The following is a 72,089-nucleotide window of genomic DNA, read 5'->3' as shown; positions in this document are numbered from 1 at the left end:
TTTATGGGATATCAATCCACAAATAAACATTTCACAACAATATTATAATCAACTGCAAAAATGTCAATTTTTAAATAATAAGGCAGTCATTTGCACATGAATTTTTCAATGTCTAAGTATTCAAAACAGTAGAAGGAAATATCACAATTTATTTTTTTTACTAAAAGCAGATATATCACATTTATTTCTAACAATAAACAAGAAAAATAAAGAAATTTATGTTTCTAATTTACAGCATTCAAAATTTCTAACATAGATAAAATATCACAATTTTTATTAAAAAGATTATTTTTCAAGATAATGAGGTCACGTGCGCATAAAATTTATCGCGCCTAAAATTCATGATAATAAGCAGAAATAATTATTTCATTTCATTTTTAAAAAGAATGGATTATTTTTCGAGACAATGGGGTCACTTACACACAAAACTTATAAAATAAAAATCCTGGACGAAAATATCACTATTTATTAAAAATAGACTATTTTTCAAAAAGACGATGTCACTTACCCACAAATGTTTGAGATGGAGCTTCCGATAAAAAATTCGGTTCGAGAGAGGAGTTCACTGTGTTTCGACCACAGAGAGAGAGATCTCAAAATTTTCTAGGGTGAGAGTGCTCACCTCCCCTATTTAAATTCTTATAACGTATTATTATAATATTTTATTACGCTCTACCTCATACTTGAGGTGTCGCGTTAAGCGTCTGCTTTCAACATACGAAAACCACGTCCGCTAAAGGACGTTGCCAGCTGCAAGCAGCAACTGCAAAGGCTGCAAACAAAAGCAGCAGCAAAAGTTTAAACCAAGTAAAAAGTTTTGAAAATAGTGATGGTCCCCAAGGACCATCATACTCAATCAGACCATCACCTATTTAAAAGCATCTTTTCTCCTTTTTTTTTTTTTTTTTTTTTTGAAATTTTCAGAATTGTTACATTCTTCCCCCCTTAAAGAAATTTAGTCCTCTAAATTTGTGTACCTGATTACTGAAAAAGATAGGGGTATTTTTCTCTGATTTCGTCTTCTCGTTCCCAAGTCGACTCTTCTCTTGAATGGTACTGCCATAATACACGGACCAAAGGAATCTCCTTGTTACGCAACACTTGCACCCTTCTATCCAGTATCAAAATTGGCTGCTCAATGAAGGATAGGTCCTTCCTGATCGGTAAAGGTTCATATTTTAAGATATGGGACGGGTCGGGCTGATATTTTCGTAGTGAAGATACATGAAAGACATTATGGACATTTGCCAATTCGGGCGGTAAGGCAAGTCTATAAGCGACACCCGTGGGCTCAACTTTCCTTTCTTGCCGAATCTCATAATACCCTTTATTGGTGAGATTTTTAGGAAAACTCGATCACCTTCCTCAAATTCAAGATCTCTCCTTCGGTTATCGGCATAACTCTTTTGCCGACACTGAGCTGTCCTGAGCCTTTCACGAATTAATGTTATTTTATCTGTGGTTATCTGGACAATTTCGGGCCCCAAAAGCTTTCTTTCACCAACCTCGTCCCAACATATGGGTGACCTGCATTTCTTTCCATACAGAGCTTCATATGGTGCCATCTGAATACTGGCTTGGAAGCTATTATTATAAGAAAACTCAATCAGGGGTAAATGGTCATCCCAGCTTCTTGTAATGTCAATAACACAGGCCCTCAGCATATCTTCCAAGGTTTGGATGGTCCTCTCCGATTGTCCATCAGTTTGGGGGTGAAAGGCTAAAGGTGAGTCTCGTCCTCATGGCTGACTGTAGTCTAGCCCAAAATTTAGAAGTAAACCGAGTATCCCTGTCCGATACAATACTGACAGGAACTCCATGCAACCGTACTATTTCCTTAATGTACAGCTGAGCCAGTCGATCCAAAGTGTACATCGTGCGAATCGGTAGAAAGTGGGCAGCTTTGGTTAACCGGTCCACAATGACCCAAATGCTATCATGTCCTGAATTTGTTCTAGGCAAGCCAGAGACAAAATCCATACAGATGTGCTCCCATTTCCATTCTGGCACCGGTAAAGGCTGCAACAACCCAGCGGGCCTTTGATGTTCAGCTTTTACTTGCTCGCATGTTAGGCATTTAGACACAAATAGTGCTACCTCTTTTTTCATATTATTCCACCAAAAGGTTTTCTTCAGGTCTTGATACATTTTAATACTTCCGGGATGTATTGTACAACGAGAATGATGTGCTTCTTCTAAGATAGCTTTCTTTACACTCTCATCATTCGGGGCACAAACCCGACCTTTGAATCTTAGCAAATCCTCACTACATATAGAGAATTCATCTCTCTTTCCTTGCTTCACCTCTTCTATAATTGTTATAAGCTGATAGTCTTTCTTTTGTGCCAATCGAAGCTGTTGGATTAATTGGGGTTCCGCCTTAATATTGGCAATCATACTTACCACACCATTAATGGACGGAGTTGGATGCCAATCCACTATTTCCTCTAACAATCACATTTCTTGGATCATTAGATGAGCTAAAACTCCCGTAGATTTTCTACTTAGAGAGTCGGCCACAACGTTAGCTTTTCCTGAATGATAATGGATTGTACAATCATAAGAAATCCATCAATCTTATCAGCCGCATATTTAAATCCTTTTGAGAGAAAAGGTATTTCAAACTCTTATGATCCGTGTATATTACGAATTGCTCAGCATATAGATAATGCCTCCATATTTTCAAAGCGAATACTATTGCGGCTAGCTCCAAATCATGAATTGGATATTTTTTCTCATATTCTTTCAACTGTCTGGATGCATATGCCACTACTTTCCCATATTGCATTAATACACAGCCCGAACCTTTATGTGAAGCATCACTATAAATCACAAATCCCCCACTCCCCTCAGGAATAGTTAAAATAGGTGCTGAAGTTAACCGAATTTTTAGTTCTTGAAAACTCTCCTCACATTCACTTGTCCATTCAAATTTGACATTTTTTTGTGTCAATCGAGTCAATGGGGTTGCGATTCAAGAAAATCCTTCTACAAATTTTCTGTAATATCCTGCCAATCCCAAAAAGCTTCGAACTTCAGTCACATTGCTTGGTTGTTTCCAATTAACAACGGCTTCAACCTTTGAAGGATCAACTGATAGACCTTCTTTTGATATGACATGTCCTAAAAATGTCACTTGTTCAAGCCAAAATTCACATTTACTAAGTTTGGTATACAATTTCTTCTCTCTTAATATTTGCAATATTATTCTTACATGCTGCTCATGTTCCTTCTGATTCTTGGAATAAATTAAAATATCATCGATGAATATCACAATAAATTTATCCAAAAAGGGCTTAAAGATCCGATTCATCAAATCCATAAATGCAGCTGGTGCATTGGTTAATCCAAAAGGCATGACTAAAAATTCATAATGGCCATACCTTGTTCTGAAAGCTGTCTTGAGTACATCTTCACTTTTAATCTTAAGCTGATGGTATCCAGATCTAAGATCAATTTTGAAAACACTTGTGATCCTTGTAATTGATCAAATAAATCATCAATTCTAGGTAATGGATATTTATTTTTCACTGTCACTTGGTTCAACTGTCTATAATCAATACACAAGCTCATAGTCCCATCTCTCTTTTTGACAAACAGTACTGGAGCACCCCAAGGTGACACACTGGGCATGATAAAACCTTTATCTAATAATTCTTCCAATTGTTGTTTCAGTTCTTTAAGTTCTGCAGGAGCCATTCTGTAAGGTGCCTTAGAAATTGGTGCTACCCCTGGCACTAATTCAATGGAGAATTCAATTTCGCTGTCCGGCAGTAATCCTTGCAATTCTTCAGGAAAAATGTCGGGAAATTCTCGGATAACCGGAGTGGTATCCAAATTTATTTCTTCCTTCCGATCTTCTTTGATATAGGCAAGAAAGCCTTGACATCCTTTTCGAATGAGGCGATTAGCTCGAATACAAGAGATTAAATATGATGGGGAGTCTTCTTTGACACCATTGAAGTAAAATACTGGTTGATTCGGAATACTAAAGGTAACAATTTTCTTATAACAATCAATACTTGCATGGTATGCAAAAAGCCAATCCATGCCTAAGATTACATCAAAATCTTGAATTTCCAGAAGTATTAAATCAACCAACAGTTCCTTTTCTTCTATCTTTATTACACATGATTTGTACATTATATTGGTGTTAATTGAATCTCCCATCGGTGTGGCTACCTCTAGAATGTATTCTAATTGTTCTGGTTCTACCTTTAAGTGGCATGTAAAGTGTTGTGACACAAATGAATGAGTAGATCCAGGATCAATCAAAACATGAGCTACTTTTTGGAAGATAGTAAGAGTACCTTGGATCACTGATTTTGAGGCCTGAGCGTCTTGCTCGGTAATCGTAAATACTCTTCCCTTCATCTGAGGCTTTGGAGCTATCTCTCCCTGCTTTGGAAGCTGTTGTGTCTGTAAGCTAGGACATTGTTTAATCTGGTGTCCCAATTTTCCACATTTAAAACAGGCTCCGGTATTCCAATAACAAGGGCTTGATCCATGATTTTTCCCACATTTTCTACATGGTTCTATTGGGTTTTGAAATGGAGAGGGCCTTGGCTTCTTGTTTGGCTTTTCAAACTGTTGTCGATTAGATGATGTAGGTCTAACATGACTGTTCTGATTTTTCGTCTTTTGGTAATCTTCAAAATCTTTTTCGACAATTTGGGCACGATCCACTATTTCAGCATAAGTTCTTAATTTCAAGACTGATATTCTGCTTCTATTAGCTGGCCTGCGACCCCTTTCAAATTTCTTCACCTTTCTTGCCTCATTGTTAATCATATGTGGTGCAAACCTGGCTAATTCAGTAAACTTGGCCTCGTACTGTGCTACTGTCCTATTTCCTGGGATTAATTCTAAAAATTCCATTTCTTTTTTATCTCGAATAAAATCTGGGAAATACTTTTCATTAAATGCCTCTAGAAATACTTCCCAAATCAAGGTTTTATTTTCTTTGACCAATATTCCTTTTGCCATTCGCCACCAGTGTTGTGCATCACCTTCTAACATAAAAACTGCCAAGGTAACCTTCCTATCATCAAGACATTCCATAACCTCGAATATTTTTTCCATCCCTCGGCTTCCAGTGGGTTTAAGCCACCCTTAAAAGAAGGTGGGTTTAATTTCTTAAATTGTTCGATATTACTCCCACCATTTCCTGTAACTGACTGCCTGGGTGGATTGTTATTTTCCATCTGATGTTGCATTAGAGCAACCATATTTTCCAAGGCTTTGTGAATTCCTTCCATATTGGCTTCAGCTATTCTGGATCTTGACTTTATCTCAGTCAGTACACACAATAAATGTGATTTTAAGTACATTCTTTTTAAATTTCCTAAGGATCTTAAACTTATTACTCTGATACCATAATTGTCACACCCCAAGAATTTACAATACTGTTATTCCTGAGATGTGACAGACAAAACATATATACATCTATTGATAGGACAAATTTACAGTGGCGAGGTCTTACAAAGTAAATAAAGAAAGCTAGCACAACAACAGTATCTTCCAAGGTTGATCTTGACTAGCACTCAAAATGAATCCGCAGCTATCCTGAAAAATGTTTACCATAGTTTGATGAGTTTGGCTACTCAGTAAGTGATCATCATAATCCTAAAAATAATCATGATTGAAAGATATCAATATTTTCCAAAATGAGATCTATTAACAGGAATGTATCAACAGTTTCACTTTCAATAAATGCATAATTAAGTATAATCCGAGTAATTGAAATGCTTATAACACTTTTAACGGCAGTACATAATTCAAAGGATTTCACAAAATACCCTACTAGCGTCCCAAGTAGGTCACCTATATACCCCATCAGCGTCCTGATGGGTCCACTTAATCCCTATCGACGTCCCAGATAGGTCCAATTAATCCCTGCAGGTCCACTTATACCTCACCGGCGTACCGGATGAGTCCACTTAATCCCTACCGGCATCCCAGATAGGTCCACTTATACCTCACCGACGTACCGAATGAGTCCACTTGCATACTTAAATTATTTCTAAATCTCTTTAAACATTTGGAAGCAGCAATATCATGTACTCAACATATCACTGAAACCATTAATATGAATTTCACTTAAACCATTAATAACAGTCACTCTCTATAATATTCAAAAATAACCAATCAAATATTTTGGGCTCAAATTTAGAAAGGTAGCAGTTTGTGAAGGCATTCTAGCATAATTGCCAATTTAATATGTATAGAAAAACTCTTACAGAAATTCAAGAATACGACAATTATCACAATTTATGGGATATCAATCCACAAATAAACATTTCACAACAATATTATAATCAACTGCAAAAATGTCAATTTTTAAATAATAAGGCAGTCATTTGCACATGAATTTTTCAATGTCTAAATATTCAAAACAGTAGAAGGAAATATCACAATTTATTTATTTTTACTAAAAGCAGAAATATCACATTTATTTCTAACAATAAACAAGAAAAATAAAGAAATTTATTTTTCTAATTTATAGCATTCAAAATTTCTAACATAGATAAAATATCACAATTTTTATTAAAAAGATTATTTTTCAAGATAATGAGGTCACGTGCGCATAAAATTTATCGCGCCTAAAATTCATGATAATAAGCAGAAATAATTATTTCATTTCATTTTTAAAAAGAATGGATTATTTTTCGAGACAATGGGGTCACTTACACACAAAACTTATAAATTAAAAATCCTGGACGAAAATATCACTATTTATTAAAAATAGATTATTTTTCAGAAAGACGATGTCACTTACCCACAAATGTTTGAGAGGGAGCTTCCGATAAAAAATTCGGTTCGAGAGAGGAGTTCACTGTGTTTCGACCAAAGAGAGAGAGATCTCAAAATTTTCTAGGGTGGGAGTGCTCACCTCCCCTATTTAAATTCTTATAACGTATTATTATAATATTTTAATACGCTCTACCTCATACCTGAGGTGTCGCGTTAAGCGTCTGCTTTCAACATACGAAAACCACGTCCGTTAAAGGACGTTGCCAGCTGCAAGCAGCAACTGCAAAGGCTGCAAACAAAAGCAGCAGCAAAAGTTTAAACCAAGTAAAAAGTTTTGAAAATAGTGATGGTCCCCAAGGACCATCATACTCAGTCAGACCATCACCTATTTAAAAGCATCTTTTCTCCGTTTTTTTTTTTTTTTTTTTTTTTTTTTGAAATTTTTAGAATTGTTACAACCAAGCCCGTTAAGTCCCTCATCTCGGGGGATATAAAATTTATTCGTTGCTCATCTGCTTTGATCTTCAATCTAATATCTACACCACCAACCATTGAGTTAATCTTCAATCTAATACCTACATTACCAACTCCTGAGGGGCACATAGACATACATACGCATAGACACTGATATGAGAGAGAGAGATAGAAATTTATCAAAATTGTCACAAAGAGACGATCAATTTTATATTTTACCTACATTTTTAATTGAACTCCAAAATACCCAAAAAACAAACATGATCTTGAATTGAAATATTATAATATTTTATAATATTATATTATATATTTATTTTATTAATGTAATTTATATTATATAGTATATATTGATTACATATTATATATAATATATATTTATCACTAAAAAAGTATTGCTTCAAGTGCCTAATCACTTTTTCCAAAACCCAATTATAATTATAATATTAATTTATTTTTTTGTTTTTTTATGTGATAGTATAAAAAAACAATACATGTAAATTTAAAGTATTTTTTGCAATTTTTTCAAATATTTTTGGGACTTTTGAATTTTTGGGGATTTTTTTTACCAAATTTGCATTTTTCAAAAAAAATTGAGGTACCAATCAGCCGATCTAGAAGGGTAGAATGGGTAGTTCTATAAGAAAATAGTGACATTCTATTATTAGTTAAAAATCAATTAATGCATGTAGTGGATGATGTCACACATCATATCAGTGTTGTCATTGTCCTCTATCTATCTATCTATTCTTCTATTATATATTAAGAGAGAGGGATACCCTGGCTATCCTTGCATCACACGCTCCTTTTCTTTTCCAAAATTGTCCCCTCTCTCCCAAGGTAACACATTTATCTCTCTCCCTCTATCTATCAAAAGATAAGCAGGATTTCTAATTTTGTATTAGATATTCTTTCTCATAATCTCCTCTCCCACTCGCACTTTTTCCCCCTATTTCTCTCTCTCCATGTCTATAGGTTTTCTATATTTGTCACTCACTCTTTCCTAAAATCTCTCTCTATCTTTCCTAAAATATCTCTCTACCCCTCCCTATAACTCTCCCTTCCAAAATTTGGAAGTTTTTTCCCCTCCAACAAACTCTCTCTAAATCTCTCTCTCCCTCTTTAAACTTTTCTCTCTCACGCTCTCCCTCATATATATATCATCTTAAATTTTCTCTTCTCTCTACGGTTTTTTCAAATTCTCTCCCTGTCTAGTGATTTTTCATTCTCTATTTTATTGTAAGTAAATAAATTTTTTTGGTTGCTATCTTGACTAGACTTTGCTGCATGGGAAACCATTAATTTTATTGCGACCTACCCATCCAAAGGTAATGCAGCTTATATTGCATAATTTTTTCGATTATTCTTAATATTCAATCTTTTTGCTTACCCAATAACTTCTTCTGTTAGAGTCTTTTGTAAGTATTTAAGATTTAGGTTGTGTTCCTCAATTTTTTTATTCTTTTGTCTTTGTGAGCATCTTGGTTGTATCTAATGCCCTGGAATTTTGTTTTAAATATTTTTCTTAACTAAATCTTAAGTGTAGACAGCTACTTTCGACTTTCCATGTTTTTTTATTGTTGTGTTGTTCTTGACTGGTTTGCATGTTAACGTGGACAATGCATTTTCTTCTTTATGTGTGTGTGATAGAAATAGTGGTTATATTTGTTGGGTTTATGTAGCTTTTAAAGGTTTTATGAGTGCTTGTAAAATGCAATGACATAGTGGAACATAAACTCAGTGGGAGTGTGGTCCCTCGTGGGTCATACTAAGCAAACTATGTTTGCTGATACCAAATTGTGTTTGACGATCTAGGTCTGTTGGTTGGAAAAAACCCATATTACCTAGACATAGAGAACAAACCGATAAGGGTTCTAATGGGTCATCCCTTGATGAGTTCAAAGCATATGCCTAGATGAGTGAGCCGAGGGACTGTGTGACCCTTGTGTGTGATGGTGGCCTATAAAGAAAAGGGCCAAAACTTCATTCATATGTCATCACATGACATGCATATTGATCGATCGTTCAGGAAAGCAAGTAAGCCACCTTTAAGGTGAAGCATATGCATATGCGAGAGAGACCCCTATGCACTATAAGAGATGTGGTCGCATCAGGTCTAGGTCAAATTTACTCATCTCTAGAAGAGGACTTGAAATCCACAGACTGGGATTGCGACCTATTGGCTCATCGGCCAGACTTTTGTGACCCACTAATGAACTCCTACTTGGACTGTGGGTCATGGGAAACACAAGGTTGGTCTGATAAAGCAAGTGCGGTTTGTAGTCCACAGTTGAAGGTAGAGAACCCCATGATTATTGATTCATAAGCCCTATAGATTATTTTTCCATCATATTAATTTAATTATATTTGTTTTATGATATAAATTATTTTAAAATTATTATTTGAATTTTTATGAACGTCTGGATATTTTATTTATGAAATTTAGATTTATAAAATTAAAGATATTGATTTTACAATAGTTTAAATATTCAAATAATATTCTAAAATCTTTTTATTAATTGTAAATATATAAAAATATCATGGGGGTCGATTGTGCACATGGGCCCACCATATTTCTAGAAGGTGGGGCCCATGAGTGCCTCCCTTGGGTGGCATGGCCCACCCTTTATTTTCTTTCCTATTTTTTAGTAATATGGCATGTGTCTATATGGTTGGAAGATATTGATATATCTTTGAAAGATTTTGTAGAAAGATTGAGTAGACTTGTGCTATTTTATGGTATGCGTAATATTTAAATTAGATTTAATTTATTTAATTTATATTGATGGGAATATGGTTTAGAAAATTGAGATAATGATTCATGCACATTTCATAATGTTGATGACCCATCTATGAAATAGATGACTCAAACCTCTCACTCTACAAGTCACCCAAGATCAATAGTTCATACTCAATCTCACAAGAATATGCAAATCAAAGAAAACCCTAAGAATAATCATGTTCAAAGTTTATAAAAAAAGGATTGTCTTTATCCAAAATCTCTACCCATCTTATCTTTCTTTCTCTCTCCTGAAAAAGTTTTTTTTTCTCTCTCTCTCTCCTGAAAAGCCCAAAGGGGGCACCTCCCACTCTCATCTTTGATCTCTCTTTCTCTCTCACATTGTAAAAAGTAGCTAAGGGTTTTAGGGTGTAGCAAAAAAAGAGAATCAATATCTCTCAAACTATATTGTTAAGGAAACTCACCTAAGGTTTGAGTTTATAATCAAAGGGGTTCATGGTCTATTGGTATGGTTTGGCTTAAATTTGCTTTCCCAATTGAGATTGAAGGTTGATCATTGATCTCGCGCAGTGGTGATTCGGTGTGGGGTGTAATAAGTCCGATTGAAGTAATCTATGACACTCTTCTCTTTTACTTCTTGTAATCTTATCTTTTATTCTCAAGCATAGTGCATAGCTATTTCAATGGCATCAAGTTTTAAGATTTTGGTTTTATTGATTTGTTGATTTTATTTTGAAATATATGTTATGATAATAGAACCACCTGTAAGTGATCTTTTGCCAAAACAAAAAGGGTGAAATTAAAAAAAATAAAAAATGTTATTATTATTCCCCGATAAGAGATCACATAGGTATTTCGTTCAATATTACCAGATCATGTCCAGGTGTCAAGGACTCTGAATCCTGAATGATGATGACCTTCTCTTACTAAGAGAGTTGCTCTCTATCTCTGGCTATGTGATTTAAAGTTCTAATTGTGCAGGATTTGAATTTAAGAAATCATTGTGTTACTGTGTTTTGGATGAGTTTTTTGTATTTTATTTCCATAATAATTTTAAAAAGTAGGTATTAGTAAGAATAATTTATTTTTATTAGAATGATACCATTATAATTAGATTCTAAAATTGTAATTATAAATTTAATTATTTAAAATTTTTAATTTATTACTATTTCATGCATAATCTCTCTCTCCTCTTTATCTTCATGATTGGATAATATAATACACTTATTATATTTACAATTATTATGTTGTAATAAATAAATTGTTAATGTAATCATAATTATAATAAATAATAAATTAAATTTAAGTAGAAAAAAATATTTTTATTAGAATATTATATTTATAATTTTTCCTTGATTCCCTCAAGTCTAAGTACAATTTTTATAATTATTATTTCTATAATGATTATAAAAATTAGATATTGGTAAAAATAATTTATTTTTTGTTCGAATCTTATACTATATTATAATCATAACTAATTTTTGTCCCAAAAAAGCAATGCAAAAAATGCAAAAAATAAAAAAGAAAGCAAAAAAAACCTTGCTACATGAAAGGTTCTAAAATAAATATTAGTAAGAATAATTTATTTTCATTAGAATGTTACAGTTATAATTAGATTCTATAATTATAATTACAAATAATATTATTTTAAAAATTTATTACTTTTCCTTGTGTACTCTCTCTCTCCTCTTTATCTTCATGATTGGATAATAAATATGATATATATTATATTTATATTTATTATTTTGTAATAAATAAATTGTAAAATAACGTTATGTAACTATAGGTATAGTAAATAATAAATTAAATTATGTGAGAATAATTTATTCTTATTAGAATATTACATTTATAATTTTGCTTTGATTCCCTAAAGTCTAAGTATTTCTATACACATATACTTCTATAATAATTATAAAAATTAGATATTGGTAAAAACAATTTATTTTTTATTCGAATTTTATAACTATATTATAATTATAACTAATTTTTGTCCCAAAAGTAATTGAAAAACTTAAAAAAAGAAAACGCAAAACCTTGCTGGAAGAAAAATAGATAATATTAACCCTATAAATATTTTATTAAAAATATTAATCAATGATAAATATGTTTCAATAATTAATATTAAATATCACGTGCAACACATGTGCATATTACTAGTTATTAATAAATATTTTTATTTATGTTAGGAATTTATACTCTACCATTGACTACTTATGTAAAATACCCTAGACAAAAAGTTACTACACTATAAGATAAAGGTATTTAAATGTCCAAAAATATTAAGGACTTTAAGGGTATGCACCATCAAGTGGTAACAAAACCCTTTCTTAATAAACTGAGGACTAAAAGGGTACACCCTCAAATAACGGATATGACTTGTTTAGCTCAACCGCTAAATGGGTGAAGGGCGGAAATGGACTGAATTAAATAATAAAAAGAAAATATCTCCATATCCCTTATTTTTAGGTTTAATTTCATGATAAACCCAATGTTTCAAAAAATATCTTCTAACCCCCTAACCACTTTAAACCTATTTTTTAACCTAAACAAATATGAGAAATACATACTCTTTCTAAACCCAATCATTTCTCTCTCTTTATTTATATACCCCAAACTTCTATATTTCTCTCTCTTCTTGTGTTTCTCACTCTCTCTCCTCATGTGTCTCTTCAAACAGCTCTCTCTCTTCTCTTGTATCTCTTCAAGTACCTCTCTGTCCTCCCAATAGTCTCTCACATCCATGAAGCTCTTATCTCTCTCTAGAAGTTTGGGAGGAAGACTTTAGAAAAGGCATGTCTTTTCAGATTTGTTTGGATTAAAAAAACAGGTTTAAATTGGCTCAAGGGGTTAGAAAAAATAAAATCTACACTTTTTAGATATCTTTTAAAATTTTGGTTCTATTGTGAAATGAAACCTAAAAATAGGAAATATGGAGATATGTTCCCAATAATAAGTAGTAAACACGTTTCTAAAAAGGGTGAAGTTTGTAGAAGGTGTCTAACCTTATACTGTTGAATTAAGGTGTACCTCAAAACAACGCCGAAAATGCAGTTTCGGTGCCACAAAGCCTTGCAATGATATGAAAATCTATTGCTTTCCTCGATTATGAAATTTAACATTTAAGGAAAGGTGACAATCAAGCAGATCTATAAACACTTGAAAATCTTAAAAATAAACAGTCCATATAATGTGTTAGAAGATAAACTATTTTTAGAACTAAAAATCGTTTTTCTTTCATATACATGAAATTCAATATCGAGATGACCTATTTGGGAGTTTTCTAGCATAAGAACAACCTTCTCTAATGCAATTTTTAGGTGTACCTTAATACAAACGACCTTCTCTAATGCGATTTTTAGGTGTACGTTAATACAGTATTAGGTTGACACCTCCTATAAACGCTTTCTTTCTAAAAGATACATTCGTTTTTATTAGTAGTGTCTAAGCGTTCCACTTGCTTTTATGGCGATAAAACCAACCTCAGACCGATTTTAGGATGCGCCGCTCAATGTGTTAATGGCCTCAACAAAGGAAAGCTAAAATGAGTTGTTTTCTATTGAGCTTTTCACAATGATTCACTGTATACATGGGATAGGGGTGGTTGGAGGGTCTGAATCTGGGTCCATGTTTTGGACATGGAAAAATATATGTTATTAATATATAAAATAATTTTCTTATTTTTTATTTTCAACCTCGGGTCTAGGTCGAGTCTTGATCCAAATGACTTGGACCCAACTGGGTTTGGGTCCGGATCTGGTCTAAGTCACATGGACCCTGGGTCTGGGTACATGAGGAACCCATTAGGTCAGGAACGGGTCGATTCATTGCCACCCCTAATATTGGGAGTCCATGAAGAACATAGTCAAGTTGCGGCCGGGTCGACCCGTTGCTACCCCTAATTTAATTATGGGACGGTATACAGTTGGTGGCTTTGCATACTTAATTGTATGCAAAAATGACATCTCAGTAGACAAACTCGTATGTGTTTGCAACCAATTAAGATTGATTAAGACGTACAGGTAAACAAATATGTCATTCTTAAGATAAAAGAAACTAGCCTCATATTATTTTGAAAATGCTCAACAAGCTTGGGGGAATTTCATCCACAATGAAATCAGCTTACTGATCCACAAAACCGCAGAATCTTACATACAAACCAATTGAAGAAGCTTCTCCATCTCAGAGTTCACCTCAACACCCTCTGCCCTCAGTCTGAGACCCATTTTGGCATCCTTCTTCCCGGCCCCCACATAAGTCCTCAACAAAGCCTCGCAGACCCTGGCATCGACCGTGCCCAACTTTCTTAAAATTGCGCAAAAACCCTCGGCTCTGTCAACATCTTTTTGCCACTCAAAATATGCCATTATTTCACACGCGACATCGTGACCAGGCTTCCACTCCCGCCTACTTCTCTGGGCAACCAAAACAGCCTTCTCAATGTGCTCAAGCACCAAAACAATTTTCCCTTCTCTCAAATAGTATTCAATAAAAATTTCGTGAGTCTTCAAATTAGGCTTTGCACCTCTCCTCTTTGCTCGAATTTGAACATCTTTTGCCTTCTCAAGCAAACCCGCCTTCAAATTTGCATCTATCATTGCATTTGCCACCCGAATGTCATAAACTGAACATGATGCCTCCCACTCCCGGAAGCATTTCTCTGCTCCAGGCAAGTCTCCAAGCTTAACCAAGACCTGGGTCATGTTTAGATAGCTTATATTGGCAGTTTTAGGGAATGCTAACTTAAGTGACCTCCAAATTCGGTAAACCTCCGCTAAATTCCCCGTCTGCCCATATAATGTTATAAGGAATTGAAAGGCAACCAAATCTCGAAAGCCATTTTTCTTCTCGACCTCTTTTAATGCAGCTTCAGCCTTTTCATGCAGACCAACTTTTGCATAGATAGAAGCAAGATTACTGAATGTGGTCCAATCTTCAGATACTCGGCCGTCTCTCTTCATCTCAGAGAGAACTCTCTCGACTCCATCTATGTCATGGACCTCAGCTAGACTTCGCATCCAAATGTTGTATGTGAAAGTATCAGGAGTGATGTTATTAGCCTTCATTTCTTGAATTATTGATGGTATTTTCACAGGGTCGCCAGAATTCATATAAAGGGTCATAAGACTGTTGTATGACAAGGGAGAATAAACAAATCCAAGCTCCTTCATCTTCATCATGAGGGCCTCAGCTTTCTCAGTCAGGTTTTCCTTGCAGTAGCAGTTGAGGAGGGCTCCATAAGCAAGATGGCTCTTCGCTGGTACAGGTCTGTCCATGAAGTACTTCTCAGCGGATGCTATTCCCCGAGTTTTGGAGATGAGGTCAATGCGGATTGCATCGTCACCAGATGTTGGGCTCATGCCCTTCCTCGCCATTGTTTCCGAGAGCTGCAGTGAGAGAGAGAGAGAGAGAGATGGTCAGATAGTACAGCAATCAGAGTTGGTGAGAGGATTTGGGGGTAGGGAGAGAACTTCATTCATGTTTATCTGACTGACTGTTAGCAATATTTGTTAACAGTGTGGTTTTAAGAGTACACTTCTGCTGTTCCCAAGAGAGCAAAGAGAGAGAGAGAGAGAGGAAAAGAAAACACAAGATATTTCATACAGTAGACCATACAATGTTTGTTTAGGACACAATGCGTGTCTGCCCTGAACAGGGGAGGGGAGGGGAATCAAACAAGTTAATTTCAATTACTTGGTGATTTTATAGTCAAAGATAGAAGACCTTGTACTTCATTTTTGTGTTCCCACTGCTATCGTTCAAACAAGCAACCTAGGGTGCAGGCGAAGAGCTAAAAACAACTGGGGAATGGGAGCAGGGATAAGTAACTTCAAGATGTAAACGAATCTCCTCGAGTCAACTCAACATCCAAATAGTGTCATAGTAATTAATTGCAAAAAGAATTCGGCATTGAACTTGAATGATCAGCTTGCCACAATGTCTGTATTTTCTTTTTCAAAGTTGACAATAATGAAAGGAACATAGAAGCATGTCAACAAGCACGGAAGCATATCAGCTTGCCACAAGGTATGAAACATGCTGTGTCTTGCAATGTCGACAACACAGAAGTATTACAGAGGGGAAGGATAGGAGAAGGGGTAGAGAGAAAGGAAGATTATGAGAAAGAATATCAGTCCCCATGAAGGGGGGTGTCTCTACTAGGACCCTTTCTAGAGATAGACTGGTGAATTTTCTCCCTATACCTAGTGTGCTCTATGGAGGAATTACCAGACAAACGATCAATATTTGCTTTTGAGGTCACCATGCCACACTGCCACTTAGCAAACTATTTTGCTAACACAGTAGTTCCATTGATTAGTCAGTCTCATACAAGTTAAACATAAATATGAAAACCAATGTACTCTCTAGTTTATCCATTATAACCAATCAAATTGTGAATGTGAAGAACACTTATGTGAGTTGTCCTGGTAGACAACATAAAATAAGGAATCACTTAGATGGACTGAGATATGCCGAGTTGGATAATGGTGAGACACAAAAACCCAGCATCCAATCACCTAGGTAAGGTTGAATCACAAATATCATCATCGTATGTTAAGTGATCAACATTAAGCACAGAGGCAATCTGAATATTTTGTGGTAAAAAAAAAAAGCACAGAGGCATTCCAACTGTATTAATATGGAAAAATATGTGTCGTGGACACGAGCTCAAATACATACTTTTGTTGGGTAACAACAGTGCCCCGATAAAAACAAGTTTAGGACCTCACAATATGATAGGGTACCTGTATCCTTTTGTCTGTTAAAAATTGGTTACAGCCATTACTATGTGAATTTATTTATTTATTTATAGATATGCAGAATGGAGTCAATGGACACTGCAGCGATCCCAAATACTCATAAATAAAAGTATTCATAATATACAAATAAAGCAAGTGATTCTTGCCACTGTATTTAACCATTATAGCATAAATAATTCATCCATTGTTTAAATAAGAATAAACTATAAAACAAGTTATATAAAAATAAGTAAGAAGAACCTATAATCTTTAGTTATATCAGACCAAAGTTCTCTGAAGTACAAAAATAAAACATAACACAACTCAACTGCTTTACAGTGAACAAATTCGATTTCAAACTTGTGTTTCTCATATGCAAATCACATATCATTCCAAAACTTTCCAATTAAATTGAAATTATTCCAACAAACAGTTATGTGCCATTTAAACAAATTTATGTGAAGCCTCACATCTGGAAAATCAAAATTAAAAAAATTAGGGCCACACATTGAATAAAAACTGAAAATATTGATTCCGGATGATGATGATGATGATGTGTCAAATTGGTCTGGAAACTCTGGATCATTGCACTTATTGATCAGAATTTGCAAAATTAATTGAACGCATATTGCATACAGATCCACATGGAAACTGAAGGAACTATCCAATTTCTAGTTCAAATTTGATCACTTTGGACTTCTATCTCAATAAAACATATTCCTGTTGGACCACAGAAAAGCTCTAACAAAAGTAGGGTTCCCGACAATTACAAAAAGGCATGTACGCCCATTTGCATGGCACACATGCATTTTTCACATTCTAATACAGAGGCAGTGTACCAACCTGTCTTGTTTGCATTCAAAATTCTGAAATCCAAAATATTTCTTATTTTAAAACTTAAGAATACGTGGAACTGCAAAATTGAGGTTTGCAACGTCAAGGATAGGCCTGGGCCATGCAAGTTATATGCTATCTATCTATTAAAAAAACATATATCAAATTAAGGATTTGATCAACTTAGCTTCGGAACCATATTAAATTGGGTGAGATTGGAATTACATTATTGGGAATGGGAGATTGCATCTTTTTGTTTAGAAGTATGAAAGTATCACGTGAGAAACAACTAAATACCACTTAATATCGCTTGAAAATACATTTCCATTTTTTGAACTTGCTGACAACCATTGCATTTTCAAATAAACAAATGATCCTCAATATCATTATACTTCCCCCATTCCTTAAAATTTTTACATCAAAATGATATCTTTCAAAGCACGAAAAAATTACAATAAAGTAATAAGTTGTCAGATCATTAAAATGCTACCACTGAAACTACTAAGAAAAGAGCAAAGCAGGTTTGTAATGTGAAAATGTCATATTACATTTTGAATAAAACAATAAAATTAACATTTTGTACTGACTTCCTTATTTTCCATTGGTGTATATACTCCTTTATTCTCCCAATTTTTCCTATTTTAGATTTCCCCGTCATATTCCTAAGAAAAGTTCAGACATTCTGAAACTCTGACAAGAAAATTACAGAAAACAACAAGATTCATCGCTGTTATAAACATAACATACAAAATTTCACTATTTACACGAAGTAAATATATCTTCCACTATATATCACAACAAAAACTCAAGAGCCTCTAAAGAGAAGTGAAGAGAGAGAAATCGAGAGAGAGAGTAATGCAAAAAACAGTAACAAACTTAGAGTTTTGGGGTTACGGGGTAACATAGTGAGAGATGATGTGAGAGAGAGACAGGATGAAAAAGGAGAGAGAGAGAGGGGTAATGGTGAAGAATGGTAGGAGACAGATGCATACTCTGAGAGCTTGGGTGTAACGCTTGCGCTTTCGAAGCTCTTTGACAGAGAGGGCGGCGTCCCATTTCCTGGTTCGCTTCTTTGGAACCTTGATCCATGAGTTGAGCTCTTTTCCCACACTTCTCTCTGAGCTTCCCTGCTTCAATAGCCTCTGATACAGAAGTTTAGCAGAAGACTTCAATAGGGTTTCACCACTCCTATGAGCGGCAGCCATGGCGCCTCTCTCTCCGCGAAGGGGCACTCTTCAAAGGTCAAAAAACAGGGAAAGTGTACCATACACAAGGATCCTCTACATGGTCTACAGTACACCACAAGGAGTATCGATAGTGACCGGTTCACTGGCGGTTTGATTTATGGGTATGTACTACATTAAAGATCACAAAAAGGATCTTAAAAAAGATGGTTCAATTTTAGCCACATCAAACTAGGGGAAAACCTATAATAAAAGTAAATAAAAAATAGATATAAATATAAAATTGGTAAAAGGAAATTTTATACGAGGTTGCAACTTTTTTTTTTTTTTGTAGAGATAAAGTTATAATCCATTTTCTTTGGATGATGTACATTTAACATTATCTTTAAATATGTGCTACTTTTTTAAACGATATTAAAAGACGTGTTAAAGTTATACCATCTAACTAAAATGAACAATAATGGAAATCTCACCCTTAATATTAGAACAATGTAACATTACTTCTACAAATCAAATTGCCACTTAATGAAAACCTCACCCTTGGTAAAATATGGACATGCAATAATTTTACATGTATTTTCCAATTTCTACTTAATCTTTCGAAATTCTTAAAATGGTCAAGATGGGTTATGTTATTATAAGCCTTGCTCCTCTCGCTTAGTTTACTACAAATAAACAAAACGCGTCTCTTACTCTCTCCGCATCCCCCCCCCCCCCCTTCCCACCCACCACAATCCCTACCTCCTCTCTCACCAAAGTTGCAGACCGGACCCGTTGTTGTTGATTACGATCATGTTGTTTGTTCTGTGTGCCTCATAGGGGGGAAATCACTCCCTTGCCTTGGTCCTCTCGAACTTGGACGCGATCATGTCTTATGGCCTTGATAAAATGTCCAATTGCAGTCCTCAAGGTAAAATACTAAAAGCCAAGGACCGATAGCTCCTCAAGTCTTGTGTTTTCTTATGGAATTCATTACGCTCTTGTTAGTATTTTAGTTTTAAAAAATACTTGTATGTATTTCAAAATAACATAGTATTTGGCGTGGGTTTCTTAAGCTTTTATTTTGTAAAGAGAGATGTAGATTTTTAATCCCACATTGAAGAGGTGTGTGTGGATTGAGTGGTATTTAACTGTATGCGTTCAAATGTTTTATACTCTTATAACAAATGTGATAATTATGGTGCATGTGCAAAGGATGCAGCACGTCGCGAGGGCGCTCGATAGCTCACCATTTTTTTGTGAGCGTGGTACATGTAAGAACCATTAATTATTTGAGTTCCAACAGCCACTTCTGAAGTATAATAGCATGAAATTGTTCACTTGAACAGTAAATTCGCAACCAGTAAGTACTCTATATAAGAGACTATTTTTCTCATTTAGTACGTAAAATTTTTTACAACATCATAGAGTACTCATCCCTCTCTCTCTACTCATTTTTTTCTCTTTTAATCTTTAAAAACACAAGACTCTAATGTTCTACAATGAGTTTCAAGCTCGGATGCATAGAGCTTTGAAGTATTGAAAAATAAATCCTTATGTTTTTTGTATCTTGAGGACAAATTGCCATTTCTTATAAACACATTTCATAGTATCAATGAGGGTTGAATATTGTTTTGAAATAGTGCTCTACATGCTTGAAAACAACAGGGTTTTTCTCATCTAATTCATTTTCTTTTTGCCCCTTTCACCCAATCAAATTTCCAACAATTTCAATACGATATATATGGGTGAAAACAAGGAGACTACCATGACTTCTTTGAAAGTCATGAATCACGATTTCATAAGACTTGAGCGCTTCAATGGAATGAATTTTAAGAGATGATAACAAAAAGACATCTTCTAACTCACTATTCTGGATGTGGCTTACATAGTCACTGAATCCATGATGACACCCCCGCCACCAATTGATGATTCCACCAACGAGCAAACTCAAACCTACAAAAATGGATGGAGGATGACTATATATGCAAAAGTCATATTCCCAATGCTTCGGTGGATCCCATATATGATATTTTTGATGAATCAGTTGTCCCAGTGAGAGAATTATGGAAGCTTATTGCAACCAAATATCTCATAAAAGATTTTGATAAAAAAAAGTTTCTTATCTCTAAATTTTTGGACTTTAAATTTATTGAAAACGAGTCAATTCTTCCTCAAGCATATCAGTCACAGCTTGTGGTCAATGAATTTAAAGATTGTGGAATTCAATTAGATGAATCTTTTCAAGTAAGTAGTATAATTCACAAGCTACCCCCATCTTGGAAATAATATCAAAAGAAAATAAAGCATAATAAAGTTGACCTTGATTTGGTATAACTTCAGAGGTCTTTTTGAATTGAAGAAGATAATAAATTTCAAGAAAAAAAAGATGAAGATTGTGGAATTTCAAACAGAGGCAAATCTTGTTGAATAAAATTCAAAGTTGATTTTGATTTGATATAGGGGAACTCCTAATAGACACACCTATATATATATATATATATATATATATATATATATATATATATATATATATATATGGAAGTGATGTCATTTCCTATGATACAAGACTCGTCTCTTGAGCACTTACGAAATCGGGATATAAGCACAAGGTCTAAATTATGCTGTTAGATATAATTTGTGCGTTGCACTACCGGTATGTTAGATAAGTAAACTGGGTCAAAGCTATGTGCTACTATGGTAATGCAAATAATATGTTTCATATGTTTTTCCTTATTATTTTGAAATAGTGGAAGAAAATGTTAGTATTTTACATTTAAAAATACTAGTGCATATTTCAAAATAACATAGTGTTTTGTGTGGTTTCCAAAGCTTTTTATTTTGTAGAAAGAGAAAACTATGGGTTTTTAGTTCCCATTGAAAAACAAAGCGTGAATTGAGTGGTATTTAAGTGTATGCATTTCCATGATTTATACTCTTAGAACAAATGAGAGAACAACGGTGCATGTGCGGAGCACATGAAGTGGGGGATACGCACGTATGTGTGCATGGGCGAGGGTATGAGTGTAAAGGCACGCTTGATGGCACACTTTGCACTTAGCGTGAATCTCGAGCTCGAGGCTCGATATCTTTTTGTGAGCATGGCATATGTGGAAATCCAATGGTTCTAGCCGTTGAAGCCTCAAGGCACTTGAAACTGATAGCAACCTCGAGATGCATATAATTGTTTACTTCCAATGGCTAAGAACCATTGATGATAGTTGTTTGAGTTTCAACAGCCACTTTGTGAAGTATAACAACTTGAAGTTGTTCAATTGAATTGTAACTTCGCAGCGACCAAGCACTCTTTCTCTCTCTAAAAACACAAGACTCTAGTGTTCTACAGTGAGTTTCAAGTTCAGATGCATAGAACTTTGAAATATTGAAAAATGGATCCTTATGTTTTCTTATATCCTTAGGACAAATTGCCCTTTTCTTATGTACACATTTCACAGTATTGAATGGGGGAAAATATCACCGTGAGAAAGTGCTATGCGTGCCTCAAGACATCGATGCTTTTTTAACTAACTCACTTTCTTTTTGCCCATTTTCACCCGACTGAATTTCCCATAGCTCTTGGCTTTTCCTGGCTCTTGCTTCTTCTTTTTTCTTGCGAAGTGTTTAAAATTTCGATTAGCTAGGTGAACCAGTTTGACCTCCATAAAAACTAAAAGTAGAAAAGAAAAGGGTAAATAATAAAAAATATCATACAGAAGAACATTAAGCACATCCAGCTTGTCCAAATCATCTAGTCCTTAACAAATTCACATGTTTCTAGCAAATCAGCTGAGTCTACAAGAACCAAATAGATTTTTGTTCTAACAACGAAACGAGTCGGGCCAGATTGGCTACTAGAGCCTATATGAGTATCTTGGTGTGTAAGCTATCTCAAAAGTGACTAATCCATCAAAAACACCCAAGTAGGCCAAGACATGAAATTTTTATAACCTTGGATGTCCCATTTTCATATTTCAAAGGACAAGCTTTGGGGACTAAACTGTACAAAATTTCTTGAGTTCCCCCATATTTGAAGTTCCACTTATTAGTTGGTAGCATGGGCATAAAATTTCTTCATTTTTTCATAAACCCTTATTTTATGCATGACTTTTGGAGCATGTTAGTCCAATTCCCAAGTAAAAACTCCTCTTAAGGAAAGTACATATTGTCTATTAGGTTAATATAAAAGGTATATATTGTAATCATTGTATATGAGAAGGATATGCACAATATCTTGTATTCTATGGTAAGTTTGGGTATGGTATAGTTGTCAGTGATTTATTTTTATTCTTATTATTTGCATTTATCTATAAGACAAGCTTATATATTCATAATAATTAATACACACTGAGTCTTTTCAGATAAACCCATGACTCTTCACATAGTATCAGAGCCAAATTCATCTTCGTCATGTCCATTCCTATACGATCGAGTATGTTGATATGCTATTACTCAATCTTGTCCCACCCCTCTACATGTTTTTGTATTTGGATCTTGATTTTATGGTCCAAATCCATCTAAAATCTGACTAGTTAGTCGGAAAATTCAATTTGACTGAAGGTCTACCGAAAACAAGCACTAGAGATTTGCCGAAAAAACAGTCTTGGCCAAAAAAAAAAAACTGAAACCATCAGATCTGAAGCTCTCTTTGGAGTTCCCTCGATCATTGTTTTCTTCTTCCTCGATGTCCCCTATTTTTCAGCTCCCTCGAATCTGTGCTTTTCTCTCTCTCCTCGTTTTGGTTGGGTCTTTTGTTTTAGCTTTGAGAGAGAGAGAGAGAGATTTCTACTGTTCAAACCCCAACTGCTCTCTCTTATAACATCTTGAGTTTGAGGGAGAGAGTGAAAGAAAAAAATATACTGTCTACTAGATTAATATGGAAAGTGTATATTGTAATCAATCTATATGGAAAAGATAGGTACAATATCTTGTATTTTATGGTAGTCTAGGTATGGTATAGTTGTCAGTGATTTATTTTTATTCTTGTCATATGTATTTGTCTATACAAGATAAGCTTATATATTCATATTAATGAATGAACATTGAGTCTCTTCAAAGAAACATGAGACTCTTCACATTGTGGGGTAATGGAAAACGATGGGGTTCGTCAAATTTTGGCTTAATTTTCCTTAAGAAACTGAATAGAGAAGGCTCAATACTCATCCAATCTACTTTCATTTTTGTGAACCATACAGCAACCAACCCACTAACAAGCATAAAATCTTGAGGTCTATAGCTTTGGCTAGTTGGAAAATCAAATGAAATCCAAATAACTTGAAATTGGGACGGTAGGTTTGTCGTCCTTCAGATTAAAATGACTTGAAATCATTTTGCTAAGCTTCTAAAGGAAGCTTCAATTGATTGGCGATCAAGGTTTCGGGGTCACCTGATGATCCACATCTCATGATTTTTAGTGGAGAGGTATTTTTTTATATATATATTTTGAAGACCCTCCAAGTTTTATTCTATTGTGAGACCTTATTGATGGCCTTTGAGAGATCCATCCACACGATTGGTAGTTTGGCTTGTATCGCATGTCGACTATTTATTTGGTCTGCGATCGATCTTTTATGGGTGGCGAATCATTGGTATTTACGATATCCCTGCCTCTTCGGCCTTGTTGGGATGTTGAAAGAGTTGTGATGTCCATCAAAGGTGATAACATCAGTTGGTTCATTCTAAATTCTTAAAGGCATTTTAGTAATTTAACCTGAGCAAACGTGCACATAGCATATGACTTGTTCTAAGTTATCCAAGTACCCCCTTGATCGTTCGATTGTTCATGGTTCCAAATCATGAACATGGGCAATTAGGTATTCCTGTTTTTTTAGGAGGTACCCATTGAACAATTAATTGAACTTCACTTTCTCATTTTTTCACTAAACTTCAATTCATCATTTTTAGTAGCTGATGTGAATAGAACCTGTTTTCTTTCCCAATAATTAATTGCTTGGGCATGAAAGGAAGCTTCATTAAATCATAGTCCATTATTTCTAAAACTAGATTTTGTGGTGTATTAAAAAGGTGGTGATTATAAAAGACCCTAATTCCTCAAAATTTAACATGTAAGTACATTAGGACATAAGAGATGGGTCAACGAACCTGAATTCCACTTTTGCTTGAGAATTCAAATGTTCAATGTATAAAGGAGAAAAATTCAAAACCATATCCCACACTTTGTCATCTAAATTCTCACAAATCCCCATTTTCACTTGTAAATTGTAAGTTATACTTATTCAAAGAAAAACACCAATACCCTATTTCATCGTTAAAGCCTCCAATTTTTGCCATTATCATTTGTAATTCAACAGATCGTCGCAACCCTAATTCATCATTCAAGCCTTAATTCATTTCCGGGTCACCCTTTTTGCCTCTTAATCATCCCCAAAACACATAATATATAATTTATGACATTTTTTTCTAATTTTCTTTTTCTGTTTTGTTTGAATTGCAGGATTATGTTTGGATGTATATGAGTTGATTAGTAAAGCTATCAACTATCTAGTTTACAATGTAAGTTATATACATATATACATATGGATTGCAATGAAGGGGACATAGTTGGTGGTTTCATGAGCCAAACACATTGTTAGGGGAGACAATATATGGTGCCCTGGTTCGAGCCAAAATACATTGTTGAGGGAATTGATGAACCCCCTAACTCTCAAAAGTTCTAACCTCACTTTAATATCAATTTTTTTGCTAAAAAAATATTTTTCATATCAAAATCCCCTCTAAACATAATGTTATTTGGTAGATAAGAGAGGACAAAGAGAAGCCCAAAGAATCTATGAGCCATAATTGATAAATCAAAGGCGTTTCTAGAAATTAGAAATTTGGGGGCGTGAACAATCTGGCCTACTGCTTTTCATGTTTGTTTAATGGGAAAAAGCTAGACATTTTGGCTATAATAAAAGTCCTCAATGTGTCTAAACCACGCCACTAATAGATATTCACAAGAAAGTGCTTTCACATCAATTTTGTTATGAAAGTACTTACTTATATGATGGATAGAGCTCTACAATGAAACAAATGTGGCCTTAGTGATCTTTTTTCCAATAAATAAAGATAAACTGCATTGGTAATTTTCATCCAACGAAGGAGTATCTAATAATTCCCTCACATTTACATGACTCAAATATTTTGCAAAATTTTTAGAATAATTTTGTATTGCTTGATATAATTGTACACTCAGGAACTGCATTGGTAACTTTTATACAACGAAGGAGTATCTAACGATTCCCTCACATTTACATGACTCAAATATTTTGCAAAATTTTTAGAATAATTTTGTATAGCTTGATATAATTGTACACTAAGTGCGTTTTGGATGTATTGGTTATCACGGTCAATTCATTGCTTCAATAAAGTTAATTCTAATAACAAGTTATTTGTTATTTGGTTATTTCCATCACAAAGTTATCTGAATTAAACTTATAGGCAGTTTTATATATAAGTTTATCTTTTTAAAGAGGTGTTTTTACTTTATTCAAAGTAATGTGCTAAACATTACATGTCCTTGACCAAAAATAGCTAGAATCACTGAAAACTTATTACTGTACATAATAGGGCAAGATTTCTAAACTTCCCCTAGTGTATCGTAGTTATACTTCCCCTTATCTAGATGTCATATCTGAACGAATGTCTGAGATGGATCCTATTACAATGCCACACTTCTATATTGTTTTGTTTTTATTTTTTTTTCGACATAACATTTTGACACCAAATTTTGGGCATCCACTCCTCTCTTAAACTTGCATTTGCAAAAAATATAAAAAATTCATTTCTAATATAATAAAATAACCAACATACCTCTGAAATGATAACACGTACCATATTGCATAGTCAAAATAAAATACTTCGAGGCTTCAGATCTAGATCCAACGGTCAATAACTTATTTGATCTAAATTGGACGGTTGAATGGAGAGGAAATATATAACTTATATACAATAGAAGAAACATAGAAACCATTCCTTATAATACAAGATATGTATCAAACAAATAATAAGATAACTTAGCCCATAATATATTAGTTTCATATAAGATAATATATAGTCATATATAAAATTAATTTTTATCCAAACAAGCCCCAAATTTGTTAGCTTATGAAAGATATACATTAGCAGTTAATTAAAAAGAAAAAAAAGATAGTGGATGGACGAGGACAAAACAAAGAACAAACTATGTATATGATATTTTAATCTTGCTATTTTGAGTTATCCTTCATGGGAGGGTCTATGCATCTGGAACGTTAGATCTTCTCTGGATGTTTGACCACAGCTATGGAACACATATCATACATATGTGAATAAATAAGGGAAATGTATCATGTATCCTTATATGCTCAAGTCTAACCTGTTTTTTTATTCGGATTCAAGATTTAAAACATATTCTAAGTCACTCTAAATGCATTTCATTTCCTTTTAAAATCAATGATTTTATAACTCACATTAGTTCAAGTTTGATGGTCTATGATGAAGAAAAATAAATGTTAAAAATAAATAAATTATGATAGATTATTTTTTAACGTTTCATTTTTTTAGTAGATTCGTGATTGCGGTGGTCAATATTTGTAGACACCCAATAGTGAAATTGGCAACTTTTCCTAAGTTCTTGAACCCTATGCATCAAAACAACCTAGTGAACCCTAGGTATCAAAATAGCCTAGTAAGCCCTAGGGATAAAAACAGCCTAGTAAACCCAAGTGATCACAACAACCTAGTAGATACTAAACACCTCTTTGGACTTAAAACCTAAAAGTTAAGCTCAGCCAATACTCAAAATAGTCATCTTAGATAGTCCTAAGCCTAATAAACATAGGAAACCAACCTAGACTCTGAACCAAAACCCTGAAACCTAGAACTGACACCCAAAAGTCCTAGCTCTCTAGACCTCTCAAATTTTATCCAAATTGGGCTAATTTTGGTAGGAGATCAAGAGCTTTCCAACGGTCCAAAAATTGCACGAATCAATAAATTAAAAGATATGTCTCAGACAAATTTGTTTAGTAAAAATTTCATCCAAGTCTAGACGATACGATTTGTATCGTCCAAGAAACTTTTCTAGACACCATGAATCGTGTTGTCCAGGAAAAAATGACCTTAAACGACGAGAATCATGTTGTCTATGTATATTGACCATTTCTTACTAAAACATTGAGATAAACATGATGTAATAGCATCCAAACCGTGTAGAAACTGTTTTGGAGCTCTATAAAGATACTTAAAATATGTCTTTTGAAGGGGATTAGATGTGAAAAGAGAAAAGCATATTCAAGAGAGAGAAAAAAACTCAGAAACCCTAGCCAACCCCAATTCCAGCTAGTTTAGGAAAACCTTAAACCCTACTCCCAAGCCTAAGCTTTCAACCCTAAAAACCTAGGAGCTTGAACTCTAACCCTAGATCTAGGTCATTGAACTTTGAAAAACCTAGCATTAACATTAATCTTTATTAGATAAATTTCAATCCATTTCTAAGGTGAAAAGGAAAAACAATGGTGTAAACAACCCGCAGTCTTGATACGGGTCCCATTTCCATGTTTTTAGACTTCCCAGGCCAATTGGGCCAGGCATGTATATTATTAGTTTTCCTGTTTGTTTCGATTTTTAGTTATTTTCAGATATGTTTGCATTAGTTTATAAATGTTTTTAGGATAGAAAATCAATTGATGCTGCCAACAATATGAGGAGGAAACCGATCTATCAATCATTTTTTTTTCTTGAGATTCTAATTCGACCAACACTGCACTCTCTACTAATTTTTATAGTTTAAATAGTTTGGAGTTCAAATAAGAGAATGTCACCTTAGGGAAAACTCTCTCGGATTTGGCTGTAGACAATATTATTGAACTGTAAAAGTTTGGATTTAAAATCTAGTCAAGATGAATTTTGGAACGAAGACCACATTACTTACAAAAAAGAGCATCTCATATTACTCTTTTTTACTACTCTTTTTTACTCATGATCTCTCTTTCTCTCTCTCTCTCTCTCTTATATACTCTAAATTCATCTATATAGGTTTTTTTTTTTTCTATTATTTTTTAATAAAATCTCATTATTTACAAAAATTATCAAGTTAATATAAAATTTTCAAAATAGGAGTTACCTTTAAAAAATAGATTTTTATCTCAAAACAATAAAATCTATTAAAAATTAAAAACAATTGGAAAATAAGAAGAATAAATTTTGGAAAATCAAACTGCATAATTACTACCTAGTGGCTTTAAAAAATGAAAAAATATATAATGAGGCCATTTATCTTTGGTAGAAGGTGATCACAATTAATTTTGACCATTGGATGTGAAAGTGGGTGACCACATTTATTCCATTGACCAAAATCAAATTTTTTTAAAAAAATTCTTGAACTTTGTGACACACGTAAGCTATCAGATTTCACATCGGATGGCTATAAGTAATTGTGATTTTTTTGTAACAAAGGTAAATAGTCTCATTGTATACGATCCCTTAAAAGCCCTATATCATTATTGAATGACTTAAAAATAAATTAAAATGTACATTAAATTTTGGGCGCAAGACTATTATACATTAGTGGAACTTTTTACTTTTAATTAAAATTAAAAAATTATGCTTTCTACCCTCCTGGAAATTTTTAGAGAGAGAGAAGAACTTTTCAAGAAAATAATTGTGCCCCAAGCTTCTCTTGTAGTGGTTTTATACTATTATATTATTATATATAATAATAATATAATAGTATAACATATACTTTCTTATATTGTTACATACAATATACACTTTGTTAATTCTATCTCACAATGAAATAATAATATCTCTTTCTTTTGGATTTAATATAATAATGTAATATATACTTTTCTATCTTATTACATGTAACATGCACTTCTCTATATTGTGAAATTATCCTCGAAAAAACAATATCCCTTTCTTAGTTTGGATTTTGTTTTCATGAATATCCCTACCATGTGCCACTAAAATGTTAGGTTTTGAAACTGAGAAAGAAAGTACACTATAATCCATATTACCACATGATATATGATCTTTATCGTTCAATCAATCCCTTTGATGGTGATGACGATGATATGGGAGTTTCACTCGTTCTTCATCACCGTCCAACTTATTTATCATATGGGAAGGACCCCTATGACTAAAATTCATTTGATCACATGATCATAGCGTACTTTCTACGGGGGGTATACTTGGTTAATTTCGGTTACTTCGAAGGGCATTTCAGTTATCTCGATAAAAGAACGCGACCTTACCAAGGGCCAATAAAAACGGGAGGGAAAAATCCGGAAAATTCAGATTTCAAAACTCCACTCCTCTCTCTCTCTAAACCCCAAGTCCTCTGCCTATCTCTAAACCGAATTCCCTACCCTGATCATATGTCCTAACCAGAAACCCCAAGATCTTAAAAAGATGCAAATGCAATTGAAGGATTTATGTCTGAACTGTGTAAATGAAGCAGAAATCCAAGAAAAAAGGGTGAATTCTGCAAAACATAAACTTTCGCAGTTGTTGGAATCGTGCAAAACCGCAGCTGATTCATCGGTTGAAACCCTAGGTATGCCTTTACTCCGTCCTTTTTTTTCCTCTTCTATGCTTTATACATGCCATGTGAATTTCTATTGTAAATTATTTCATATTTGGCATTTCTGATCTTTAATGACTCAACGGTGCTATTGATCGTGGTTAATGATTAGGGTTTGTAAAGGCTTGGATTTTTGTGTCTTGTTTAATTTTTATTGTGATTCTCGTTGTGGGATTCAATTGGGTACATTGGGATTAATCGTGGTTAATCTAGTTTTGGCTGGTTTCATTGTACTGTGATAACGCAAGGGAGTAGCTCTTCGACCCACCCATTTTGTTCTTTATGCAATATTGTCTTTGTTGCTTCCAGTCTAGGCAATGTAGAATTTGACGTTTCAAATTTTGTAATTTGAGTTTGTCCGTTGGTGACACTATTGAAAAGTCGAAATATTGTTCACTTTTTCCTTTTTAAATAAGTGGGGGTTGGAGGCTTTTATTCTTGTGTAGAGTTTGTTCTTTCTTTATTCATCGTCACTGTAGACGTTTTCCTTTTGTTGTGAAATTGTCTCAGTTCAATGTGAATTTGTCTCCGTTCCATTGGATATTTTTGAATTTCCCAAAACCACCATTAGATGTGGCCTTAATGCTCTTGATTGCCAAAATTATCGGGAGCTGGAAATTAATTGAATGTTGTTTATCGATGTTATTTCAATGAAAAATAAAAAAGATCTACGAAAGATTTGTGTCGGATTTATGACTAGAAATTATGGCATAGGTTTACGTAGGAATATTCGCCTATTGAATGTTATCTGGGCCAATTTTGAAGCATTTTAAAGTTAAAAGATGGACTAAAGTCTTTGCTCTTGTACTCAGACAATTTTGAATATTAGTATAATGTTTGTAAGAGATGTTTTGAACATTTCTAGAAAACATTGAGGTGTTTGAGTTGAATTTATTTTTCTTATTATGTCTAGCTCTTATGATGTAACTTGATTTTGTTTTTACAGTAAAAATTGGGAAGCTTAAAGAGCGCCTGAGAGAGTTGGAAGATGGTTTGGATTTGGCTGAAGCAAGTAAGATGGTGGTTTGATATGTTTTTTCTATTCTTGTTTCATTTAATTCTCACATACAGTCATACTGCCTTATTTAATTATTTTATGCACCTCTTATCTTTTTTTTAATCTCATTGGGACTTTATTATACGTTTTAATTAGGCATGATATTTCTCCTCATAGCAAATGTTAAATTTTTCTGCTTTTTATTATTGCTTCACAACTTGACTTTTTTTCTTGGTAAATAATAACGAGGCAAATAATAAAGTTCGATTGTTACAATCCATAAAGACTTTTCTGTTTTAACCATTTTATTTTGGTATGTGGATATGCCCTTTTTCTGGATCAGAAATTCCTCTAGTAGTGGATTGATCTTTTAGTTCATGCATGAGATGAGAATGGGTTGTACATGGATAATGAATTATTGTGGAGGCTCATATACATGTCATGCTTTTAGTGCTTGACAAGCGTCTCTTTCCCAATTTTAGCATGGAAAGATTGGTTGTCTTTTTCCTTTATTATTGAATAGTATGGGACTGTTCCTTTTTAGATGTCGATCTTGCTAGGTGGGATGTAAAGAAAAATTTGGTATCTTTAATCTACATTTTCATCATATTAGTTGGATTAAAATACGGAAAAAGAATGCTGATAGTACCTGAAATTAAATCTAGATAGGTTGCATTAAGATGCTTTTAAAAAATTAAAGACAATGTCCCTAGGATTTGGAGTTCTGTTTGGTTGATTTTTTGGGAGTTCACTTTTGTTAATAACTTCTTATTAAAAAAGTTCATCCAGGGGAGTGTCACACATACATGGCAACAATATATGCCGTACTCTTATTACTTTGCAAAATATCTTTGAGTTTTGGATGACTACGGAGTCCCTTCTAATTGATCTGTTGACATCTGAAGACTTGCTATAAATGATACTTCATTGAGCAACACGGTGCATTGATATTGTTGTCCCAATCGATGCAGTGTTTGTCTCAACCCATATTGAATTTGCAGCTCCTACTGGTCCCAGATCGACACTTCAATTCTTCTTCTCCCATTTAATGAATTGCACTCCCAAGATTGGCTAGGCTGATGTTATCCTTAGCACATTTATTATGTTGATCTGGATGGCAGCTAGAGGAGGGGCGTCTGGATTGTTTGTGATCTCAACCAGAATATCGTCAATCCTCGCCAATGAGCCTTGGAATTTTGTTGCTTTCAGATCCATAGTCACTTTGCAAAGTACATTTCACGACAACCTTCTCCATTGATGATCGCTGTCCATTCACATTCCAAATCATCTTCTAGGATCACACTCTGTTCTGTCCCGCTAATGAATAAAAGCATAGTATCTATACTATCAATCCCATCCTTTATACTTTTGCTATCTCTTTCACTGATGTCTTGCTCCTCTAATATTCATGCTTCTAGATTTTGATCTTTCATATGCTGTAAGCTTTAAATATTTTATATACAAAATAGAAAGTCTTAATTATCAAAGAATCAATGAAGAACTCACTTTATCTTTCTTAGGTGCAAGAAGTATATCTTAAGTAATTGTATTTGATAATGGTTTTAAAATCTGGATTGAAGATTGAAACTGAGAAGGTACTGCTTTTGTCGTATCCTGTTGATCACTTGTTCAACTAATTAAACCAGTTGAACAAAAATTAAACTGATATTGACCACTTCAGCCTGGTTCTCATCCGTTCAAATAGTTATCAAAAAATGAGTTCTTAATGCTGAATAAATCTATTCCTAGCACGATTTTTGGTACAATTAATTGAACAAGCGGGTATGGTTGTTTATGCAATACCTGAATGATTTCACAAACCAGAAACATAATAAGTGTGGGGTTGTCATTTTTCTTTTGTATTGATTTATTTAGAGCAGTGGTTTAAAAAATGGATCGGTGCCTTGGATCGGACACCACCAAAACCCATCCGGATCGGTGAATCAGTGTTTCGGATCAAGAATCGGCCGAATCGGTCGATTCAGCCTTAAAAAAATTCAAAACAATTATTAAAAATCATTATAAATGTTGTTTTTTAGGAATCCAATAAGAAATGAGGGTACTACTTTTATTTTTTTGCATCAATATGTGAATATTGAGTTGTTCATTCCATGTATGAAGATTCTCATCAAACATTTATTAAAACCTAACTAAATACAATATTATACATTGACATTAGAATTATTTGGTTTGTATTTTATTATTTTATCATCATTTTACTATACAAATAAGAATAAATTTGAAATTTGTCTTATAAAATCATCTAATTTAAAAATCTAATTTACAACTATAACAAAAAATAATACATTGCATAATTTATAATGTAAATAAATTAATAAATAAAATAAAATATTTGATTATTATTGTAATTTGTATAATTATTAATTACAATGTTATAATAAACATGATTTAGAAAACAAGGTATGACTCTCATAATTTTTTTTTTTTTTAATTAACTACTTAGAAACTCAAAATCCTTTTTTTATTTATTTTTTATTTTTATAAATATTGATAGATTGTAAAGTAGAACACAATATTTTAGATCCTTTTTTATTGTTCAAAAAGAAAATATTTGAGATCCAAAAATACTCCATAAGTAAGCTTTTTCACCTAAGGGATTAAATGTACATTGTGATCCTGCAAGTACACGCACTCTTTTTCAGCACTTGTTGTGCGTTTTTGCCCTTTAATATGCCACCTAAGTTAGTATGTTAGTTTTCCTCTTTAAAGAAGCAAAACAATCGCACATCGAAGATATAGGATTGCGCAAGTACATATAAATAAAACCCATTGAGAACTTGGGATGCACGTGCATGTGGTGGAGGTACGTGCATGAGTTGGCGGGTGGCACCGGCAGGAGGCACGCGCATGAGCTAGCGTCTGGTGGGTTTTCGTGCCTTTTTGCGTTGACACATGGCGGAAAATTGGAAAATTGCATGGACACGTGGCATACATGATGCCATGGCACGATTCGTGATGTCATCAAGCGAGAAAAACGGGATGGTGATGTCATCAAAAGAGAAAAACGGCCGCATTCGGTTTTGTTTGTGGATTTAGAATGGTGTCATCGATACCCGATCTGGATCGCTCGATTCTGGATTGGATCGGCAATTTTTAAACCATTGATTTAGAGTCTAGACTCTACTTGTTCGGGATTGAAATGGGATTAAGTGTTTTTATATCTTGTATTTGTGTCTCTCCATCCTATTTTGCTTGAGTGTATATGTACAGGCTTAACATTAATGGAGATAGCATCACTAATGACATAAGCATTGACATGCAACTCTATCCACATGAGCTTGTTTTGACAATATCAATTTGTAAAATGCATTCCATGTTTTACTTGGTCAACTGTCTAGAAGCAAGGGGATTGTAACTATCTTGCATCACTCACACTCTTGATTTTGTTGGAGTTTTCATTGCCGTGGTGGTCAATGTTCGCATCTTGTTGATTGGTGTTCCCGCCTCCTATATATGATAGTTGCTTCTAATTTTCTACGTCTCAACTGTATCATGGTGTGTGTGTTTGTGTGGGATGTAGGGGGGGAAGGGAGCATGCATTTCTTTGTTCTTGCACTTGGTTTTTTTCCGCACTTGTAATGTATATGCTTATTATGTAGCTATCCTTGCAATCTATCATTTCTTCCAATGCAACCACTTTTTATATTTGTTCTTCCTTTGTGGCATTTGGAGAGAACCTATTCACTTTTTAATGGATATGTATTATTTGTTCTTTACTCTCTTGCTATTTTTAATTGAACTTTAAAGAATATTTTTGCTATTAAAATTATACATATCTTTTACATGCAATTGCATCATTATGCCAAGTGGATATCTAAATGTATTCTAATTTTTTCATACAGAGAAGGCCAACAGAAATTCCCAGTGTGAGTCTATTACTGAATCGATTTCTGCTGCCAAAGCTAGAAATGAAGAGCTAAAAAACATCATACAAAATCAAAGGGCAAAGAAAGATGAGTATGCCACAATAATATCTCGAGTTTTACTTGGTATGTGTACTTTTACATTTGCTGTAAACCATTGCATTTTCATCCTTATTTTTCATTTCATATAATTGGTTAAAAACTTAAAATATGATCTACTTTTTTATGGAGATGATATCTCGTTTAATCCATGATAAAAACACTTCTTGTTTATTGATTATTTTGTTATATCTTTAGCATTGTGTGTCCAAAATATGTATTGGATTTTGGTTTCTTCTAGCTGGTCTTCTTTTTTTTGCCCATGTGCTTGTAATCAATAGCCAATAAGCTTTAAATTCTTATCTTTTTATCGTTTCTCAGTCATGATCATTGTTAATTTTTCTTGACAAAAGCTTCGGAGACACTTGAGGAAATGAATGATCAGAATATCAGTTACAGGAAAGGGCAAGAAGGGGCAGTCCAATGGTACAATAGGTTCCTTGGATTTCGAATTGAAGCGGGCCATGGTAACCGAGGAGATTGCTATGAATTTATACATTTTTGCATTCAATATATCTTCTGTCCTTTGACCGCTATCTTTATCATAGGAATTAAGTTCATATTTAATAAAGTTGATCCGAGGAATCCAGAGAAAGAGTTTTCTTTCACTGTTCGTCACTGGCAAGATAAATACTATTGTAAGTTTTTATTTCTTTGTTGCTTTTTGATTAGTTTTCCCTATAATATTAGGTCCCTTTGACACACTTACAATGCTTTCATATTTGCCACTCTTTGGTTTTACACTGCCTGCAAGGCAGGTCTATTTCTTTCCTTATCTTGTTTAGGTACATCATTGCTAGTACTTTCCTTTACTGACTATATTATTTCTTAATTTGTTTTCTCATATTTTAGTGCAAGATTGTGATCCAAATTTAGAAGGCACAGACGACTTACTCCGTGAGCTGAATCAAACTAATTGTCTTTTCAAGTTTGTGAGAGTGATGAGAGAAAAGTTTCGGATGGCTGCATTGCTTGGTACTATCTTCAACCTAAATTTTTTTGTGCTTATTTCTTTGCATGAGCATGTTGATGTGTTATTCCTTTTGCTTCACCATGAATTTCCTTGTGATGTCATGCCTTTGCAGTATTTGTTGTGCAGTAAACAATGGCCTTCTTTATTTTATAGACCAATGATAGCTTATTTACAAATAAATGGAATGAAGTTTTGGTCAAATTGACTTAAATCCTTTGTGGAACACTGGGACTAATGTTTGGCTCTATAATCCGAGCACTTGTTTATCTTTTATGGTCTGTTATTTTCTTCATACAGAATTTTAAGTTATGTATGACCCAATTACTTATTTTCTAGAAGAAAAGCTCGGAACAGCTAACCTCCAACTTCCTTAACTATCTTATTTTTGCCTTATTTTATCTTTTCACACTGTCTTTTTGTATATAAAGCTTTCATGAAAGCTGAAGTTGTTTACATCTGCACCTAAAAGGCTAAACCTACGTGATGAGTTAGTGTTTGACTGTATAGTTTTTAGGCAGCTATGGTTTTTTTTTCCAATGTTCGATGAATTTTGATGGAGTGATAACTCAGGCATAAGTGTTCTGAGTTGCTTCTTTATTTCTATACTATTAGTTGTTGACATTGGTTTCTTAGTATCTTGATGGAATGATCTGGTATTAATTGCTGATTCTAATAGTGGACATTGTCCTTGATAAAGGATGGTAAATCTCCTGCAGTAAAAGTATCGATAAATGTTGCATGTTAACCTTTTTCAGGATACCTAAGGCTCCAATCATTCATCATCCTTTAAAAAGAATGGTAAATTTCCTGCAGTAAAAGTATTGATAATGTTGCATGTTAACCTTTTTAAGGATTCCAATGGCTCCAAGCATTTAAAATGCTAATTTTTTATGCATTAACATGTCTAACTATTTCATATTATTAGCTATCTGTTTTTGTTCTTGAGGAAACACCAATTGATTAGTAATAACTAATAATAATTCTTTAATTGATTAGTAATAACTAATAATAATTCTTTAAGTTGAACTCAGGAAGAAACTATCACGTGAATTTGCACATTCCTTGTAAATATACAATAATTTCCAAATCACCTTTTTTGAGGTGAAGAGCACAGGGTGTATAAGAATTTAAGCTCCTCAATATACTGCGATAAAGAAAAGGTGAACTGTAGGGGTGTCAATGAGCTAAATTTGGACATGTCCAAGCTTGCCTTGCATGGTTAGAGGATGAGTTTGAGCTTGACTCAAACTTGAAACATCCATCTTGAGCTTGGCTTGATTAAGTGGAGGTAAGCTTGAGATTGGCTTGGTTTGAGGTCTTTACTTGGCGAGCCCTTTAAGAAGCCGAGTCAAGCCATAAACATTCTTATAGTTGAGAAGCTATAGTCAATGTATAAACATGCCAAGCATAAGCCATGCCTCTAGATTAAATGTGATTTTCAAATACACATTGTAGATTTTAATGAATATAGCTTGGCTTGACATGTCAAGCTGCAAAATATTGCTCAAGCTTGGCTCACTACAAGCCGAACCAACTTGGAGCTAGTTGGCTTGCTGACAACCCTTGTGTAATGAGGGCTAAAGCCTTTTTTCTGGGTCTATTTTAAGGGGACTTAATAAAGAGTGTATCTCAAAGAACGAAATCTTTCTAGAAACATTGCAATTTGCATGAATAGAACAATGATTTCTTACTAATCAATCATAGTGGTGGACTGCGTTCTTGTTCCCATATTACCTATAACTGAATAAATTTATTTTAATAAGGCTACAACATGTGAAGTGCATAAAAAGTAACAAAATGGTCAAACTCCCCTTATCATGTTCATGCTTGTAAATGTATTGCATCTAATGTTCATCTTCCCCTTAAACTCAACATGGAAAATAAGTTTGAAAGGGAAACTTTGTTATATAAGAATTTATGATAATCTTGATTCATAAGCCTTAGTGAAATAAAATAATCGTTTCTTGTTCAATAGAAATGTGGAAGACCCTTCTCCTTAGTTTGCTTTTTCCAAATAAACGATGATCTTTGTATATTTGTAGAATTATATATATAATGTTGGAAGTTACTAGTAGGTCTTTCCAAAAGAATTAGAAAGGGAGAAGATATTTGAACTAAAATCTTGGAGACAAGAATGAAGGAAAATTTTCTCGTTGGAAGTAGTTGTTGGAAACTGAGGCTATCTCGATTACCCCTTGTTGCGGTGAACCCCCATTACAACAAATCTAACACCTCGCAATTTAATTCCAATAAATCCAATACCCAAGAATCGATTATATGGTGTAGTAAGTTTGGTAAAAATATAATGAAATCAAGAAAAAGTAAAAAAGGACCTTTAATGGCACAACCATACACTACAAACCATAATCAAAGCACTATAAACATAATATACATGGTTCACCCAAAATCGGGCTACATCTACAGGCAACTGGCAAGGAAATGATTCACTATCAATGGAAGAATTACAAGTTTGGGATATAATAGAGGTTACCTTATACAATGTTAAGAAAATCTCTAATTGATATTCCCACCACAATAATACCATCGATCGACTCCCTTCTTTGTTACCGTTGCCCAACGCCATCGCTGCGAAGAAACACCGATGAAATCCGACCCAATACAAGGCCACTATGAAGCTAGGGTTTGCCAAAACCCTCAATCTCTATTCTTTACCAAAACTTCTTTTTTTCTTCTCACTAAGAGCTCCCACACAAAAACTCCCATTTCTCTCTCTACACAATAACTTTTATGGGCATCCATAAAAGTCATTTCTTGTGATAAAAATAGCCCTTGGCTTTGAGGGAAATACCATAGGTCAATAGGAGGTGATTTTTGCATCACCTCTCCAATAGTCTCCATCTTGATGCAAAATCACATCCTTACCTTGCCAACCATATCCAGTTATTTTTTTCTTGAGGAACCCAGAGAACTTAGCCAGTGTCGCAATCTCTCTAGTCTAATAACCTCTGTGAGAATGCTTTGCTCATCTTCCTTCATGCTTGTTCTTCTTATGCAAGCTCCACCTTCTTCAACACTCTCATTCTTGAGTTCTTGAGGCCATCTTTCCTTCTCACTTGCTTTAAGTGAATCATTTTTTATATACCTACAAGCACAACTGGTGCTTGATCTTATGTCTCCGAGATCCCTTGCATAAATCTCTCCCATGAAGCCTTGTTTATGTTCATAGTCTTGGTAATGCTTGCTCATACTTCTCAAATTTTGAAGTACCTATTTCACTTCATTCCAACGATTTCTTCCTAGGTTAAACACAAGCCAATCAAGGATGCAATAAACAAGTGTAATGACGAATTTTATACTAATCATGACAATATCAAAATTAACACTAGAGTAGCAGGTAGTGTTTGCAAAATCAAACTGGAACGGTTAACTGGGCATAGGCCCGGATGCGGTTTAACTGGCCTAACTAGTAAACCGGTCGATTCAACCGTTCTTATCGGGCAATTCTCAGGCAGTCAAAAAAATGTTGAAAAAATATGAAAACGCTACAATTTTTTTTTTACTAAAATATGAAAGGCATATAAAGAATGATTAAAACAAAACACATTCAAATGAAGTTGAAAATTAATAAAAAATTAGATTTTAACCAATCGATTATTGACTTAAAGTGAATATTAATGACAAAAACGAAATTTAATCTTTACCATAATGTTAAAAAAATGCTTTACAAACCAAATTCCTTATTTTTTGAAATTTATATATATTTTTTTGAAATTTTTTTTTAAAGACCGGTCGATCACCAAAACCGCCCAAAACCGGAACCAGCCCGTCTAACCGGGCTGTTAGCGGTTAGATCGCCTGGTTTTTCTAACAATGGTAACATGCAATGCTTTCATCACATCGACATTTCCTTCTTTAAATTTTGAGCATTGGCTCGAAGGAATTTCATAAAGTGTTTCAATTTCTCCACCTTGTTGAATATCCTTATTAAGACATTGCTTTCTGTCACTATGATCTTCAATTGCCAAACTATGTGGCCTTGTCGAGCTTCTTCTTCAATAACCAAATTTACCTTTTCATTTACAATTGTGCGTCCCAAATCCTTATAATTTGTACAAGTTTCCTTCCTGGACTCCCTTCATCTAATTAGAGTCCCCTTTGAAACTTTGAGCACTCCACCTTGCCCGTTAAATTTGTAGTTTTCCGTATCTAGAGAAGAAAATGAAATCGTGCTCTTCTTTAAATCTGGCACGTGTTTCACGTTTTCAAGTATTCAAACCATCCCATTATACATCCTTATGCAAACCGAGCCGATTCCAATTGTTTTACTCGTTTAATTATTTCCCATTGATGCCAAACCACCCTCACATGGCTCATATGCATCAAACCATGATCGATGTTGGCACATATGATGTGTGGTTCCGCTATGAAGTATCCAACTTTGATAGTACATGGGATTACATCCCATCATTAACACCTATTCTTTAATGTAACTGGATATTGATTCTTCGACTTGGTGAGCCTCATCCTTGGTCTCACCTTGCCATTCTTTCCGAACCGGAACCCTTTAAGGTATTTTGCCCTTTTCTTTGCTAACAATTTTTCTTTATGTGGATAGGCTTTCCACAAAACCAACAACCTTTGTCATAAGACCCCCTCGATTTTGATCGGCTACTTGAGGAATCTCTTGACGAATTAACCCATTGCCAAAAGTACATCCATTCTTGAGCCCATCGAATCATCCATCGATACCTTCTTTTGAAGTTCATTGGCAAGTAGAGCACGACAAACCAAATCCAATTTGAGGGATTCTTCATTGTTACAACTTAAGGTAGTAACAAGATTGACTCCGGCAACTAACAGAGCAACATCACCGCCTTATCTTCCTCATCCATCATTACCTTGATACTCTCGAGTTGACAAATTATGTTGTTGAACTCATTCAAGTGCTTCGACACTTTCATACCATCTCTCATCCTCAAAGAATACAATTTTTTTTTTTTAAAATTCAATTTGTGAGGGAGTTAGTTTGATACGAGCTTTCTAGCTTTCCTCATAAATCCGCTGCAGTCTTTTCACTTGCTATGTTAAATAGTATTTCATTCGCTAAACACAAGAGAATTGTGGTGAGGGCTTTCCAATCCAATTCTTCCCAATCATTATTCTTCATATTTTCGGTTTCTTAGATTTTTCTTGTAATGCTTTATTAAAAACTTTGTTGTGCCGATATATCATGAACTTTTATTTTCCAAAGTTCAAAATCATTTTTCCATCAAATTTCTCTACTTCAAATTTATAACTGGCCATTTCCCAAATTACTACACACTTCTCTTGAGCTCTGATAGCACTTGTTGGGAACCAAGTCTATCTCGATTACCCCTTGTTGCGGTGAACCCCCACTACAACAAATCTAACACCTTGTACCCAACTTGTTAATTACTAGTAAGTTAATTTCAAGAAATTCAACACCCAAGAGTCGACTATATGGTGTAGTAAATTTGGTAAAAATATGATGAAATCAAGAGAGTGAAATAAGAACTCTAATGGCACAACCAAACACTACAAACCATAATCAAAGCACTGGTTGACCCAATAATTTATTAGGGAGCACAATTGTAAACGGAAGGCTACATATTTACAGGGCAAGGGGGAGTGCTCAAAGTTTCAAGAGGGGTTCTAGTTATGATGAAGGGAGTTTGGGAAAAAACTAGTATAAATTATTGGGGAGCACAATTGTAAATGAAAAGATAAATTTGGTTGTAGAAGAAGAAGCTTGGCAAAAGGCACATGGTTTTGGCATTTGAAGATCTTAGTGACACAAAGCAAGGCCTTGATAAGGATATTCGGCAAGGTGGAGAAATTGAAGATTTGGGACTTTCACAAGTGGATGTGAAGCAAAAACACCTTATGAAATTCTTTTGAGTTACTGCTCAAAATTTGATGAAGGAAATACCGATGTGATTGCATGCTACTCTAATGTTAATTTTGATCATTGGCACGATTAGTACAAAATTTGTCATTTCACTTGTTTATTGCTTTCTTGATTGGATTGTGTTTAGCCTAGAAGAAATGGTTGGAATGAAGTGAAATGGGTACTTCAAAATTTGAGAAGTATGGGCAAGCATTGCCAAGGCTATGAACATAAATGAGGCTACATGAGAGAGACTTATGCAAGGGATCTTGGAGACATAAGATCAAGCACTTGTTGTGCATGTAGATGTATAGAAAATGATTCACCTAAAGCATGTGAGAAGGAAAGATGGCCTCAAGAACTCAAGGATGAGTGTTGAAGGTAAGGTTGCATGAGAAGCACAAGCATGAAGGAAGATGAGCATGACATGCTCATAGAGGTTATTGGACTAGAGAGCTTGCGGTATTGGCTAAGTTCTCTAGGTTCTTCAAGAAAGAAATAACTGGATATGGTTGACAAGGTAAGGATGTGATTTTGTATCAAGGTGGATATTATTGGGAAGGTGATGTAAAAATCACCTCCCATTGACCTATACCATCTCCCTCACAAGAAATATGACTTTTATGGATGCCCATAAAATCATTGTGTAGAGAGAGATGGGAATTTTTTTTGTGGTAGCCCTTCACGAGGAGAACAATAATTACCAACCTGATGCAAGATTGAAGGAGGGTCTCTTTCTTCTTTCTTCTAAATGAAAATCTTTGATGGGTGTAAGAGTTTGAGTTGGTAAGATGGTTTCTGATGAATTATCTTCAGCCGTTGATATATACCAGCAATAAACAAATCATGTTGTGGGGAGCAAAGCCAACAAACCTTTTCTGAAAAACTTTAAGGATATCACAGGTTGAATCAAGCGAAAGAAAGTTCGAGGAAAAATACTGGAGCGTAACAGATTCCATGCTCAAACAAAGGTTCGAGGCCCAATGGTAACTGCTCGCGTAGCTCTAATTGCAGCCCCCTAAGTCGCGACTCTAACTACAAGCTACGGGCTGCCTTTGTGGCTTGACTACGGTTGCAACAAGGTGTTGCAGCTGCGGTTTGACTGTGAGAGGTTGCGAGAGGCTGTGGCTCCTCTTGCGGCTGACTACAATTGTTCTTGAATATGATCATCTGAATCCGCATCAAATGAGCAAGGCATGCTCATAGATGTTATTGGACTAGAGAGCTTGGGGCATTGGGTAAGTTGTCTAGGTTCTTCAAGAAAGAAATTATCGGATATGGTTGGCAAGGTAAAGATGTGATTTTGTATCAACATGGAGCTTATTGGGAAGGTGATGCAAAAATTACCTCCCATTGACCTATGGCATTTTCCTCAAGGCCAAGGGCTATTTTCGTCATAAGAAATATGATTTTTATGGATGCTCATAAAGTCATTGTGTAGAGAGAAAAACGAGAGATTTTTGTGTGGTAGCTCTTTATGAGGAGAAAAAAAGGAATTTTGGGGAAGAATAAGATTAGGGTTTTTGGCAAAGCCTAGCTTCATAGTGGCCTTGTATTGGGTCGGATTTCATCGACGTTTCTTCGCGGCGACGGTGACAAAGAAGGGAGTCAATCTTGTGTTGTTGTGGTGTGCTTTTTCACATTTGCTTTATTTCTTACTTTTCATTTATAGTTGTATTCTTCTACTTCGCATTTAGCCAATTGTGAACACAATCTGGTGTGTGATCTTCATATTAGGATTGCCGGTTCCGCAAGCTAAGGGTTCCTGAGAACTCTACAGTTGTAAGCATATATGAAATTCTTCCGTAGATTTGGTTTTGGAAACATGATGTGGCTTTTCTCCCTTCCAAGACTAGTAGGGTTATAATAATGTATAAAAATGGGACATTGATGTAATCAAAATCTCTGTTGTCCATAAGATGTCAAGTTTGTTGGGTTTTTGCGGCCATTTAAATGTAACCAATTTTACTATAATGAACTCCAATGCGAGTATGGTCCAGAGGGATTGAAGTTAGCAATATTGACGTCGAGACTCAAACTAGGCTTGACAAGCTAGGCCAATTGAATTCTAAAACCCTAAAGATACCAAGGCATAGAGCACAACTGAGTAGGGTTAGCAGGGTTACCCCTTGATGAGGTCGGAGATGGGCAGGGTAGTTTGTCAGGGTAGTTTCCTACAAGAGCAATATCCTCATCATAGTCTATCACACGACATGTACTTATGATAGCTGTATGGGGAAGCAAAGCACTATTGAGGGTGTTACGTGTACATGTGCGAGAGATAACCCTCATACACCAAAATTGCGATGTATGTGCATAGGTCTGTGTGACCTAGGCTTGTCCCTATGGGGAACCTATGATACATAGACTAGGATTGTGCCCCTCACCTATTGGCTGACTTTGGTAGCCCAATCATGAATTCCTGTGATGGATTGTTGGTCATGGGAACTACTGGATCAGTTTGAGAAAGTGAGTGTGGTTCATGATCTCTAGTAGAAGATGGTGTACCTTAGTAATTTCGCTTTTTCCTTAAGATAGTTGGATCCAAATCCCATCAAATTACTCAAATTAATTTGATTGATAAAATAAATTTTTAGAAGTCTTTGGATATTTTATTTTCTCAAAACATATTTATAAATAGGTTTAAACTGAATTTTCAGTATTTAATTATTTAGAGAGAAAAATAAAATAGTAAGTATTTTTTAAAAATCATTTTATTAATTTTAAAATTATCAATACATAGGGGGCCCATTATACTCCATGGGCCCCACCAAATTAGAGCATGTGGGGAAGTGCGTGGGGCCCACTAGCTGCTCCATGGGTGGTACACCCCACTTTGTGCACTCTTTCCTGATATTGTTAAGGCATGCAATATGCCATCCAATTGATTGAATCGAAAGGGGAAGTTTTTGAAATGAAAAGAAATTTGACTTTTAAAACAAGCATGTGTAAGAGAATGAAGAAAATAAAAGGAAGTATATTGAATATTCTCTACACCATATATCTGATGGGATTAAGTTAAGGAAGCTGAGGGATAATGTTCTACCACCTTCCATTAGATCATGATGACTGATCTATGGATTGTAAGGCTAAGATCTTTCACCTCACATGTATCATTTGATCAAGATCTAATCTCCACCTAACCCTAATCATGAGTCTATATATAGTCTCATTTGGGGGTTCCTTGCTTTACAACTTAAGTCACATATGTCTCTCTTTCTCTCTCTTTCCTCAAGAACCTCATGCCACCCGCTCTCTGATCTCTCTCATCTCTTATCTCTCTAGCCACTCTCCATCCTTAGTAAACAAATATTGAGAAGAAAAGAGGGTCACGCCCCAACCTTGTGAGCCTAGAGGGGCATGGCCCCCCATACCCATAGTTTGAGCCCTAGTTATTGTTCCACATTGCTCTCACCATTGAAGGGTTTCTATCGAAGGCTTCCCATACTTGTGAGATCTAAAGAAAGGCCTTGATCCCGTGCACCATTGGAGGAGGAGTCCCTAGTGGGGTGTATCAAGTCTAATTGAGGTAATCTTTTGGCATCTTATTTTTGTTTATTACAGTTTGTGTTTTTGGTTTCTAAGTTATTGTTTATGTAATTTTCTTTATGCACTAAGGGAGTTGTATTAAGTGGCAGAAGTGAGAATCCATTTGTGTTTCTTTTATATTTATTTGAGTTTATTTTGTAATATTGGACCATTGTAAGTGTTCTAGCCGGTTAATGTTCCCAAGGCAATACCACGTGTTCTTGCCCACTTAATGTTGGCCCTCAACACACACACTCTTCTTTTTCTTATTACTCGCATTTGCATCTCCAACCCAACAATCTATGTGGTCCCTTGTGTCTTTGGATGAATATATTATAGATTTGAGGGTTTTGTATAAGGAGATTTGAAGATTTGGCCAAGAAAGAAGGGGATGAGGAACTGAAATGTGATGAGAGTTTGGGGTTTTGGAAAGGAAACAAAGGGGTTTGCACTCCTCGCTTCTTTCTCTAGAGAGAATATTTGGTGTTGAAGAAATCAAGAAACAGTTTAGGATCGCTAGAAAATAAGCTATCTTTAGATGAGTCCAACTCATTAGATGAGAGTTGGAGTTTTGAATCCCCCTTCTAATCAAATTTTTGAATCCCTTTATGAAGTTGTAGAAATAAGTAAATCGAGTAATAAAAATTGGGTTTTCAACTGCTGTGAGGGGCCATCTTTAGATGAGATACTTCTCATCTCCTTTTATCGAGAGAGTGATTCTACAACTCCTCCTAGGATTGGTAGAGTCTCCCCCTAAAAATTAGCCGCTTTTTCTTTTGGTGGTGAGGATGTAGATTGGAGGTTCTCCTTATACAAGCTTGGGCTTCTTCTTCTTTCCCCTCTTGTTTGGCACATCCCCATCTAATATCCCCCAAAACCAAATTCATCACTGATTCAAGTCCTACTATATATCCCGGTTCAAACCCTCCAAATGTCAGCTAATCTACCTCATTACAACTCCCATGTACATACCCAACCTTCATAGTTCCACTAATTCATCCCTAGAAGCTCCATCTCATCATCCTCCTATCTTACTGGACCTGCTAAGTTCTACGAACTTTAACCTCAATTAAAACCTTAAGAAAAACTCTAAACTTTGCCATAACATTACCAAATCCTTCCCCCATAACTTAGCGTATGTCCTGCGCCCTTTATGTCTCCCCATTGTTCACTCCTATAATTTACCCTTGACCCTACTGGCCCTTAATCTCAGATACAGTTACCAAGCCTTTTCCTCAATCGTGTGGGAACCAAACCCTATGTTCTATATCACATAGGCAATCCATGATGTGAAGAAGATCGAAAACTTGACAAATTGTATTATTTATGGATGCAAAATGTGAACAATATGTGTAATGTCTCAGTGAGATTAGCCAAATATATTTGCCAAGTACTATGCATGATAACTAGTTCATGTCGAGTGTTGCACTTTCTTGTCATTATGGGCACCATAAGTGAGTTCTTGAGTGTACAAGTACTAGTATACTAGAGAATATAAGCTTGAAAAGCTTAGTCAACCTTTAATACCTTAGATATTTATGGTAGACCTAGACTTTATATGGAAATGTAATTGCTATCAATTAAGGACAACGTTGTCATGGATACAATGTTGAAGACAAACACGCAGGGTTTCAAAGACATGTCTGTTAGTTCCAAAAAGGGTAAGCAATTGTGGCCTGCTTAGGCGGCCGAGAGCCATGCTGTGGGATTTCTTTTCTAGGTACAGCTAGGTCACTTGACTACAAATGCAGAGTAGTGTACTAGACAGACTTGTATGTATATGTGTTGGGGGTGTTTTTTGGACCCTAATTCAAGAGCGAAAGCTGCCAAACACACTCGAGGGATCTGAAATAAGAGAAGGAGAACAATCTTAAGGGATGAGATGCATGGAACCCAGCAGCGGTAAAGTGCATATAGCTGGTTGGACCACATATGATGTTTATGGTCATGATCTCATGAGATATCTTCAAGATCATATTTCATTCATCATAAATGAAGTGCGAAAAGGTCAGGACTTGCCATCCAGGGCCCTGTTTGCCCTGAAAGCCTTGACAACTAGTCATCATATATGTCTTAATGACTATAAAAAAAATGTCAATCTGAGACCATACTTTGGGACTTATATTCCCATGGTCTTATATGCCTCTCCACACGATACTAGAGGAGTTTGGATATGATTTTATATGTTTTTGATGACCACCATTTGTCAAGAGGAGCACTGATGCCCATTCAGAATGAGGTGGAACTTTGTAGATAGGTATAATGAGGCCTTATGATGTAGGGGAAATTTGAGGAAACAGTAAAATCATCAAGAAATAAGGCCAAACACAAGCATGATTCAAAGAAATCTAGGGTTTCTTCTCCATACCCAAGCTAGGGTTCTAAAAGCTTAAGGTTTTCTCTCGTTCAATTTTTAAAAATCATGTGGAATATACCCTCGCAAGGCCCCACACACCTCTTATATATTATAATTTAATGTTTGAAGTACAATAAGTATCCAAACAAATAATACATTGACCCATATATCCTAGCTTAACTTAAAATTCATAATGACAATTTTACCCCTATGAACAATAATTGGGGATAGTACTCATGAATTAAATAAATATAAAAACCCTAAAATCCCTAGAAAACTAAAAGACCCTAGAAATAAACTCTAAAATAATAATATACACCTTTCGAAATTGAATAACAAATAAAAATAAGAATAATTTTGCCCTCCATCATTTTCCTTGGTTGGAGAAAACTCGTCCTTGAGTTTTGAAGTGTGCTAAGATGAATTCAACGTCAAAATCATATTCTTCAACCTTCTTCTTCTTTGTTGGCTCAAACATTAATTCTGATAAAAAAATTCCTGAAGAAACAGCTCTTTACATGTATAATGAGGAATCAATACAAATTTATCAAATATGGATATCCTTGAGCTGCCATTGTGTAGGAAACTTCAAACTCAATTTTCGACCCTCGTGTGGCTTTCTCCTCATCTATTTCATTACTCTTTGAAACTAGGGCCACAATATGCAGTTTATTAGTCGAACACACTTCCATTGCTCTACTGTGATTCCAATGCCCTAAATCTCTTGAATGCTCCACCCATTGTTCGAAAATTCAGCTGCCTGACCGCCTAGGTGGGTGGGCTGCAAAAACACGTAGGCGGGGGCCTAGGCGGACTAAGTATGCGTCTCGCTTCTAGGCACCCGCTTAGGTGACGCCTTGTTTGCACCTTGGTATAGGTGACCAAAGCTTTGTTCAAACACACATCTCTCTCGCTCTAACTTTTGAGAGAAAGATGTGTATGCATCTCATGTGCCAACCATCCCTAAAAAAAGGTGACCTACAGCCATGTGTACACACACGTCTCTCAATCTCTCTAACTTTTGAGAGAAGTCATGTGTCCATCTCATGTGCCTGCCACCCCCTTTAAAAAGACCAATGTTAAAAAGGCATAGGCACCTGTCAAGGCGTTTTGGGGGCATGGTCGCCTAGGCGGCTAGGCACCCGTCTAGGAACAAGGAGAGGGGCGCAACTTGGCTCCCCCTTTGGTCACCTCTTTCTCTCTTTTTGTAATTATTCTTCAAAACTAGTCTTAAAGCACAGATGACAGGCATAAAAAAGGAGAAGCGATTGAAATGGCTGTGATCATTATACCATTCACTTTTGTTATTAGCCTTTAAAATTTTAAGAGGTAGATTTGATACCGGTGTTAGTGAATTTTGATCAGTATCATTTTCTTTTTCTACATCATTTCAGTGAATGTGAGTTTATTTGTCTATATGGAATACCTTCATGCTCTTGACTTTTCCACACTAATAATTAAGGACACCCCAAAGGTAAGAGAAAGAAAGAGAATTCAACTTAATTTGTTCTTTTTTAAAGACAACGAGAGGGAGAAACCAACTTTAAGTGGTTCACTTTTTTAGGACAATATGAGAAAGAGACATATGTCATTGTGGCTTTTTGTCATGATAATATCTTTTTAAAGGGGGTAGCGGGCACATGAGATGCACATGTCTTTCTCTCAATAGTTAGAGAGATTGAGGCATGTGTACACGTTGCTTTGGGTCACCTTTTTTTTTTTTTTTTTTTAAGGGGACAGTTGGCACATGAGATGGATACATATCTTTCTCTCAAAAGTTGTATATATATATACACGTATGTAAACATAGCTTTGGTCACCTACCCAGCCTTGAGGCGACCACCTAGGCAGACAAGGCGTTGCTTAGGCGGGCGCCTAGAAGCAAGATGCACACTAAGGCCCCCTAGGCCCTGCCTAGGCGTTTTGGCAGCCCAGCCAATTAGGTGGCCGGCCAGCTGAATTTTCAAGCAATGAAAAAGACAAAAAATTGTTGACATGACAAAAGCCGCAATGACACATCTCTCTCTTATGCTGTCTTAAAAAAGTGAACCTGTTAAAGTTGGTTTCTCTATCTCGTTGTTTTTAAAAATGAATACGTTAAGTTGGTCTCTCTTTCTTTCTTTTATTTTCGTGGTGACTTAATTATTAGTATGGAAAAGTCAAGAACATGAGGGTGTTCAATATAGAAGTGATTGTTAAGCTCCTCACATTCACTGAAATGACATAGAAAATGAAAAAAGAGATTGATCAACATGAACTAACACCCGTATCAAATCTACCTTTCAAAAATTTAAAGGATAATAACAAAAGTGAAGGGTATAATGGTCACAACCATTTTTGTCACTTCTCTTTTTTTATGCCTGCCATTCGTGCTTTGAGAATAATTATGAAGAATAATTACAAAGAGAGAGAAAGAGGTGGCCAAAGGGGGGGGGGGGATGGGGCGAGGCCAGGCACCCAAAATGCTCAGGCAGGCGCCTACCCCTGTTTGAACATTGGCTCCACTTCTTCGATATTAATGAGATCTTCAAAGGCCATGATTTGGATCAGTCCTCCTGGAGCCTTCTCTATATATTTTTCACTCTCGTTCAAAAGTCTTTCATCATCATCTTAATCCTTATCATAGATCGAATCCCTTAAACAATCTTGTTGTTTGTCGAAGTATGTATTGAAGATTGGTGGTGAATCCCAATCTACATGTTGCTGATTTTTTATACAATCTACGTCAAAATCAAGAATCTCATCATTCAAATAAAAAACCCTAGAGTTATGTTCCCAACGTCTAGGTTTTCTGTGACTATAAGCATCACTCGACTCCCGATGTGGTGCGGGAAAGTGAAAAGGCTTATAGTTGAGATCCTCTTGAGTTGAAAGATCACCGTCTTGGCCATTATTGAGTCTCGTGAATTGCTGCGTTAGCTGCTGAACTTGTCTTTCAAGTTCCTCAATTCTGTCACTTATGGGATCACAGAGCAGATCCACAAAAGTTACTCTTCTATGGCCCTTCTTGCTCTTATGGTTCGAAGAAATCACAAATCCTAAGCAAATAATCAGAAAGGTATTGTGTTTGGTTACTTGTTTGAAATTTAGAGGGAGCCTGGAAACCTGTGTTTGGTATCACCTAGAAGTTATCAAACTTGGAGACCTGATAATTAACCAATTTGCTCCATACATGGAAGATTATGTATTTGGGGGTAATATTGATTTTTGAACGAGAATCTAATAGGTCATCCACTATAGATCAACCAAGAAGAATGGATTTGGAAGTTACTAATGGTTTTATAACGATTCATTGTATTATTATTTATGTTTCCTAATTAATTCTATCCAAAAAACCTCTTTTATCCAAGCTCCTTATATACAAAATATAATTCTTAGTGTTAATTGGAAATTAATGTTATACGCATGAAATTGGATTGGTTTAGGCTTTAGAGAGAGGGAACTAGAGTCCATTCATTAGAGCTTGGGTTAAAGGATGAGGTAATATTTGCTTCATTTGTTAATATCAATATTAATTTCTTGCATCATATATTCCAAGTTAAGAGGAGCATGTAGATTGAATATCGCAAATTCCATGGTAAACCATTCTACAAAATACTGTCACTGACCAATAATCAAATGTGCTATGAAGGTCCCATATTACCAATATATGGTTCTCAAGTGTACAAAGATAATGAGAAACTTTTATTTGCATACGAAATATTTTTTAATGATTCACATGGTCGTGCCACAATTGGGATGCAATTTCATCTCGCAATTGTACTCCTTCAACATGGTCCTCATTACTTTGAGTTGCTATTCGATCACCGTGATCTACCTCCTTGGTTATGATCTCAAAAATTCGTTCTCGAAATTGTAGCTCATGCACGCCATCCACTCCTCTCATAGAAACTAATATTTTGCACTTATTTGCAACAATCAAAAGATAAACTCCAACTAATAGATATATGCTAACTTATTTGCACGTCCTACATCTTTTTGCAACAGACAAGAAATAAATGCAACTTATTTGCAAGAGTTATGGCGCACTTTGTTAATGAATTATATGATAATTATCATGCATATGGTATAATGGTTTAAAGAAGAGAAAAATGCTAATAGAAGCATCAACAGATAACATTAAAACATCCAACGGAATTCACTGATATATGATGACAATGAGAGTAAACCAACGATGGAGCAATATTCTAGAGGTAACGGCAAATAATAAAGAAATGAATAATAAAGAATTTACGACGGCTTAGGCCACTGTGAATAGGACAAATCGAGATTGGAAAAATTACAGTAGCCAACAAACCGTCCCAAATCACACATCAACTCCTCTCACAAGCCCACTCAAACCCACCCTCGAACCAGGGCTAAAACCCACCCCCGAACTCAGATCCATAGGACTTCAAATGGACGAGAGAGAGAGAGAGAGAGAGAGAGAGAGAGAGAGAGAGAGAGAGAGAGAGAGAGAGAGAGAGAGATTGACCTACATTTTGCAGAGACAAAGCGGTAAAGTAAACAAAAGGGCATGAAAATAGACATAAAAAATGTGCAAAAATATGTCATGAAGCAAGCTTGAGATCCATACCTGACGTGATCCAAAACCCTCAAATCATTGCTTTTTTACTGTGAGATCAAAGGCAGAGGAGAAGGGGAAGAGAGGCGAACAGAGACGCTTAGCTATATGGGTTTGGGGGCTTTTGGTGAAGTTGGAGAGGGAAAAAAAAATAAATAAGAGAGGTTGCGCGCGAAGTGACGGAAGAAACTTTTTTCCTGTTGCGTGTGATCCACACTCATAAAGCTTCAATCTCCATGGGGGGGGGGGGGGGGGGGGGGGGTGAGGGTGGGAGGGGCACGATCCCAATTTTTGACGATGCCAGGCTTCTCACGTCTTAAAAAACATATTAACCAAACTTGGAACTATATGTGTGGGTTGGAATTTGGGATGCCCAACGACTTAAGTTCCAATTGTCAAACGCACCCTTAATGACCGATCCTTTCTACAGACTATAAAAAGGATCGCACTTTGAGACCATACTTTGGGACTTATATTCCCACGGTCTCCACACAATACTAGAGTTTGGATATGACTTGATATGTCTTAACGACCACCATTTGTCAAGAGGAGCTCTGATGGCCAATCCATGTAAAATCTCATCAAATTACATCAGAATGTGGTGGAACGTAGATAGTTATAATGAGGGCTTATATGCCTTTCATCCAAGTTTTTCGCAATTTGGACACCATTGGATATATCTCTTAATTTATTGGTTGCTAGGATATGCCTTGACCATTGGACCCACATGATACTTGGGGATTGATCTAATGGATAATTCTTAGTTATTAGGATCTTCCAAGGAGGGGTTCGCTTTTGCTTCAGGAGCTCGATCCCACACTCCGATGCATGGGGTTTCAAATCTGGGCAATTCCATGATAGTTGGGATCTCGATTCGGGTAATTAGGGAACTCGATTCCACATGAATGGGATCCAGATCCCTATGCCACAAATCATGGTTCCATGATCAAGAGGAACCATGATTTCACCAACTTGGAACAGAGTATCCTCTACTTTGGGAGCAAGTTTCACCGATGTAGTTTTTGTTGCATATACAATATCTGATTTTTTCAGTCCTATTTTTTTTATCCCTATCCAATATATTCACGATGTTTTTATTGACAATAGTTTTCCGGATCTGAATTTTTTGCCCGAATTTTTGCATCCCACTTTTTGAACCAAAATCAATTTAATCCCGATTTTGTAGTGAGCCGATATATTGTGTTTCCACGACTTGCTATGGTTGAGATTAGGGCAGAATAATTACTTTCGATGACCTTACCAGTGTTTTGGTTCACTTGGAAATGATTTGGGCCCTCTTACCAGTGTTTTGGTTCACTTGGAAATGATTTGGGCCCTCTTACCAGTGTTTTGGTTCACTTGGAAATGATTTGGGCCCTCAATGGTAGCCAAAACTTGTATCCACCGTCTGCTTAGCATATGTTCATTAACTTAAACTTCCAATCACTAAAATTGAGATTTTTGTCAATCTATAAGGAGTTCTTTTATGGGACTTTGACCATTAGATTCCGGACTTAGTGCTTGATCAATCTTAGGAGGGCGGACTCTGTGGATCTCCCATGTGAAAGTGGTTAGTCGCAAAACTGTGCAAAAATTCGATTGCCGGTTTGTGATATCTCCCAATATGTATGGAGTTTTCGCACCAAATTTTGTGGAGGTATTCTCTATAAAATCCTTTATGTGAATATCAAACTTTCAGGTTCTATAATCCCCTAAGATGAATGCAATTAGGTATGTAATGACCTGATCTGTTGTCAAAACTAGCAGCAGAAATGCGTCAACTTCAATGAGGTACATCTCCCTGGTTACCGATCCATTTGACGGGAGACTTGGACCATTGGATTCGTCTTCGAGTCATCTATCAACATGCAAGATCTCAAGTCAAAAGGATTCATCATCAAAAAGCCGTATGAGTTGGAATTAGACATGCTCAATCTACACTCTGGTTTGATCGCCGATGGCTACGGATAAACATTATGCCCTTGATTTTCTCATAGGGAATCTTGACGGCTTGAATGGGTTTTAGGTTCAAATTCAATTTTAAATTCAAAAGTGGATCAATGCTTATCTTTACAACTGGTCTTAGGTTTGTTTGAAACTTAAATTTGAAAGAAGGCTTATCCTTTATAACGATAATGTGAGAGAATGTTTTCAACTCCTCAATTCTGGATAAGCATGGAAAGTAGCCATGCTTATCATTAAACTATATAAATACCCCATGAATATAGTAGGGAGGGAGCCTGATTGCAAAGACAAATCCAAGATGTCATGTGCCAATCTTGCAGAGGGGAGAGAGAGAGAGAGAGAGAGAGAGAGAGAGAGAGAGAGAGAGAGAGAGAGAGATGCACCTAGTAGTCCTTTAACTAGTCAAGAAAGTTCCCATGAGCCTTTTGACACAATCAATCCATCCTTTGATGACCTCTGTTATGATGATCCACATCCCAAGGTCGCAAGGATATCCAGGAGGAGAAGGCCGACTTTACAACTGGTCTTAGGTTTGTTTGGAACTTAAATTTGCAAGAAGGCTTATCCTTTATAACAATAATGTGAGAGAATGTTTTCAACTCCTCAATTCTGGATAAGCATGGAAAGTAGCCATGCTTATCATTAGAAAATTATATAAATACCCCATGAATATAGTAGGGAGGGAGCCTGATTGCAAAGACAAATCCAAGATGTCATGTGCCAATCTTGCAGAGGGGAGAGAGAGAGAGAGAGAGAGAGAGAGAGAGAGAGAGAGAGAGATACACCTAGTAGTCCTTTAACTAGTCAAGAAAGTTCCCATGAGCCTTTTGACACAATCAATCCATCCTTTGATGACCTCTGTTATGATGATCCACATCCCAAGGTCGCAAGGATATCCAAGAGGAGAAGGTCGACTTTTTGAAGGAATTTATTTTTAGTTTATTGCTGTTTTTGCGGTTTTTTAGTTATTTCTAGTGTTTTAATTAAAGTTAAGCTAGTTTAGGGATCTTCTATGTTTAATGGTTATTGAATTGTTATTCACCTTTTTTCTGCATTTTGCTGCATCAAATTGGTATTTGAGCCTAGGTTTTCTTCAAAAATAAAGCTAGGAATCTACAACAAGTCTAGGGTTTGCTGATTTAGGCCTTTTGCACAATCAGCCCAGAACTTTTCAGGTTTCAGCTAGGTTTGTGGGTTCTTTACCTAGGATTTGTGAATTCAGTGAACTTATGGAAGCAAGAAGAGGTCGAGGCAAGGGTATTCATATGGATCCACCTCGTGATGAGCGGGATCAGAAGATAAGGTATATGAGACAACAAGTTGAAGAACTTACAAGGTGGCTGGCAAGCATCAACTGTGGGCAAGATGAGGTTTTGTCCATCCAAGATGATGTTGAGTATAACCCTTTTCACTATCGTGCTCCGTGAGATGAGTCAAGTGAAGGGGTATGGGTGGCACTCAAAATCCATAGATCTAAAAGTAGCTATTGCTGATTTTGAAGAAAAGTTGCAGCCGGACGACTTTATAGACTGGTTAAATATAGTAGAGAGGATCTTTGATTCCAAGGATGTGCCAGAGAATAAAAAGGTGAAGAATATTGCGATTAAATTGAAGAAAGGTGCTTCAACAGGGTTGGAGTAGCGAGAGCAAGGCAAGAGAGAATGGGAGAGCCTAGAATAAACACTTGGGAGAAGATGAAAAAAAAATTAAAGGAAAACTACCTACCTGGTAATTATTTACATTTTTTATATCAAAAGATGCATGTGTTGCGGCAACGAGGTAGGTCGGTGGATGAATACACAAATGAGTTTCACCTTTTGACTGCCCGTAGTGTTTTTTGTGCGGGAGGAGCAGTGCCAACTATGTGAATGAACTGTGCCAATCAATTCACGATGTGATAGTTTTGCAGTGGTATTGGATCCTTGATGAGGTCAATAACCTTGCAAAACCCAACAAAACGACCCTCGAACAGGTGGGGTGCAAGTACGAGTGATGGGTAAATAGGGCAGCAGCCCGTAGTGATGATTTTGAAAGAAAAGACAGCATGACTGGTGCTGGTTTGACACCTCGCACTGCTGGAACAGCCAAACAGTAAAGTGCCCTGGATGAAAAGGGGGTTGTTTCAGGAGTCGGGCGACCCGAAAGGGATTCCAGAAGCAACATCATGTGCTACAAATGCTAGGGGATTGGGCATATCTCATCACAGTGCCCAAATTTCAAGTTTCTTAACCCTTTTGAGGAGGTTTATGATTGGGGCAGCAAGTATTCTTTTGAAGGGATCCCACCTGCATTGAGCCAGTTGATGAAGAGGATGCATAAATGACTTACAGTGATCATGGGGAGGCATTGGTATTTGGCACGACCTGATTACGCCTCAGGTCATAGAGGAAAATGACTAGTTGTGCACAAACATATTTCATAGACGTTGTATTGCATATGGGAAAGTGTGTAATCTAATCATCGATGTGGGAGTTGCAAAAAGATAGTTTCTCAGGAGATGGTTAACAAGCCTAAAAGCTTAAGACGAAAAACCATCTAGAACCTTATAAAATTGTATGGTTCAAGAAGGGTGTTGAGTTCACTATTTCTAAACGATGCCTTGTTTATTTTTTTTTGGAAAAACATATAAAGATGAAATATGTGGAGACATAGTGCCTATGCGTGCCTGCCATTTGTTGTTGGGGGAGATCGTGCTGTATGACAGGTGTACCACTCATAATGGTTTCAAAAACACTTACTCCTTTATCAAAGATGGAGTTATAGTGATTATGGGACCCTCTAAGATGGAAAGTGCCTCAAAATCAGAAGAGGGCAGGACTATTCTCATATCTTTGACGGAGTTCATGAGGGATTTGGGTGAGTCGGGTGTGTTGTATGTTGTGTTACTGGTTGAAGAAAAGCCCTTCAGTTCCATTCTTCCTAAGCCAGAGCCATTAGATGAGAGAGTTCAATAATGTCATATCCGATGATCTTTCAGAGGGATTATCTCCGATGCGAGACATCCAACATCACATCGACCTCATCCTTGGATGTAGCCTCCCTAATAGAACAGCCTATAGAATGAGCACTAAGGAGTATGAGGAGTTACAAAGGCAAGTTCCAGAGTTGCTATAAAAGGGGTTTATTAGGGAGAGTATGAGCCTATGTGCAGTGCCAGCATTGTTGACACCCAAGAAAGATAGTTATTGGTGTATGCATGTGGACAGTAGGGCAATTAATAAAATCACCATAAAAATACCGCTTTCCAATATTGGGTCTGGATGATATGTTAGACATGTTAGTGGGGGCTACGATTTTCTCTAAAATAGAATCTAGAAGTGGTTACCATCAAATCAGAATAAGACCAGCTGATGAATGGAAGACAACGTTTATGACACGGTAGGGATTGCATGAGTGGCTGGTTATCAAATGCACCTAGCACCTTTATGAGCTCATGAACCAAGTCTTTAAGCTATATATAGGAAAGTTTGTGGTGGTATATACTTTGATGATATCCTATTAGACAGCACTAGTGAAAGGCAGCATATGGACCATCTAAGGCTTGTGTTGGAGTTGTTATGAGGGGAGCAGCTGTATGCAAATTTGAAAAAGTGTGAATTCATGACCAGCTGTTTAATTTCTTGAGTTTTGTGGCTTTGCTGAGGGAATCAAAGTTGATGAGAGAAAGGTGGCACCAATAAGAGAATGGCCAACCCCTACATCAGTCCATGACGTGCTTTGTTTCCATGGGCTGGCCACTTTTTTGGACGGTTCATTAGAGGATTCAGCACCTTCATCGCACCACTCATTGACTGTTTGAAGAAGGATTCTTTCAGATGGACCGCAGAAGCTGAAAAGAGTTTTGAGAGGATTATGCAACCCATGACCGAGGCACCGGTGCTAGCATTGCCAGACTTTTATAAGATGTTTGAGCTAGAGTGTGATGCTTCAGATGTTGGCATTAGGGCTTTTGAGCCAGGAGGGCAGACCTATCACATATTTCAGCGAGAAGTTGAACGATACACGTCGACGGTACTCCACATATGACATGAAAGTTTATGCAATCATTCTGGCTTTAAGACACTAGCGCCATTATCTTATTCAGCAGGAGTTTATTTTATTTTCAAATTATGAGGCGTTGAAATGTATTAATGGGTAGCATAAGTTGAATAGCTGACATGCTAGGTCGATGACATATTTGCAGAAGTTTACCTTTGTGATTGGTCACAAGGCTAGGGGTGAGAATAAAGTTGAAAATGCCTTGAGTCAAAGATTGTCTCTTTTGATGGAAATAAATTGCGTGCAATAGGATTTGAACCTATGCCAAAGGTTTAGAACACCTCTGCCCGATCCATTAAACAATGGACGCTTTTGATTTTGATTCTCTTCTTTCCCTCTCATTCCTCATTTCCTGTCATCTTTTCCGATAAAAACATAATCCAATTGATTGTATTCAGTGTGGGAATCTTATGGAATAAAGATGTATATAAAGATCAATGATCTATCATGTATGGAGGGATATGGAGGGAGCGTGCAGCGGGAATCGAACCCTCATCGTTAGCTTGGAAGGCTAGAGGTTATAGTCCACCTTAGTTCATTATTTTTAACATCTCTAATTCAAAATCGGACATGAAACTTTGGTTTCATTAGGCTCCTTTATGAAGATGGATAGATTCTTATTGCAAGCAAGGAAACTAGATAAAAATAAAAAAACATCTTTTGATGGACGGGAAGGAAGGGAGTTATAGCTAATTCAATTTTTTTTTTTAATTCAATCCATAACATCTACGTCAACTTTTTTGTCTGAATGTGTCCAAAGATACTCGCTTTCTAGATGATCCCTCTAAAAGAGAGAGGGATTTGAACAAATACTCCTAGTTACGTCGTTCCCTATTTCTATTCGTAAGAATCCTGAGGAAAAGATTTTATTTCCACAGAGCTGAAACTACATGCCGATGCCCCTAGTAAACTAAAGTCATCATTGAATAGCTATTTGGCTTCAATCTCTCTTTTACAAAAATTGAAGATTAGTTATGATTAGAAATAGATTTTTGTATCTTCATTCATGGATCCCTTACTCATACTCATCCAATTGCAAGGACGAATCCAGCTAAAACTAAAAACAATTATGCTTCGCAATTCCATAATCCAAACAATTTTGGATTTTGTATTTTTTTTTTTGTATATATTTCCCTTTGGATACAAATCACCATAATGTATATTTTTTCCTCAATAATGGCATTTACAGGAAAGGATTCAATCCTTTTAAGAAATAAAGTTTTCGATCGAAATCAGAATCAAACCGAGGGACCCTTAACGTTTTTGTTTGGTAACAGAACGAATCACACTTTTACCACTATACTATACCCTCAACAATGTGATTATTGTATAGAAATGGTTCTTTTGTCGAACTAAGACGTGTGAAATAAGAATAATGAAAATTTGAGTATTGATGTGTCCTCAGGGGTATTTGATGAAAGAGGAGAAGAAAGAAACCTAAGATTTCAAAAAGAAAAGAAAAGAAAGTATTCGTTTTTTGTTGAAGGAGCCCTTACTGAAAGCCATGATGGAACCATTGAAACCGGAGCAATAAATTAGTTGTGCAAGAATCCATAGCTCCATTTTCGTGCAACTTCCCTTGATTTTCGTTTCTTTTATATTTTATCAAAATAAAAAAGTGCTTTTTTTATCAAGATTGGGACTTGAATCGTATGTATCTTTTCATCCATCTCCTCCTTCTTTGGATTCTTATGAATTTGGATCAATTGGACCTATCTTTGTACTCCCATTATCATCTTCCTTCTTACCCTCAATGAAAAATTTCATTTCAAATGGAATTTCCTTTCCTTTACATTTATACATTCACTTAATACTTATTTACTTTGCTTAATACTTAATTTAATTTATATGTATTTCTTAATATGAAATTGAATATATATCCTAATATTATTCGTATACTACTCTCTAATGAGAATTAGATTTCTTACTTTATAAGTAATAAGTAATTTTCTTTACAATAAACAATCGATAATAATATAAAATAAATCTTGCTGAATGTCATATACAATTGATTAGCAATCCGTTCTAATACGGATTTTGCGATTATAGGTTGGATGTCTAATTGTCCAGGCGGTAATGATTGTATCTTGTACCTGAACTGGGGCTCACTTTTTTCTAAGTAATGGGGAAGATGACCGAAACATGCCCACTGAAAGACTCTACTGAGACAAATATGGGATGTCAAGAACGTACAGGAGGTAGGATCGACAGTTGGTCAGATCTAGTATGGATCGTACATGGATGATAGTTGGAGTCGACGGCTCTCCTAGAGTTACCTCATCTGGGATCCTTGGGGAAGAGGATCAAGCTGGCCCTTGCAAACAACTTGATGCACTATCTCCCTTCAACCCTTTGTACGAAATGTGACAAACGGAAGAAAAATCCATGGGCCGACCCCATCGTCTCTACCCCGTAAGAACTACGAGATCACCCCAAGGATGCCTTCGACATCCAGGGGTCACAGATCGACGATATACCTTGTTCAATAAGTAGAACGCATTAGCTGTCCTCTCTCCGGTTGGGCAGTAAGGGTCGGAGAAGGGCAATCATTCATCCTTAAAACCAGTATTCTTAAGACCAAATAGTCGGGCGGAAAAGGGGGAGAGCTCTCCGTTCCTGTTTCTCATGTAGCTGGATTCTCTTAAACCACAAGAATCCTTAAAATGAGATTCCAACTTAGCACCTTTTGATTGATTTTGAGAGGAGTTGCTCTTTGGAGAGCACAGTACAATGAAAGTTGTAAGCTATGTTCGGGGGGGAATTATTGTCTATCGTTGAGCTCTATGGAGGCTCGAGAGGCGGTGGTTTACCTTGTGGCTAATGTTAGCGGTTCGAGTTCGCTTATCTCTAGCTCGTGATCTTAGCCAATACAAAGGTATATGATAACACCCATTTTTTCCAATTCGGCAGTTCAATTTATGATTTATCATTCATGGACGTTGATAAGATCCTTCCATTTAGCATCACCTTAGGTTAGTATGGCATAGACCTATTGTTAACGGCGACGTTCAAATGAGGAAAGGCTTACGGTGGATACCTAGGCACCCAAAGACGAGGAAAGGCGTAGCAAGCGACAAAATACTTTGGGGAGTTGAAAATAATCATAGATCCAGAGATTCCCGAAAGGCTCAACCTTTCAAACTGTTGCTGAATCCATGGGCAGGCAAGAGACAACCTGGCGAATTGAAACATCTTAGTAGCCAGAGGAAAAGAAAGCAAAAGTGATTCCCATCGTAGCGGCGAGCAAAATGGGAGCAGCCTAAACCGTGAAAACGGGGTTGTGGGAGAGCAATACAAGCGTCATGCTGTAATAAAGAATTCCTCGGGAATTCCAAGAAATCATGTTATGCGTTCGTTCCAGCCTTTAACCCTCTTTTCTAGGTTCATCGATATTGAATCAATCGAACGAACTTCTAACACTTGTTCAACTTTTGGAAGACCTTGAATTATATTATTAGATCTTGCTTCATATATAAAAATAAAGGTAATCTTATTACTAAAGAGTCAACATGAACAATTATAATTTGACCAGATTTTACGGGTGGTCCGTCTTTGGATATACATATTTTTTCACTAAGAAACTATTCAAGGCTAATTATTGTTGATGTATATTCCTAATAATCGTGATGGAGAAAGCACCAATTCAAATTGAATGGACTCAAATGATGTTACTGCATGGATCAAGATTATAAATCCTTCTATTTTCATCAACTAAATAAGATTTAGGTGCTAGGAAAGTCTCTCTTGAATTGTCAGGTAGTAAATATTTATTTCAAACGATCTCATTGTGAGTTATTGAATGATAAGATGACGAAAATTCAAAATGTTAGGTACAGTCTCTAACGGACCCAACGAATTCCTAATTGAAATCATGGGATCCTCTTGAATTGATTCTTTTGTCACATTGTGATATTTCGAACCATTGAATGGACCAATTCGAGAAGAATTGGATGATGACAAAACCATAAGAGATTCGCCCTGGACTTCCTTATCCCTATTCAACAATGTACGAATAGTTCCTTGATGTTGGCTAAGTGATTGAGTCTTCGCCTTGGAAAAAAAGGATTGGTATTATTGCGATCTGATCCATTATTAGGAATCAATTCTCTTTTCCAGTAGACAAAATAGGAGACTTCACCAAATCTATTCTTATAAAATTTCAAATCAGATCGTTTACCGTTACTTTAGTGAGGGAAATATAAGCCTCTTCTTCTTCTTCTATAGAACCATCCTGGTCTTGATCCCAATTCAATACTAAGCAAGTCCGAACTAATTAAATGCTTGAGTGAAAAATTCCTCGAATTGGTTTGCCATCTCCATAAAGAATATAATCGACAACTCGTAGTTGCAAATCATTATTTTCCTAAAATAGATCCTGGGGAAAAAACGTTGCTAGATTTATCCCATCGGCGATTTCATATGTCACTACGGGTCGGACTGAAACAAAGTACTTTTTCTTGATAGGTGTGATATGTTGGACATAGATCCAATTTTTGAATTTTGATTCTGTGTTTTTTACCCCAGGGTAGAAAGATGCCGTTGTACCGAGATATATTATCCGTCTCTCCAGGAAAATGGATTTCTTCAGAAGATATTCTCCAGAAAATGGAAATGTAATAGAAGATATTGACCTTTTTTTTTTTTTCCGTATTAGAAGATATTATCCTTTTTTTCAATTCAATCCAGGCATTGTTTCGGTGTTTTTTTTCAATTCACACGGGAGTTTCTTTTATGTTCAAATTATGAGGCATTGAAATGTATTAATGGGTAGCATAAGTTTAATAGCTGACATGCTAGGTGGATGGCATATTTGCAGGAGTTTACCTTTGTGAGTCACAAGGCTAGGGGTGAGAATAAAGTTGAAGATGCCTTGAGTGAAAGAGTGTCACTTTTGACCACTATGGCAGCTATGGTGACAGGGTTTTAGTGTCTGTGTGACTTGTATGCTGATGATGACGATTTTGGAGAGATTTGGGCGTAGTGCCAAGGTGGAGTTGTTGGAGTTTATGTGGTACAAGATGAGTTTCTCTTCAAAGGGAATCAATTATGCATTCCTGTTGGTTCTTTTAGAGAGGTCCATATTTTAGAGCTACACGGTGGGGGCCTTGGGGGACACTTGGGTGAGACAACCATTGCATTGGTGGAGTCCAAGTACTATTGACCCAAACATAGGTGATATGTGGCTAGGCATGTGGAGAGGTGACAGTGTCATAACATAAGTTTATATTTTCTACTTCACATTCCCAATGCACCATTGGAAGATGTTGGCATGGACTTCGTAGCGGGTCTTTTGTGGACTCAATGAGGTATGGATTCTGTATTTGTTGTGGTTGACAAGTTTTCAAAGGTGGCGCACTTCATTACTTGCAAGAAGACTCTAGGTGCAACTCATGTGGCCAACCTTTATTTCCGTGAGGTGGTGAGACTTCATGGGATTCCCAAAATGATCACATCGGATAGGGATACCAAGTTTCTCAGCCACTTTTGGGGAACTTATGGTGCAAGATGGGTACCAAGCTACAGTTTAGCATTGCTTATCATTCACAGATTGATGATCAAACTGAGGTGGTTAATGAACCCTCGGTAACCTACTTTGGAGTACAGTGGGTGACAAGAAAAGATGGTGGGATTTGGCTTGCCACAAGCCAAGTTCGCTTACAAGAGTTCCCATAGTAAGTCAATTGGCAAGAGCCCATTTGAGGTCTTGTATAGGCAGAATCCTACCCATATGCTGGATTTGACTCCTCTAGCAGCTAATGGGGAAGGACACTTAGGATGCTAACAGTATAATCGAGCACATGAAGGATGTCCATAACCAGGTTCAAGCTAATTTGGCGATTGTCACTACCAAGTACAAGGAAGATGCTGACAAACATAGGTGATTCAAAGAGTTTCAGGTGGGCGATTTGGAGATCGTTGATCTACGCAAAGATAGTCATCCTGTGGGTGAATACAACAACCTGAATGACAAGAAGATTAGGCTGTTTCGGGTGCTAAAGAAGATGGGAGCTAATGCCTATAAGATCGACCTTCCAGCTGAGATTGAGACATCCAATGTTTTTAATGTTGCTGATCTTTTCGAGTACTATGAACCTAAGTAGCAATTGAAGAAGAGCTGAACTCGAGGTCGAGTTCTTCCCAATCGGGGGAGAATGATGCACCAGGTAATCCTTTGACTAGTCAAGAAAGTTCCCTTGAGCCTTTTGACCCAATCAATCCATCCTTCGATGGGCCCCCTTTATCATGATCCACACCTTAAGAGCGTAAGGAGATCCAGGAGGAGGAGAGGGCAAACTTCTTGAAGGAATTTATTTTTAGTTTATTGTTGCAGCCCACCCCTCTCGGGACCCTGCGTAGGCGGGACCAGTGTCGGGTTACGGCTCTTTTGCTGTTTTTGTAATTTTATAGTTATTTCTAGTGTTTTAATTAAAGTTAGGGGCAATTTAGGGATCTTTATGTTTATTTTAAGTGAAGGGACTTATGGGATATTTTTATAATGTTTTAACTTAAGTGGGGGTAGCTTTGATCTTTTTTGTCATAATGTAATAAAAGTACCTAGGGTGTTTGGGTTTCAAACACTTTTGGAGCATGAACGATAAAAACAAACGATGAATGATGCCAAAAAGCCCTATTTAGGATTTTGGGGTCATTTTTTTGTGTAAAGAAAGCCAGATCCACACAAATCGGGCTTATTTTGATGGTTATTGAATATTTTTTGGCCTCTTTTCTCTGTTTTCATGCACGAGAGAGAGAGAGAGAGAGAGAGAGAGAGAGAGAGAGGGAGGGAGGGAGGGAGGGAGGGAGAGAGAGAGAGAGAGGTCTATAGTTAGACATAACCCTTTCACACCTAGATAAGGGAAGGAGGACACGATATTTCTCCAAACGTTTCTGCGTGGATATTATCAAAAGAAAGAAGACATTTGACTTGAAGACTCACTTGAGCCCAGGTCTTAAGAAGGCAGAGAGCGGAAAATGTCTATACACATGTCTAGGTATAAGGGTGTCTTGAATCCCTTTGATGCTGATATTTTTCCACTTCTTTTGTATTTTCTTCTAAATATATGGAATATGCTTCAGGGCCTGAATCAGGGGTGATCAAATTGTTTACTGATTAGATGTAAACAGAGATTGAAAATTCTGAATCTCCTCCAAAACCCATTCATATATGAGGGAAACGCTTTTTTCACACAATATGGATTAAAAGAATGAATTTGTTCCCTTTGTGTGTTGGTTTTCTCTGGTTCCTTTCATGTATTTGGAGTTGAGTCATAATCATATCTACTAACACATTAGGGGCAAACAATATGTACAATGTATGCATTTATTTATTTTAGCTGGTCACCGATTCAGACTTTAAGCTACTACTTGGAGCATCTATGCAAGGTGGTACTTAACCCTCGAAGCATCACCTAGTGCTTTCGATAACACTAATCCCCAGTGCATCCTTACAGACTGCACTTGGTGAAAGCAACATGATTAGATACCACTTTCTTATTTCTTAAATGAAGGCCCTTTGCAACCATGAAGTTCCATTGGAATCACACATAATTTTCAGTTCTAGCTGATATAAATACCATCCTATGCCTATATTGGCGAGATGGGTGTAGTGTTGCAGCTTTCTTTGTCATAGAAAAAGCTCCTTATATAATCCTTGGGATGCATTTGTAATTAAACATTTGGTATCAATTTGGCATTATAGCAGTTGACTAAGCTCGGAATCTTCTTACATCATATTGTATACCTAGTGACATCAAGTAGCCCTCTTACCATTTGGAAGTTGAACGAGGTCCCTTTTTTTTGTTAGTGATGAATAAGTTCTCTTTATGATTTGGTGAGCCAATCTTGTTTATAGTCTATTGCATCAAGATTGGGAAGCGACAACCTTGGAATGAGAAGACTCTCATGGTGGTTGGAAAATGAGTCATTTATGCTGAGCATACATGTGATTTCTACAGGACATTGCAAAGTGCAAATGGTGGTTGACAACTAAATCAGTTATACTAAATCCACTGGTGATTCATATGGGTCATTCCTAAGTGGAAACAGAAGTTTGCATCCTATCCAGCCTAATACAAACCTAGAGATTTGTAGGAGAGTGTATTGATAAATTTGGAAGGGAGTAGCAACCAGATGCACTCAATTAAATGATATGAAGGTTGCAGACCGGATCGGCAGCCGCCAAACAATTGACCATCGCGAGGAGCTCGGAAGCTATCAGCCCCACCTCGAGCCCCTGCATTTGTCTGTTTGTCCATTCTGGATAAGGTGTGCTCATGGTTGGTCCCCTGCAGCATAGAAGTTTCCAAATTCCAAGTTGGTGTGTTATGTGAGTAGAGTGTCGATAACCTGCTTATACATTTTGAGGTAGCTCAAGAGATCTGGACATTCAATATCTTTGGGTTCTCATGGGTGTGCCCTTCCTCAGTGGAGGCCCTATTTCAGCTATGGGACCTTGTGAAAGAGAGGACTTGCGGCAATATTATGATCTCTTTAGAACAAAAGAAACCATCAAATGTTCAAGGAACTGCTAAGGAAGCAATGAAGATAAAACAAAGACGCAAATCATGGGGAAGGGTATAGGCATTCCGTGAAAGGTGGTTAGAAGATTCCCTGGGGTGGATTTAGAGGGACAATGGCATTCATTGCTTGGAGCACTGAAATATACTCAAACATCACACTGGCAGCCCTCCCAATAATGGAGCTATTAAGCTGAATTACATAAGAGGTTCAAAGGATAATCCAGGCCCTGTGGGGGTGGGAGGAGTATTCCATAAAAGAATGGGTGACAAAGTCGCCACAAACTCAGGCTAGCAAGAGTATGTGATCCAAATGAAAACTGAAGTAAGGGCCCTTTTAGGCATTCGATTACTGTCAAATGATTGAATTCCAGAAGTAATCAAGGAAGATGTAGAAGATTTAATTGCTGGAAGAAACTACGCTTGGCATTTTGCGCCAACTTATTATGAATTTTTTACAAGATGTATAGGCTGTAACATTGCATTTGTGCATACTTGGCTGGAGTCCAATTTTGTGGTGGATTCTTCAGCCAGAGAGGTGGCCATAGATAAGATATGTTGCTACAAAGTGAACCCTCTTAATGAGCTGATTTCAACCAATTTGTTATAATCAATAATCTAGAAGGCGGAGGCAGCTGGGCAGCTGCCTAGGCTGGTTGGGGGGGGGGGCACTCTCTCCTTTTTATGGTTTCGATATTAATGGCAGGCAATGTGGCACAATCATTTTTAGCCATTAGATGTTAAATACAATAGATTGAAATGTGTCACAACATTCGAGAAATTTTATTTTGGACTTTGTGCCCAATTAATTTTTGTTTTACGACACATCCTCAACCACCCAATTTTAGATCCAATGGTCGATAATGACTCTGACCTCCTTGTCTACAGTTTCATATTAATATCATGGCTTTGTGCATGTGTTAATGTGTAAATGTGCCACGTGTGAATTTGCCACGTGCTTTTTTAAAAACCTTACCCTCTTTGTCTTCCAAAAAAGAAAGGTATTTTATTTAATAAAACCAAAATGGTATTTTACTTTTTTAAGAACTTTGCCAGGTACTTTACTTTTTTAAAGAACAAAATTAAAGGAAAGATACTTTTATTGAAAAATGATACCTTTTGTCTTTAAAATAATTGAGTAGAAGTACAAGCAATAAAAAATTTCTCTCCATAGACCTAATTCTCTCTCACTAAATAAAATAAAAAATTAAGGAGTTGGCACCAGGCAGGTGCTCAGACTCTACTAGGCGGCTGTAATGCCTTGGGCGCCTAGGCAGGTGCTTTAAACAAGTCCGCTTGGACCCCGCCTTGGCAGTTGCCTAGGTAGTCGGGCGGTGGAATTTTTGTACATGGGTTCTAATAATTGCTGTCATCCGGCGGCCAAATTTTTGTACTAGGCTGTAATATTTGCTGTCACAATAATTCGTGAAAGCATACTTTCTATACACAAAATAGCAATTCTAAGAAAAAAAGAGGGTTCTCGACCTAAGAATGGGAAATAAATGTAATGCTCTTGTTATAAGTGACATGTTGGGAGTGAGGGATACAGGAAGGACCATAGCATCTTTTACCGATCAGAAGAAATAATTTGGTTGTCTTTTATGATTACGAGAAGTAGAATTTCTAGAGCAATAGTTATTGTAACCTACCATATCTCAATTTACTTGCCAACATCTCTGATCTAGTGGAAAAAACGTATGATGAATCCTTCCCAAAAATTACGATGAACATAGAATGCAATCTCTGTGTGTGTGTGCATGTGTGTGTGTGTGTGTGCACATGTGTATGGGAAGGAGGGAGCTATTTATTTGCTAATATCTGAACTAGAAGAAAAGACTTGGTAAGACTTAGGATGAAGATTTACGCTTCCCCCCAGAATATATGATGATATAGTTCTAACAACTTTCTTTTTTTTTCGTCTTGGGATTTGAGCTTGAACATTTGCTGCCCCTTCTACAGCAATAAAATTTTAAGAAACTTGTATTGTTAAATGAATTTAAATACACATGGTGCATTAAACAAGCAGTCACATTGATGGTCCTTTGGGGATATTTTCTTTCTTACTGCTCGTTTTTGTTAATAGGAGTTTAATTTTTCAGAAAATCTAATGATTTGGTTATGGTGAATTATGTGGTTATGTATTCATTATTGAGAAGAAACAAGATTGTCATATCTTCTTTTTTTATACTCCCTGAACGTTAACTTGGGACCTGGTGAGAAGGAAACTCTAGATGCCATGGTGCGGCACCTGCCACACTGACCACCTCTGCCTAGAACCCTTTATTAACAACATTGTAATATCATTCTCTAACATTTTAAATGGTCTGGCTTACTGTATATGATGGCGCAAGCGCTATATCTTGTAGAAACACTGTTTTATTCAGGAGTAGGAAATTTTGCATAGGAAATTTGGTGTACTTGGCCAATATCTTTTCTCTTCCATTGAAGCTCATCTGGTAAATGTTGGTTCTGTTTTTCTGTTTGAGATGAATTACTAGTATTTGAAACTCGAAATCAGAGACTTCGTTCAGAATTATCCCCTCAGACAGCATAGAATTATAATATAGGTCATATGTGTAATGTGCATGTAGCAACCTTTGCTTTGTTCTCCTAAATGATTCGTCTGCACGTGGTTTGGCAGGAAATTCTGATATTCATGAATCTACTCCTCGTCTAGAACAATCTTCCGTTTCTATCTCTTTTTTTCATGGGAGAAGTAAGGATGATTCGGTGCAACAGCTTGAAGGACCCGAACAGCCCTCTAAAAGATTTCTGGATACAACTCCAAAAAGAGTTCCTCGTTCCCATGGTTCTCATCTAGTGTCACCATCTCCTGAACCAGAATCAGCTTATGTCAAGGTATCATCTCGACGAAGGTCTGTAATTCTTTTGGGAAACAATCACAATTTTGGAATGCCTCAAATGCCTTATATTTTCTTTATATCTCTAGTCCACTACAGGTTTTGGTAACAAATGGGTCAGAAAGCATCACCTTTTTCTTTTTTTAACTTTTTTAACTACAAACTTCTTCTCAAGATTCTCAATCTCCAAAAACCAAGAGCTTTTGTGTCACTGTCATCTTCTAGTGGTATTGAAGATCTTTAATCCAAGGTTTTAAGTGCATATTGCTTACAGTTTACATGTGCTCTGTTAAAGAAACTGGGGGATTGACCTGGAACATGATGCACGCAGTCACTTACCTTGTCCTTTTTGCTTAACTCATTACATAGATTGATATTATATCTGATTTATGTGATGAATGCCCTATCAGCTTTATGTATTAGAGCTTTCTACATTCTTCCTAGTTCTTTTTGCTGTAATTGTCGGATGGGCTAAATACAGGTATTATTAAAAGTTTCTTTTGAGATACATTTTTCACAAATATTAGGGGGAATAACTGTTGCATTACATATATGTGCACTTTCATCATTACTGGCCAGAAGTTGACAGTCTTTGAGGTATTTTCAGTAGGAAGAATTTTTTAATCACCGAAACCTCACAATATTTTCAGAATGTACGGAATCCAACATAGTAGTGCTTTTCGTATATGTGAAGAGGATTGTACGTTTTCCAAATTTGCTTTATCATTCTTGGGTGTATAGTTTCTTAGCTGGGAAAAGACTTTGACGATAATAAGGTGTATAATGTGGTTTTATGTTCATTCGACTGATGAAAGAATCTGTGAGTTTGTGTAAAAGAAGAATGATAAAACCCAAGGTGTAAGGCATCCCTGTAATTTTGCTAAAATTGTGGAAATCAAATAACTTTCTCTTTTATGAGGGGGAATAATATCAGTACAGAAAAATCAGTCCGGGATTAATATCAGTACAGAAAAATCATTGCAAGACTGTATGTCATCATGGCTCACTCTATTAGATTGCACTAACAATTAATCCCTTAAATGTGTTTGCCACTCAAAAGAAAATCTTATCGTACTGAGCACCATAATGTGGGAAGCAAAAATTTGGCTTGGTTTGATCCTCTCTCTCATATAAAATGGTTATTTGATTTGCATGTCAGGAGGCTGCTTTGAGAGCTAGTAATCGGACGCTAAGCACCTGATCTGTAGCCATCTTGTTTTCTTGCCTCTCTCTTGGAGGCTAGCTCCAGGAACTGACTCTGGGCTTTGAAAGTGGCTATAAGGGCCTGTATATTATGTCTTGAGAGTTAACATCCCGATTACATTTTTTAATATTAGCTTAGCTATGCTTTGGTTAATGGTAAATGTCTCTTTTTGTTGAAGTTGTGTCCCTTGATTTATTCCTTTTTGGGTTTTGATTTCCTTATTCCTTCGTTATATATTTATTTGTGCTGGGTAATACACAGTTTATGCTGTTTTCGTTCTTGTTTGGTCTTTGTTTATGGTACTCGAAGTGCCTCTTGTTGATGAAAAGGCCATCATTAGACCACGTGGACAAGGCAATCTACTATTGAGCTCCACCTTTACAAAAGTAAGTTTTGATGGTGGTATTTTTCTCTTTTGATGTGTAGTCTCCTTTGCATACGGTCAACTCTATGATATGTATGAATATATGATAAAAATCCCTCAGCTGGTGCCGGGTTATGTGATTAAGATCGACCCGGATTTAGGTATTGTTACAATAGGGACTTTAATGGAGAATCATGATTCATGAAGCCAACTCTCAATTAATTGAAAAAAGGTTAAAATGATGACGAAGACAAGATAGACTTTTCTTGTCGAGAGAGAGAGATTAAATTTTGGGCAACTTTTCAAGGTGATTAGTAAGTCAAAATTGTGTGAGCAGTTATTTCAGACACGATTGGTAGGACAGATTGTTCACCTACAAACCTTTGTTGGATTGCTAGATCGGAGATCCAGATCGGGTATGGATATGTTGGAATTGGAAATGTAAAAAGTAATTAAAAAAGGAAATAAAAATAAAATAGAGGTTTATAGGGTGGGGATTTGAGGGGACCAAAGAAAATGTTATACAAGTTTAAAAAAAAGGAAAAAAATTATACAGGTAGATTAGGGGGATCTGGGTCAGGACTCATAGATTCGATTCGGACCCATTCGATTC

At 36.1% G+C, this 72,089-nt stretch overlaps 2 protein-coding genes across 3 annotated transcripts; one reads left to right on the top strand and one right to left on the bottom strand.

The window, feature by feature from the left end:
- Positions 1-13,947: 13,947 nt before the first annotated feature.
- LOC18430774 (Tetratricopeptide repeat (TPR)-like superfamily protein) lies at positions 13,948-18,746 on the bottom strand. Its single transcript, XM_006840916.4, has 2 exons — positions 18,528-18,746; positions 13,948-15,348 (listed from the first exon to the last, which is right to left on the bottom strand). Exons 1-2 carry the CDS (start codon positions 18,738-18,740, stop codon positions 14,110-14,112), a joined length of 1,452 nt encoding a protein of 483 aa, XP_006840979.1. The 5' UTR covers positions 18,741-18,746; the 3' UTR covers positions 13,948-14,109.
- An 11,224-nt stretch (positions 18,747-29,970) lies between these two features.
- Positions 29,971-71,289, top strand: LOC18430772 (kinetochore protein). 2 transcript variants are annotated; one of them, XM_006840915.4, is made up of 8 exons: positions 29,971-30,231; positions 31,205-31,270; positions 35,119-35,265; positions 35,592-35,705; positions 35,787-35,876; positions 36,091-36,213; positions 69,689-69,906; positions 71,068-71,289. In XM_006840915.4, exons 1-8 carry the CDS (start codon positions 30,087-30,089, stop codon positions 71,107-71,109), a joined length of 945 nt encoding a protein of 314 aa, XP_006840978.1. In that variant the 5' UTR covers positions 29,971-30,086; the 3' UTR covers positions 71,110-71,289. The 2 variants fall into 2 exon arrangements, with proteins under 2 accessions (XP_006840978.1, XP_011622077.1); XM_011623775.3 differs by having other exon boundaries at positions 69,689-69,923.
- Positions 71,290-72,089: the final 800 nt, after the last annotated feature.

This window comes from Amborella trichopoda, chromosome 3 (genome assembly GCF_054954075.1).
Source record: "Amborella trichopoda isolate Santa Cruz 75 chromosome 3, AtrichopodaSantaCruz75HAP2 v2.0, whole genome shotgun sequence".
In the NCBI taxonomy this organism is placed as follows: Eukaryota; Viridiplantae; Streptophyta; class Magnoliopsida; order Amborellales; family Amborellaceae; genus Amborella; species Amborella trichopoda.
Note: the sequence above shows the minus strand (reverse complement) of the source record. Positions and strands in the feature narration are given on the sequence as shown.

Bases quoted from the DNA above. Each gene is read 5' to 3' on its own strand.
- LOC18430774 (XM_006840916.4), bottom strand. From the start codon at position 18,740: ATGGCTGCCGCTCATAGGAGTGGTGAAACCCTATTGAAGTCTTCTGCT. The intron at 15,349-18,527 runs GTATGCATCTGT...CTCTCACTGCAG, and splicing joins GTTACACCCAAGCTCTCAGA to CTCTCGGAAACAATGGCGAG.
- LOC18430772 (XM_006840915.4), top strand. From the start codon at position 30,087: ATGCAAATGCAATTGAAGGATTTATGTCTGAACTGTGTAAATGAAGCA. The intron at 35,877-36,090 runs GTAAGTTTTTAT...CTCATATTTTAG, and splicing joins CTGGCAAGATAAATACTATT to TGCAAGATTGTGATCCAAAT. The intron at 36,214-69,688 runs GTACTATCTTCA...GTGGTTTGGCAG, and splicing joins TCGGATGGCTGCATTGCTTG to GAAATTCTGATATTCATGAA.